The sequence below is a fragment of the Apium graveolens genome, chromosome 6 (genome assembly GCF_009905375.1).
Source record: "Apium graveolens cultivar Ventura chromosome 6, ASM990537v1, whole genome shotgun sequence".
Taxonomy (NCBI): domain Eukaryota; kingdom Viridiplantae; phylum Streptophyta; class Magnoliopsida; order Apiales; family Apiaceae; genus Apium; species Apium graveolens.
Window position 1 is genome coordinate 215,648,484 of NC_133652.1, and position 72,089 is coordinate 215,720,572.

Consider the following 72,089-nt stretch of genomic DNA (forward strand, 5'->3'; position numbering starts at 1 on the left):
TACTCCAATATACTTATATCTTTTCCAAATACTACTTGAACTACCACCGTTCAAGTTATAATTAGTTCAAAAGTTCATCACATAGATGAGACTACAAGATAATACTTGAATAGATTCAATCTTTGAAATATTATTGAATGAAATGAAGTTACGAGATACTTCATTAAGTCCCGATATATATATACACCTATATATATCTCTCATACATTTCCTGAAAACCTCTGTCATGTAAAGTATGAACAGAGTTGCAATATCCAATGAATTTGGAAAGAAAAGAAATTTTGGCATAAACCTGATATCTTGCTGATCAGGCAAAGATACCAATAAGTAACCTTTTCTACTAGTAGATGGATGAATCCCCCACCGGTCATCACCCTGGCCACATAAGGACCTTGTGCTGGACCGCCACCCGGCCTCTTACGCGTTGATGGACTGCCACCCAGCCACTTACACTTTGATAGACCGTACCCCGGCATGTCGCTTATGCCGACTCAATTAGATGGGCTTACTTCCCGAACGTTGGGTAAGTAATCAATTCATTTGTTTTCTCAAAACAACAACCACGTTGCAAATATAAAATGCACCACAGAGCTGGATCCCCCAGGTTTTGAGCGAGTATTTAAATCCCCTTTTAAAGGAAGATCTTAAATATAAAAAAAATGAGTTTTGGGGTCCACTCTAACTTTAAAAATCATTTTGAAGACTCGAAAACATTTTTAAGAATGTTTGGAGTACTGCTGATTTATTAAAATAAATCAGTCCCGATATATTAGAAAATATCTGAATATTATTATTTAAATAATATTTCCATAAAGAATAATCTTTATAAAAATAATTGAAGTAGAAGTTTTATAACTCTTACTTGAATGAAAATTAAATAATCAAAGATATACTTATACAAAAGTACTATCTTTATTTGAATAATCGAAAATAAGTTTGATTATCGAAACATTATTCTTTAATAAAATAAAGAATATATCTCAGCAAATAATCGGAGTCATAGATCCTCAAATTAATATTCAAATAATATTCAATAAATAAATTAAGCTGAGTCATAAGCCCTCGAATGAATATTCGAAATAATATTCAATAATAAAATAAAGGAGTCATAAGTCCTCGGATGAATATTCAAAATAATATTAAATAATAAAATAAAGGAGTCATAAGTCCTCAGATGAATATTCGAAATAATATTCAATAATAAAATAAAGGAGTCATAAGTCCTCGGATGAATATTCGAAATAATATTCAATAATAAAATAAAGGAGTCATAAGTCCTCGGATGAATATTCGAAATAATATTCAATAATAAAATAAAGTTATCGAATAAACCTTATTCGATTAATAGTTTTGAAAACTATAACCATATATATATATATAAATATATATATATATATAAAATCTACTCGGGATCCTCGACTCCCAGTTTTAGAAAATGTTTTCACCTTTGGGTCCCTATACTAAGGGTATATGCAATTTACCGCTATTCTCTAGCATAGGTATTATAAACTGAACCAACAGATATATATGGCAGGAATACGAAACAGGCATGCATATGTACCATATCACATGCTACAATATATCGCAAGAATTTGCTAATATAACCGTCATGCATCTATTACATGATAATGCATATACAAGTGTATACATCACAACAACAGTATAACGGATAGAAAACTTGCCTGAGCGACTGGGGGTTACGAATGGCTCGGGACGAGTCTGGTAACCTTGAAAAACAAGTAAGTTGGAATTAAACCAAAGTCACTTGTAAATCTATACATTAACCAACTTAGACTCTAACGCTCACTTTGCGCTTACTGATTCTCTAAAGTCACTCGTGTACCCTCGGCTCCACCATTTTTAATAAATTAACCATTACGAGTTTTAAGGCGATTCTTTCGCAAGTGTCTTACCAACTACCTATTAAACCTTACATAAATGTTTCATACTTCAATTAGTCCTTTAAGGTCTTTAACCTATGTTTCAAAGTAAGGCGAGGGGTAAGGGTTCGTTCGCGAAACGTCGTTACTTAAAACGGCCGTTTCTCCTAAACCGTTCATCGGAATCAAACGAACCACATATCAAAACGAAGCTCGTAACATTAACTATCTAAACATGGCAATGGTCAAAAACTAGCAGTGAGTTCAAGGGTTCTGATGTTAAGAACAAAAACAGTCTACGGTAAATCGGGCATTACGACGGCTATGTTTACGCGATTTCCCAAATTTAAACCATTCCAAAACAACCACCAATCAATCCCAATTCACAACCCAATCAAAACTCCATCCATCTTACATCATAACAGCCCCAACAACTCCACATTAACAATTTATACTTATTCCCCACATGAACTAAAAGCTTTACTTAGGTTCCTTAACTAATTATCAAGATTTACAACCCCAAAAATACCACAAAACCAACTAATCTCTACAAACTCAACCAAACTTTAAACAATCAAGCATCATGCTTCACATATGCTATATCAATCATATTCATTCCTAATTACTCAAAACTAAAGTTAGGGTTTGGAGTTTATACCTTCCTTGGAGAGTGGAGAATCAAGAGAATGGCTTGGAATCACCCTTAAAGTCCTTATCCAAGCTTAAACTAAACAAAACTTCAAGAACAAAAATTTTAGTTCTTGAAAAACACTATTCACCATCTTCTTCCATGATTTATTGGAAGAGATTGTGAAGGAATTAGAAGCTTAAACTCATGGGATAGCTATATCTATGTATAAGGAACCTTAGATAATTACCTCATGATTTAACAAAGCTTGGATCTTGGTTTTGGATTTTTCTTTCCTTTGAAAATGGCAAAAGCCGAGAGCTAGGAAGAAGGAAATGAAAAGTTTGTGTTTTTTGAGGTGTTTGCTTGGTTACTAGCTTTTGATTTTGGTAAATTACCTTTTTAACCATGAAATTTGTGTGGTTATTAATCAACCACACCTCCTTCCCTTATGTCATGCTTAGGTCATCCTGTGATGTCATCCTTCCCTCTTTGTCCTCTTCCCATTGGTTGGATGACATCATCCCCTCTAATATCTTTGATTAACTTCCTAATTGTTTGCCTAATGACCGCTGATCTGTTATACGGTCCGCTTAACTTTCATTTTCGTTTATCGTTTGAGGGATCATACCCGGGATCTTATTACTTAGGTTCCCTTAACCTTTCTCAATATATTATATTCCTTTTATGATCCTCTCTTATAATCCTTTAATTTAAATCCTTCTTATCTTGTTACCTTATACTCAATTCTTTTCGTATCTAGTGGATTTCCGGGAAAAATCAAAGTGTTCGGAATTGGATTCTGACGATCTTTACATACACTTATATACCATATAGAGTACTAATAAAATCTCAGAATATCCATACCAGAACCCCTACATAGTGTGGCATGAAAAGTTTTCTCATTCATTATAATCTGCAAAATCACTATTCATAAGGGTTTCAAAAATTTCCAAAAATTGGGGTTATTACAGTCTCCCCTCCTTAAAAGGATTCCGTCCCGGAATCAGATAGAAAATGAATAGGGATACTCTCTTAGCATTGCACTTTCTAACTCTCGAGTAAATTTTCCCACATTGTGGTCCCACCACCAAACTCTGCCTAGTTTGATAATCCTTCTCCTAAGCACTTGTTCATTTCACTCTATAACCCTTCCTGGTTGCTCCATATAGGTTACGTCGGGTTGCGTATCTATGTGCTCATATGCCCCTATTTGTCTGGCATCTGAATTACACTTCCTTAACATTGATACGTGAAACACGTTATGACTTTCTACATGTTCTGGGGTAAGGCTAGCTCATATGCTAACCTCCCAATACTTCTTACTATATCCAAGGGTCCAACAATTCGTGGACTTAGCTTTCATTTCTTTCCGAACCTCATCCTTCCTTTCCAAGGAAATACCTATAACAACACTAGGTCCCCTACTTCCTATTCCTTGTCCTTTCGTGTCAAATCAACATACTTTTTATGTCCATCTTGGGCTACTACCAGCCGTCCTCTGATTAGATCTATTATATCCTTGGTCCTTTGGACCACTACTGGTCTGAGCATCTTGCGCTCTACAACTTCATCCTAACATAAGGGAGATCGACATTATCTTCCCTCAAGGATCTCATAAGGCGACATCTCGATAATGACATATGATCTATTGTCGTAAGAAACTCAATCTGTGTTAAGTGATCATTCCAATTTCTTTCAAGTCTATTGCACAGACTCTCATTATAACTTTTAGCATTAGAGCTTTTGCTTCTCACTACCCATCCTTTTCCAGTTCTTAGTCGCTACTACCTTCCGTTCCTAATATTATACTGGTTATACTTTTGCTCGTTAGCGTTCTATAACCTTTTAATAACCACGTCAACCTTAGTATCACGAATGTGTTTCCATTCCGAATACTACCACAACTTTATTACTCCTTTTTCAGCTGTTTCTATTTTCCAAAAATTTGATCAATCATATAGAAGTAAAGGAATTTGTTGAGAGATCACTATGATCATGAACACTTGTTATATCGCATAGTTAGTACAGTAGGTGGCCAACCTTTAGTACTTGACAAGCAATTAAACAACATGTGGTATCCTACTAGGCTTCTATCACAAAGATAGATAGTCATTCGGCAATACCTCCCCTTCTGGAAGGGTTGTTCTTCTCAGCTTACATGAAATGAAAAGAAGAGAAAAGAACGAACTGAAGAGAATTATATATATGTAAAAATATTGCCATAAAATATCTGGCTTGGAATCTACCTCTGAACTATAGAGGTTTGTCATAGGAGAACAAAACATATATGTATTTATATCAACATCAAGTATTATAGCATCGTATTTCACATGCTTAAATATTTTTGCTATTCCGTCCATCATTCTATGGACCCATGCTCTTCCTCGAGCTTATACACAATCACCTTCGAAACTCCCTCGACATCGAAAATCGAATATGGAATCTCATTTTATACATCATCGTTACTAGAATTCTATGCTTGCATCGCAACCTTCCTCGTATAGTAATACGACTCTCTATTGATAAGAAGGAATAAATATTCAATAGGTAGATACTCCACTTAATTAGTCTATCAATGATAACTTATACACTACCACGACCCGATTAGTGGTACTCAATCTCAACATCCATTCCAATACAGCTCTCACGGTTGTAATCAGCTCATTACTCGCAAAATCATTGCTGCCTTACTATGGTCCACCACTGACCTACTGTCATCATTCACTTTCCATGAAATCTTAATATCTAACCATACGGAGTCCATACATGTCATATAGAATACTTCTAAGGAGTTACATAACCACCAATCATAATTCATGAAGAACACTCCAGATCCTGATGTACATTCATGACATGAAGCAGATAAAATTGCAGAAGAGTTTCAATCAAAGCAACGATAGCAGTTAATACAATTCTTAATCATATGCCTTCAATAGAAAACTTAACTCAAAGGTTCATCTAGTCCTTTTTGGAAACATGGTCCTGGCTTATCTCAAGATGGTATCTTCTGAGATAGATAGCCCGCTCATGGCGATTACACGAATTAAACCTTTACCAAACTACTATTACGGTTGGGTATTGCAAAGTCATCAGAAGGAATGTCAATCTTTCAAACCATAATACAACCTTTACGGCTTCAACCATTATCACTGTATTCCTCTGGCACGAGCGCCTGTAATTGTCCTCTTACACTTAAAGTGTCGGCCACCTCTTTGGCCTTTCCTGATAGTAAAATTTCCTTACAGTCAATGTCATTTTAACCACCTCTAAATAAATTTTCTACCTCATTTCAATCATTGCTTATGTGAAAATGCTTTTCTTTAATATCTGATGAGTAAATAAAAAAAAATCACCATTTTTCCATAAGTTATTGCCTCAATCTTTAGAGGTTAATCACTGTCACGACTGACTCTGAATCATACTTAGAACATCTTTTATCTTAGGTCCTAATTGCCCTGAACAATTTCGACCTCTACTGGTTCGATCCATACTTTCTCGTGGTTTAACACGTGCCCCACTTGGCATCATTTTAATTATGTCATATTTCCTTTATCAACATTTTTATTCTTGAGAATTTCGAATATTTCCTTTCTCCTTGTAAAACCTCTAAGGTTATCCTTCAATCGTTCCTCCTGTATTCCCTATATACAGGGCATACCAAAATACCATTTACTAATACTAGAACAATTGTCTATATACTTCTGAAAAAAATTTCTCCACTGATTCTTAAAGGTTGTTATTACCTTAATCCTTTTCAATTCATACTGTCAAAACTCATACTATCCCAATTAAGGGTGAAATGCCAGCCTTTATGCATTCCCCTAGGATTCGTTTTAAGTTACCGATATTCTATCCTTAATTCCACCTTTAAAAGGTACATGCATCCTTCCATGGATAAATCAAGTCATATATCCCTGATAAGGGTGTCTTATTCAATCATTCCCACCTCGATAGTATATGCCTAGTTTCATAATAACATCTGTATTCAAAATGAGGTCAATCAATATGGCCTCCAAAAGATAACAACGGTTATCCGCTTTTCTTGCCTAATTTGGTAACGATAACAAGGATGTTCTGGAAGATATTGGTCGTGTTCAGTGTGAACCTCTTCTTAATAATTCCTTATTTACTTTTGTTGTTTATCTCAACAGTCACCTCAATGTTGGGATATCTTTCATACATGGCGTCTCCCTTTCTGGGTATCAAGCCACCGGTCTTACACTTCACATTCTTGAAGGTCACTTCCTTCATCTAATTTTTCCAAATTTCTTACTTTCTTGTCTCCTCAGTCTATCCTCGTCTCATTATTTATCCTTCGAACTATCTCAAGGTTTCCTCGAATCCTCCCAACTTACAGGGGATAAAATATATGTTTCTCTTATGCCCTCAACCATCAATTTTAACTCATGGTGAATCACCCTCATCCTGATGAATACATACTTTTCTATTTCTATTGCTACGAGTCTTTAGGGTTTCCTCATACCCAACTCCCTTATCATTCCTCAAACTCTATTGCCGTTATATTCCTTTCCACTTCAATTTCTTTTTATTTTCCTTTCTCTTATCATTATTTCATGAACCAACACAACATAAGCATTGATTTCAAACATCCCGTCATTCTGGATTCGTGCCCTTAGAACGAATCTTGACAACTTTTACAACTTAGATTCACAATTCATCATACTCGTCTGCCTTTGTTCTGGCTCTAAAGCTTTTACACTATCTCCATAACCTTGGGAAGTACTTTCCTGAAAACAATTGACTGAACTTAAATCAGTTTATTATAATCTCTTGCTCCGTGCCTTCCTTGGCCTTTCACCAGCGGGTGGTCTCTCTCTTAGGAGGGTAAGTGACAAAAACACTCTTGTGTGATTCGTCAATCATTTAGAATCTCAAATGATTCCTATATTTCCTTTAGCCAGGCTCTTGCCTCGACTGGGTCAGCTTGTTCCTTAGAACTCGGAGATCTTAGCGACTTAAAGGTCCTGAAAGAATTTCTCACCGCATTGTTTCCTCAGGGTGGTAGTTGGGGATAATAGTCTAAGTTCTGTCTAGACAGGTCCATAAATTGCCGTATAGGAGTACCGTCTCGGGTCTCCTTTCCTTACTCGACTTTTTGTTTCCTTAGTATGAAATGTTTCATCCTTCTCCCATACTTGGGGTTATTTTATACATTTTAAATCCTCATTTTCCACTTCATTATGTTATGGGTTCATTCTATCTTGATGGCGACCTACCTGACTATCACGTTCAGGTTTTGCTCTAAATCTTATTCCTCAAACTAGCTTTCATCTAGGATCTCATCTTCAAGCTCTTGAACATTTGGAACCCAAATCCTGTAGGAATACCTCATTATTCCCTTATCATCTTTCTCGGTATTAATCTTTTATCTAATTGTTGGCTCTCTGCCTTCATTCATCACTTTTTCTTGGCACAATAATAAATTTTCCAATAATTCAGACCGCATAGCGATCTCAAATAGCTTTTCGGTACAGGCTCCGGTTACCTTCACTTCTATTTCCTTTTTTTTCAAAATCTCTTATAAACTCTCCAAAGGACATTATCATCTTGAGTCTCTCCTTTTTACTAAGGGCATCAGCCACCATATTGGCTTTCCCCGAATGATAAAGAATCTCCCAATCATAATTCTTGATTAGCTCTAACCGCCTCCTCTGGCGTATGTTGAGCTCTTTCTACGTAAAAATGTACTAGAGCTCATATGGTTTGTGTAAATCCCGCACTTCTCTCCATACAAGTAGTGCCTCTAATCTTTAGGGTAAAACTATTGCCACGAGCCTAAGCTCATGGGCGGGGATATCGAATTTCATATTACCTCAATTGTCTTGACGTGTACACGAGTACCTTGTTGTGCTGTATAAGAGCACCCTAATTCCTTATACGAAGCGTCAATACAAATCACAAAATCTTCTTTTCCATCCGGCAATGCCATCATAGGAGTCGTCACCAATCTTTGCTTCAGTTCTTAAAAGCTGTTCTCGCATTTCTCTGTCCATTCAAACTTCTCAGTCTTACGAGTAAGCCGCGTTAAAGGGGGCTCCTATCTTTACAAACTTGAACAAACCTCCGGTAGTGATCGACCAATCCTACCTCTGGTAGTCGACCTAACCATGGTCATCAATTCATCAGTGGTCCTTTATTCATTCTTGTCAGGATCCTCCATGGGATCCTCCTCAGCAACTATCCCTTCTAGGACAACATCCTCAACCGCTACATCCTCAATATGAACATCATCCGATCCCGCGTTAGGACGCTCTATCGGATCCATAATCTGATCTCCAATAAGTAATAAAACATCATCGCGTTGTTGCTCCTCAACCTCAGGGTTCGGAGTCCCGCTACCATATACGATAACGAACTACGCTTCTATCACGATATTTATAAGGGTTCCCATAAGGGTTTTAACTGTCAGTACTACGTTAGGTAGCCCAACTATGAACTTGGCAAGAGTTCTTATTATCTTAGTGAACTTATTATCTTAACGTCACATCATCTCTGAGGTTTATAACGCTTAGCTCTGATACCACTTCTGTAACACCCCCAAATCCGGGGTCGGGGATCCGGGTTGTCACGAGTTCCATTTCCCTTAATAACACCCAATCTTAATAATTAATCAACTACTCTGTACTGTGACCTCACAATAAACACACACACCACACGTTATAGTCTCAGAGATGAACATCCAAAAATAATCACAAGTCATTTTATTCCACAATTATCTGCCAATACACCTTAAAAGATTTTCTGAATAAATTTACATTTTCTTTTCCATTATTACAATTCATAAATATACATAATCTGATACATCAAAAGTTGAAAGCCTAGCCTATTGGTAGTTCCTACCTCAGCTACAGTGACATCAACGCCTATAGGAAACTGCAGAACGTTTTCTATCCGCTCACGAATTGGGAGCTTGGTCCTGTTCATCTTGCCTATCTGATGTTGTGTGATGAAAGAAGAAAGCAAGGGTGAGCAGCAAGCCCACCAAAATAATATTTATAATAACTTACAATATATGAGCATTCTCATAGTACTCAAGAAAGTCTTGGTTAAGAAGAAATGAACCAAGTTGATATCTTAATGCGATGAAGTTGCAAAATATTCAGTATATATATATATATATATATATATATATATATATATATACTTTTCAAAATATTGGAAGTCCTCTTCCATGCATAATACACACAGAGTTCCAGTGTATAACTGTATAAAAATACCGTTGCAAGGTGATCTCATATATCTAACCTTGTCTCAATGTTTTTCTGAAAATCTTTGTCATGCATAAGATAATCATTTACTAGATATAAGTTTAAAAGATGAAGTTACAAGATACTCCAATATACTTATATCTTTTCCAAATACTACTTGAACTACCACCGTTCAAGTTATAATTAGTTCAAAAGTTCATCACATAGATGACACTACAAGATAATACTTGAATAGATTCAATCTTTGAAATATTATTGAATGAAATGAAGTTACGAGATACTTCATTAAGTCCCGATATATATATACACCTATATATATCTCTCATACATTTCCTGAAAACCTCTGTCATGTAAAGTATGAACAGAGTTGCAATATCCAATGAATTTGGAAAGAAAAGAAATTTTGGCATAAACCTGATATCTTGCTGATCAGGCAAAGATACCAATAAGTAACCTTTTCTACTAGTAGATGGATGAATCCCCCACCGGTCATCACCCTGGCCACATAAGGACCTTGTGCTGGACCGCCACCCGGCCTCTTACGCGTTGATGGACTGCCACCCAGCCACTTACACTTTGATAGACCGTACCCCGGCCTGTCGCTTATGCCGACTCAATTAGATGGGCTTACATCCCGAACGTTGGGTAAGTAATCAATTCATTTGTTTTCTCAAAACAGCAACCACGTTGCTAATGTAAAATGCACCACAGAGCTGGATCCCCCAGGTTTTGAGCGAGTATTTAAATCCCCTTTTAAAGGAAGATCTTAAATATAAAAAAAATGAGTTTTGGGGTCCACTCTAACTTTAAAAATCATTTTGAAGACTCGAAAATATTTTTAAGAATGTTTGGAGTACTGCTGATTTATTAAAATAAATCAGTCCCGATATATTAGAAAATATCTGAATATTATTATTTAAATAATATTTCCATAAAGAATAATCTTTATAAAAATAATTGAAGTAGAAGTTTTAAAACTCTTACTTGAATGAAAATTAAATAATCAAAGATATACTTATACAAAAGTACTATCTTTATTTGAATAATCGAAAATAAGTTTGATTATCGAAACATTATTCTTTAATTAAATAAAGAATATATCTCAGCAAATAATCAGAGTCAAAGATCCTCAAATGAATATTCAAATAATATTCAATAAATAAATTAAGCTAAGTCATAAGCCCTCGAATGAATATTCGAAATAATATTCAATAATAAAATAAAGGAGTCATAAGTCCTCGGATGAATATTCGAAATAATATTCAATAATAAAATAAAGGAGTCATAAGTCCTCGGATGAATATTCGAAATAATATTCAATAATAAAATAAAGGAGTCATAAGTCCTCGGATGAATATTCGAAATAATATTCAATAATAAAATAAAGGAGTCATAAGTCCTCGGATGAATATTCGAAATAATATTCAATAATAAAATAAAGTTATCGAATAAACCTTATTCGATTAATAGTTTTGAAAACTATAACCATATATATATATATAAATATATATATATATATATATAAAATCTACTCGGGATCCTTGACTCCCGGTTTTAGAAAATGTTTTCACCTTTGGGTCCCTATACTAAGGGTATATGCAATTTACCGTTATTCTCTAGCATAGGTATTATCAACTGAACCAACAGATATATATGGCAAGAATACGAAACAGGCATGCATATGTACCATATCACATGCTACAATATATCGCAAGAATTTGCTAATATAACCGTCATGCATCTATTACAAGATAATGCATATACAAGTGTATACATCACAATAACAGTATAACGGATAGAAAACTTGCCTGAGCGACTGGGGGTTACGAATGGCTCGGGACGAGTCTGGTAACCTATAAACAACAAGTAAGTTGGAATTAAACCAAAGTCACTTGTAAATCTATACATTAACCAACTTAGACTCTAACGCTCGCTTTGCGCTTACTGATTCTCTTAAGTCACTCGAGTACCCTCGGCTCCACCATTTTTAATAAATTAACCATTATGAGTTTTAAGGCGATTCTTTCGCAAGTGTCTTACCAACTGCCTATTACACCTTACATAAATGTTTCATACTTCAATTAGTCCTTTAAGGTCTTTAACCTATGTTTCAAAGTAAGGCGAGGGGTAAGGGTTCGTTCGCGAAACGTCGTTACTTAAAACGGCCGTTTCTCCTAAACCGTTCATCGGAATCAAACGAACCACATATCAAAACGAAGCTCGTAACATGAACTATCTAAACATGGCAATGGTCAAAACCTAGCAGTGAGTTCAAGGGTTCTGATGTTAAGAACAAAAACAGTCTACGGTAAATCGGGCATTACGACGGCTATGTTTACGCGATTTCCCAAATTTAAACCATTCCAAAACAACCACCAATCAATCCCAATTCACAACCCAATCAAAACTCCATCCATCCTACATAATAACAGCCCCAACAACTCCACATTAACAATTTATACTTATTCCCCACATGAACTAAAAGCTTTACTTAGGTTCCTTAACTCATTATCAAGATTTACAACCCCAAAAATACCACAAAACCAACTAATCTCTACAAACTCAACCAAACTTTAAACAATCAAGCATCATGCTTCACATATTCTATATCAATCATATTCATTCCTAATTACTCAAAACTAAAGCTAGGGTTTGGAGTTTATACCTTCCTTGGAGAGTGGAGAATCAAGAGAATGGCTTGGAATCACCCTTAAAGTCCTTATCCAAGCTTAAACTAAACAAAACATCAAGAACAAAAATTTTAGTTCTTGAAAAACACTATTCACCATCTTCATCCATGATTTATTGGAAGAGATTGTGAAGGAATTAGAAGCTTAAACTCATGGGATAGCTATATCTATGTATAAGGAACCTTAGATAATTACCTCATGATTTAACAAAGCTTGGATCTTGGTTTTGGATTTTTCTTTCCTTTGAAAATGGAAAAAGCCGAGAGCTAGGAAGAAGGAAATGAAAAGTTTGTGTTTTGTGAGTTGTTTGCTTGGTTACTAGCTTTTGATTTTGGTAAATTACTTTTTTAACCATGAAATTTGTGTGGTTATTAATCAACCACACCTCATTCCCTTATGTCATGCTTAGGTCATCCTGTGATGTCATCCTTCCCTCTTTGTCCTCTTCCCATTGGTTGGATGACATCATCCCCTCTAATATCTTTGATTAACTTCCTAATTGTTTGCCTAATGACCGCTGATCTGTTATACGGTTCGCTTAACTTTCGTTTTCGTTTATCGTTTGAGGGATCATACCCGGGATCTTATTACTTAGGTTCCCTTAACCTTTCTCAATATATTATATTCCTTTTATGATCCTCTCTTATAATCCTTTAATTTAAATCCTTCTTATCTTGTTACCTTATACTCAATTCTTTTCATATCTAGTGGATTTCCGGGAAAAATCAAAGTGTTCGGAATTGGCACCTGACGATCTTTACATACACTTATATAGCATATAGAGTACTAATAAAATCTCAGAATATCCATACCAAAACCCCTACATAGTGTGGCATGAAAAGTTTTCTCATTCAATATAATCTGCAAAATCACTATTCATAAGGGTTTCAAAAATTTCCAAAAATTGGGGTTATTACAATAACACTCGAAGTTCTATATGGAATTCTTAAAATATATGAACTAGAAATGATTCAAAGGAAATCATTGAGATCTGGTCAAGGACATGTTGTAGATGGATCAAGTGCTTTAATTGTCAATGAAATCCAAACATCTAATGATGAGCCAAGATCTCAAACTTCGGTTGCCTCAACAAGTGAGCAAAGAACAAATGATTCACAGGAACAAGTCATTCTGGAATTGGAAGATGATGAGTTCTACACCTTGGATGAACTTGATGAGCTTGATCAGTCAATGGCCTATCTGGCAAGAAAGTTCTCTAACATTAGAGTAAAGAAGCCAAGATTGTTCAAGAGTAAAGGATAGTCTTTCAACAAAGACAACAGCTGGAAAGGAAAAGGGAAGTACACATCTGATAGAAAAAATGGTTACAAAACTGGATCCATTGACAGATCAAAAATAAGGTGCTTCAACTGTGATGAACTAGGCCATATTTCTACAGAATGCAGGAAACCCAAGAAAGCAAAGAAAGACAAAGCTTATCTTGAACTGGAAGCAAAGTATGAAGCTCTTCTGAAGAAACAGCAAAGCAAAGCTTATATTGTAGAGGGAAAAAGTTGGGATGATTCCGATAATGATGAAGATGAGGAAGTTGGAAATTATGCTTTAATGGCCTTGGAGCAAGGAGAATCATCCTCATCAAAATCACAGGTACCAACTCTCATTACCATTGATTTAAATATTAGTCAATATAAGGAAACTGTAGAAAAGATGAGCACAGAAATGTTTCATATTCATACAAGTATGGTTGCTGCTAATAAAGAAGTTAGTAGGTTGACAAAGATAAATGAGAAGCTTGAAAGTGAGAAACAAGAAACTGAATTGTTGTTGGTAGAGCTTATAACTGTAAGAAAAGAAAATGCATATATTAAGAACAAGCTCTAGTGTGCAAGTGAAATAGAAGCAGTGGTAAGGGATAAGCTGGAAAAGAATGAATTTAAATTGAAATCCTTCAAGAATGCATCTGAGTTAATTGGACAGTACCATGAGAAAAACAAGCCATGTGCAAACATTTCCATTGGTCTTGATTATGATGCTTTGAACAACAACAAGAAGAATATAGGTGACAAAGGGAAAGCAACAAAAGCTGAAAATGTTCCAACCATCCTGAAAAGGTTGATTCACCTATGTTCAAGGCATGTGAAGTAAATTTCATTAAGGAAGAGTTGATTATCAAGCAAGAAATTATTGATGAAGATAAAGAGAAGAAAAATGCAGAAGCAACTTCATCTTTCAAAGCTGAAGAGAAGCTCATGGATAAACAAAGCTCCAAGACACCTATCAAAGAAACCAAGACTGAAGATGCAAGAAAGAAAAAGAAAAATAGAAATGGGAAAATTGGGATAAACAAAAGCAATAATTTTGCTTATGTTGCAGATGCTCCAAGAAAGAAGTGTAAAAAATGTGGCTCTGTAAATCATCTAACTCACCTTTGTAAAAAGGTTGTTAGCAAGCCAGCTGAAGGAACATGCAAATACAATGAAGCAGATGCAAATGATCCCTACTCATTCTGTGACAAGTTTGACTGTATCCCTTGCAACTTGAAAGTGATGAATAGATGCCACAAACTGAGGGTAGACCTTACAGAAACAAAAATTGGGTCTACATCAGATAGGGAAAATGCACAACAGTCATTGAAATCTATTTTATCTGAAACAACTCATTCTACTTCTGCTAAATTAGTTAGCAAGAAGAAAGTACCCAACACTGCTTGGGTTGCTAAACACACTTAAAACTCATTGTGTGTAGGGCAAAGTAAAGAAAGTCATCTGGATCATTGACAGTGGGTGTTCTAGATATACGACAGGTGATAAGGCCCTTCTATCATAGTTTGAGGAGAAGGTTGGCCCTTTGGTGACCTTTAGAGACAACAGCAAAGGATTCACAATGTGATATGGCAAGATTGTTTCTGAAAATATTGTCATTGATGATGTAGCACTAGTAGCTGGTCTTGAAGTGAATCTTTTCAGTGTTAGCCAATTTGCAGAAAAAGGTTTTGAAGTCTTATTCAACAAAGAAGAATGCACTTTTATCAGCAAGAAAACTGGTGAAGTTGCTCTGAAAGGAGCAAGGAAAGGAATCTTGTTTGTTGCAGACTTGGACTCAACAAAAAAGCATGGAATTTGTTGCTTCTACACCAAGGCATCAGAAGAACAAAGAAAGCTATGGCATAAGAAGTTGTCTCACTTGAATTTCAAGACAATTAACACCTTAGTCAAAAAAGGGTTTGTAAGACACATGCCGAAACTGGAGTTTGGTCAAGTTGAAGTTTGTGAGGCTTGTCAGAAAGGAAAAATGAAGAGATCATGTCACTAGTCAAAAACTTTGAATTCTATAAGTGCACTATTGCAACTTATTCACATGGACTTGTTTAGACCAGTAAATGTCTTATCAATTTCAAGGAACAAATATGCACTTGTGATGGTGTATGATTTCTCAAGATACACTTGGGTAGAGTTCATACAGTCTAAAGATGAAACTTCACACATCATAATTGAGCACATCAAGAAGATAGAAAAATAGGCTGAAGATCAAAATTGTGTGAAAAGATTGAGAATTGATAATGGAACAGAATTCAGGAATGCAATATTGAATGAATTCTCAGCAGCTAGAACACCTCAACAAAATGGAGTAGTTGAAAGGAAGAACAAAATATTAGTTGAAGTTGCTACGACAATGCTGCAAGATGCCAAGTTGCCAACAAGTTTCTGGGAAGAAGCTGTTAACACTGCATGTTACATCTGAACAAGTATCTCATTAACAAGCACATGGAAAATCACCATACTCAATCATGTCTAAAATAAAGCCTACTGTAAAGCATCTTCATGTGTTTGGAAGCAAGTGTTACATTTTGAAAGACAACTCTGAATATGTGGGAAAATTTGACTCAAAAGTTTTTGAAGCAATTTTTCTGGGATATTCATTGGAGAGAACTGCCTACAAGGTCTATGTGATAGATCAAAAGAAGATTATAGAGAGCAAATATGTGACTTTTGATGATGACAAGTGTCCCGTGTAACAACCCAAATTCGGGGGTCAAGATTGGGTGTTACCAAACAATCTATACATAAAATAAAAGAATATTCAATTAACCCCTTGAATCCGGATCATTTACAGGTTAAGGTATGAAACAAGAATCTAACCCTTTACAACTCACAATAACTAAAATACAAGTGTAAATACCTTGAAACTAATGCTCTTGTCACATTCTTCTAACACCTTCAACCTCTCGCAGCGGAAATTTCTCTAACCTCTGCTGTCTATCAAAGCTATTCACTTTTATCCTTATCTGTTTCTGGCAGAAATAAGAATTTACAAAGCAAGAGTGAGCCAAAAATGCCCAGCAAGTATCTAATTTGAGTTTCAAGCATTAATACCAAAGAGAATCTTCCGGACAAAATCTTAAAACAATTTTAAACAATTCTATTTATTTGAGTGAGTGAGCGAATAAACGATGGCTAACACCAGCCTTCAACTATAAGTCCAAAAGTGACAAGTGATTCCCAAATTCTTCTCCAGAATCAGGGTTTGTCCGGTTTTTGGAATCATAAAATCTTTCGAGAGAGAGAATGCCGTAAATGGCGATCAACAATAAATTAGACTGTACATTAGAAACCAACATATGCAGTATAACCCGCTGATCAGTCAGGATACAGTACGGATCTATACCCAACTGCATAGACCCAACCAACATATGGGGTACCCAGGCGACTATGGCCTAAGGGTCTGGTTCATCCCTGACCCATAGGATCCAGCTTATCACTGGTCCTAATAGTAACCGTCCACCCCGTAGAGTATTTTCATATCAAATCATTTTGATTTCAAAATAGCCCAAATCAGGGTTCGCAAATAACCCGAACGAATGGGTATTTGCTCAAGAGAGCAATCGAATTATAAGAACAAGAATAAAAGGATCATGCATAATAAGAGTAATTGCAGCAAAATGTAAAACAGTTAACTATTCTGAACTTAGAATATGAACGAATAAATATCCGCAGTATTTTAAAAGAAAAATCAGGAATACTTGCAGTATTTAAAAGAAAATCAAGAATACTTGCAGTATTTAAAAGAATGTTCTGGAATACTTGCCTTAATAAGCTTTAATCGCTATTACTAGTTGACTTTGGTTCGACTTGAACGTTCGGCCTTATCGTCAAACTATTATCTCATTCTGGATATGATCCCAACACTCAGGCCCTTCGATTGGAACTTCGTTAATCTCGACATCTAATCGTTAGATCATTCCAAGTCCGACGTCACGTCTCGGATCTTCCGACTATGACCTACAAGGTTGAAATACCCTAATTCAGATAACCGCTTAAGCTTAACATTAAATCGCTATCCTATTCTACCCATACGATTTCATAACCGAATTCATATTTATATGTATTTTCGAAATACACATAGCAATTATGATTCACATCTTCGAAAATCGGTTCGGTATTTAATTTCGGAAAAATACGTATATTTGTCGTTTTAAAAAATAGGGTAATCGATTATTCACAAAATATCTTGTCATATCACATAAATAGGTTTCATAAAGTTCAATTATATCCTCGTTCGACGTTACCGACAATTACAGGTTACGTTCCCGTATTTTTGGAATTTATTTTCCCAAAAATTGGGCAGCGTATCCTCTATTTATCGGCCTCCCCGTCGAATCATTTCAACGTCAATCACAACAACAATTCAATCACACAACAAGAACCAATCACTTGTAACTACAATTCATAATTCCCAAACACCAATGTAATCTAAATTATTTATCCCGGTTATTCGCATTTCTATATTTTAATTCGTAATTTTTGTTTCAAAATTAATTTCTCGAATTAATTTTATTTTATTTATAAATGTAGGACTCAGATAAAAATCATCATCGCACACCGTCGGCTCGACGAGGCTCATCGCCGACGGCGGTAAAATTCGCGGGTGCCAGTAAAATTTCGGGTTTCAAACTCGTATTCTACCGATTAAATTCATATTTATTCCCGCATGATAAATTTTATTTCATGAAACTTCGAATCAATTTATTCACTGCAGCAAATAAAATAATTAATTAAATCAGTAAAATTTCTAAACACCACCACGTGTAATACACGCTCAAACATCACCAATCGAACCAAAACAGGTCGGAAGCAAGCAAGAACAGGTGGCTACACGGCAGCTACATGGAGGTACCTCCGCATAAACACCACACACATAGATGCACACACACCCATACTCATACACGCACGACACAAAACACAGCACAGAGACCCGAGCAACACCCCACCACTGTCACCTCACCGGAGAACCGGCGGCAACAGTCGGCCGGAAACAAAGAAAAACAATCAAGGAGGCCGGTGAAGCTTACCAAAAATAGGTGAATCGGAGAATATAAAGGAGGAACAGAGAGATTAGAGGAGAAAGAGAGATTTGAGGGGAACAAAGAGATCAATCGAGAGAGAGAGCGGCGAGATGAGAGAGAGAGAGAGAGAGAGAGAGAGAGAGCGAGAGAGAGAGGTGTGAGAGATTGCACAGAAAGGAGATAAGAAGAAAAGGGAACAAAATAATACTTATCTGATCTGTTTCGCCATTAATTTGACGACCCGATTTAAATATCGCAATTAGAAATTTTAACGAGCATTTAATATATAAAATAATTCAAAAACTCACAAAAATAATTTTAAAATTCCCGAAATAATTAGAAGTTAACAAAATAAAATTTCCAGAATTTGTAAATCATTTCTGAAGTGCACTTAGGACTTGCATTTTTACAATTAAACGAAACAACGCGCATGTCAAATTTATCCCAAAAATTAAGGAAATTGTTTTAAAAAATTCTCGAAACATTATGAACTACATAAAATATGAGTTTCGTAATTTTTGAAGAATTCTGGAATAAATATTGATTTTTAAAATTAAATGCAATCAGAAAATCATTTAAAGATAAATAATCAATAAAATATTGATTTCTAAATTTTATAAACTCCTAAAAATAATAAATAAAATTATAAAGTAATAAAAATAATTTTAGAAACAATTTTTGCATTTTTAAGAATAAATATTCAATAAAATCACTTTAAAATGAATTAAATGCATACAGCTCGATAATTAATTACAAAAATAATGTTCGCGTCTAACCAATCAAACACAATTAACAATATAGCAACACATCGCTAACAGAAGCATTGCATATTTTATTTATTTAATATTTCGATAATTATATTTACAGACCAGATCCAAAAATAGGTTACTTAGCCGCTAAGTAACCAAAAAGACGATACGATTTTAATACCAGAATTGGATAATTATCAAAACAGAGCTTCCTATAAAATACTTTATACGAAATTAAGGTGATACTGTCTCGCCTTTTTAGAATATGGATTCTTATCGATATATAAAATGATTTGCGTATCGAAAATTTCACACCGGGACTCGTACAGGTCAAACCGTACCCCGGATCGAAAAAGTCAAAACATGAAAAGTATTCAGAATTATCAGATTAGGTTAGAAAGGAGTTTTCGGAAGAGTTTCGGGTTGTAAAAACGTAAAAATGATTGAAGTGAGACGATTCCTGATTCTAAAAATTAATTTTTAGAATTATGTAAAATAATCATTATTAATTCTATAAATCCTTATAAAATCATATGGTAATCCAAAATTTACCAGAAAATTACCAAAATTATCTGTATTTAATTATGGATAATTAAAAATTAAAATATCCACATTTTCATCAAAAATAAACATCCAAATATTAATATCAATTATCAAATAATTCACCAAAATTCACATAATAATTATTTACTGATAAAAATAATTACATAATATTTCCCAGACGTTACATCATTTTCCCCTTAAAAGGATTATGTCCTCAGAATCATGCTAAGGAACATACCATGATGTTTCTCAAGTGTCTTTCTTATAATTTCTCAGTTCTCATCACCTTAGTCACAACTCAACGGCCTTTTACCGTCATCAACTCTATCAGTTGCTCATGCCACCCCTATCTCAATTTCTACTTCATACATTTGAGGCTAAATGAATTTCCGTAGTCATACACACATGAATGCCTTATGGATTTGTTGCACCTGTAACAACAAGACCAACTCATTCACAAACGTTCTATCTATCTCACTATTTCAAAGGACTAACTTAATTTACATTAACCTTCTTTTCTTCCTAGTTCTATAGTTTGTGTTCATGAGAGTTCTATTTTCACTGACTATTCTACTTTACGTTTCAGGCCTCTTTCTCTTCGATTAGACTGACTCATGATCGTTTTCAATCGTATTCGAGAATCTTTAATCAATTTCTTGTTTCTTCTTTTTTTTGTCTGCACCCGATATCCGGAGCTCATGACGTCTGATGCTTTGGAATGTTCTACATTTATGTAAAACTAAAAAAGAACATCTCGGTAATTGTATCTACTCGCCATTTGGTAGCATACTTTTATTTCTTTTCAATCACTGTCAAGTAGCTTCATCAAGCGAGAATCCCTTACTATCTGAAAGAAAGTACGTTAATTTGGAACGGAATGAATTAGGACTTTATTAAAAATCCGGTCTCTTGGTACTAATACTCATTTTATCGTCATATCAAATTTAGATATCAATATGAACTTTGATGCTCATAACATCCCATACTGAAGTCAACATCAATCATCTGTATTAATACCACTTTTGATATCTAACAACAAAGTAGGTATCAGCATAACCCAGAAGACGGATCAAAACCTATTCTTCAATTTCCACCTTTTTTCAATTCTCTCAATCATTTCCCAACAATCTTAATGGTATTCACTCTCTTCTTTTTATTTAAAACATAAGTTCCTAAATGGACGTTTCCTGGTTGGTAGTTAACCAAGCAATCGTAGCTCATAATTCATTATGACCAAAGTTCACACCTTCAAAGCTTAGAACGCAGCTGCTACTGTTCAACCTTCTGCATGCATATCCTCCAACATTTAACTTGGTCTTCTTTAGTCCTTGAATTAGAGAGGATGTTATCAATAAATAAAATTGTACTATCTAAACAGTCCTGGTACACTATGCTCGTTTAACCCTCGAAAATGACAGGTACATCATATCACTGGAACTCACGTTGCCCATACCTTACTCTAAACATCGCTTTTAGGGTGACATCAAGTTTATAATTTATGATGGTCAATGCATAATTTTTATACCTCCATTTTTCTTTTTCTTATGATCACTTTTGTGCACAGCGCAAAATACTCTTTATTTCATTATTCTTTCATTCCGCATTTCTGAAGTTTTCCTTCACTTATTACTTTATCCCTATTTAGTTAGACGATATAGGGCTTATGATACCAGCTTAACTCTGTGCAGTAACCGACAAGAAATTCTTACCTCCTTCCCTGAGGTACCCTTGGTAAATCATTTGTTCGAACCTCCGGGACTTCACTTTAGTTTTAAAGAATTCCGACATGAGATTCATTGTAACATTTTTCTTTAGCAGTTTGCCGTTAATACCTTTGTTTAATCACTCCTGTTTACACGCAATTTTGGAATGAATTCCTATCTCCAACTATCAGCGTTTCACCTCATTCTCCTAACAGTTCGGGCACAACCGACGTTCCCCACTTGCATATTTCCTGGACTATTTTATAAAATTTATTTATTATTTCTCCATTATCATTAATCATTATCTCTTTTAAACATAACAAATTTCTTTTTCTTAATAATATTAATCTATTTATTATTGGATAGGTCATTTCTGGAGTTCACACTGGAATGAAGGCTTTTATTTATAATATTTAAATTTTTACTAACAGAATTATCGAATTTCATCGGTAGCTATTTTCTTAGCCTTGCTTAACTCATCACGGTTCGCGTATTTAACTTTCCCCCATTGATCAACATTCTATTTTCTTGAGTTCACTTGTAGACTTTATCAGTTTCTATCTTACATCGGATACTTGAATTTGCAAGTTTCCCAGTATTTCACAGCATCTTTCCTTAAATCGTAATTCGACATAGATGTACATTCACGTTCTTCATGGAGTACTATTACAGATGGTGACGTTTCCTTGCTCTATTTTGGATTTTCAGTTCCTACAAATGTTCTCCCCACTAGTTTATAGAAGCTTTCATTAATTTATTACTCGATATGGGTATACATCTAAGTTCTTCCTGGAACACTATTGCAGATGATATAATCCTTTTACTTTATCTTGAAACTTCAGTTCTTAAAAATATTCTTCCTACTAGCGTGTACCAGTAACTTCATATTCCTCTTATTCATCGAAAAGAGCGTATTCTGCTGGATCAAACCTTGCACCTGATTACAGTAACATCACGCTAATTGAACTAGGCCTTCAATTTACGTTAACGCCATTACTTTTTCCAAATTTCTTATCGCTTTGATTTCGGATCCGGAAATCATGTTAGAGCTTGACTTAATCTAATTGGAATCGATCTCCATTTAACTAACCATTAGTTGGTAAAGTTGATCAATTAACTCCTTTAACTGATCACTTAAACCAAATGCTTACTAGCTAATTGGAATCAAAGACCAATTATATAAAGTCGGTTTGGTCATAACAACTTTCTCAAGAACCGAGATCGCAATTATTTGGAGTACTGACAAGAACGACAATATACTTCTTTGTCCTTAACTATAGGGTAATTTCTGAAAAATTTGGGCAGCACTTCCCCTACACCATTGACTACCAGTCGGACTCAAGACGACACCATCACTCAATCAAATCATCCATAATCATATCCACCCACTTTCATCAACCAAAATCATTAATTCCCATAATTCACCTTTGATCAGTAAGTGACTGGCATAATATATATCTTTTTAATTGGGATTGGGTCTAAAACCCACAATGATTAATATAACCATACATTTCTCAATCCATTCGAAATATTATGAATTGTTATTAATGACCTTAAGGTTTGATTTTATGATTCTTTTAATTTATTTCTGACCATTATTAATCGGTTTATCTTTTAATAACTGCGCATGGTCTTCATTATTACCATTACAATCTGGTGGAAATTCAATCGTTAGATCATTATTTCTTGAAAAGTTTCACAGTCGAGTCACCATTGCTTCATCTCCACTTATGACTTTGCATCGAACTTTCGTCACTGACCCGGGTATGAGTATTGAATTCACAATCACTTATTTACGCAAGTTAGAGAACTTCATAATTTCTTGAAGAACACGTTCGAAGTTTGGTTACATTCAAGATTTCTCCCATCCTGAATCTTCACGACAAGTATCTTCCAGCGACGAAGGGATGTTTCACGTCGTAATTGCATGTCTGAGTCATTGTTCATAATTTCCTTGATCTTTGATCGTCGTCCCGATACTCATTTGCTCCGTTTGAATCACACAACTTTACTTCCTTATTTCGTAATTGATCTAATTATTATGGTTCACTAACGATTCATTTCTCATCAAAATCTTCTAATTCGAAGTGCATCGCGCTAACATAATCTACCGTACTGACGAGATCCTTGTAATATGAATAATTTCCAGATTTGATGTCTTTGCCACGACCGCGTTGTCGGTGTATCCATTCTTCCTTGCTCATAAATGTCCACCATTTCTTGGCTTACAATCGTATTTTCCTTCGACGCGTAATTCTACCTGTCACACAGGACTATTCCACTTTTTTCGAAATCGTCAAGGAATAGACTCTACGCAAGAGGAGAGTTTGTGAACATGATTTTGATTGAGAAACGGAATAAGGAATAATAATACAACAACCGATTGAAAGAATTTGTAAATCAGAAAATTGAAGGAAGAAGAATGAGACAACCATGTTCGTACTCAAGATGGCTAGTCTTTCATACTATATGGCATACAGTACATGATTAAGTGGCGTCCCACCCGACTCTTCGTCATTTCGACCAAGCGTCATACCACAACACTGCTTGTCTCAATCAGAAATTAGTGATTTGAAAATAGCAACGATTTAGAAGGAATACAATAAATTTTCTTTCGTCTTCACCTCATATGATTTATCCACAGAAGAAACTTATACGCATCCAAGAATCAAGAAGATCATATGCTATCGTATTAAGAAGAGGAATTTCGATGTTGATCACTATCCACGCTTCACCTAATTATGCCTTCAGAACCCAGTCGAATGAGAGATTCACAATTTATGTTACACTATATTTTCAAAATATCATCTAGAAATACCTCCACATCAAATGCTTTAATGATTTGACATGTGGCGCCCTCCAAACCCGAGTCAGAAGTTTGGGGTCCACACACACACCTTATTTATAACCTGCTTATAACAATAATAAAGATAATAATAATATGCAGTGACCCTACTTACCAACTACCACGGATCGCAACAGGTTTAAGTATGCACACAAACCAAACACACTAATATATTACATACCGATCAAATCCCAACCATTCAAACTCAAACTGAGTATTAAACATTATTACAAACTTTTACAAACTTAAATTACTCCAAAAGAAGCCTGCTAGCTTAACTCGATCAACCTGAACCCCTAGCTCTCGCGCTGGACTGGGGATCCTCGCTACCAACTTGTTCATTTTTAACTGGAAAGAATATAAACAACATCGCACAAATGAGCTAACTAGCTCAGCAAGTCACAATGATAAAACTGAGAATAATGATCATCAGGTAAATATGGTTATGGTATCAAGTGAACAATGGATTATGATTTAGAATTGGATATTATATTTTCATTTTAAAAACCAAGGTTAGGCTGCTGATCAGTCACGCACTAACCCCGAGCAAAGCACACAGCATTGCTCTAACTACTGGATCCAAGGCACACATTGGCCTAACTTGACCATTATATGGTCTGACCACGAATCTGGTCCACAATTTTATAAAAACAATCCAATTCTAGCATAATAACAGAATAAGCAATAATAAACAATAAACATAATCATTAACAATATTTGGATGTTTCATAATGAAATGGTTTCAGAGTTCATGAGGATCAATATGGCATTTTCAAAGCTTGGCTGTTGGGTAATGAAAGAATTGGATAACAAAGGAATCAGTGTTCCAAGGTTTCAAGGATTTTGCCTTTCAAAGCATAGGATACAATGGTTTGAGTGTGTGGGTAATTCGATTCAGTGCTCGGTATTTGGTTTGTATGTATTTGTGGAGTAGTATCGTATACTTGAGATTTGTATTTGGGTATGCAATAATCAATGGCTTAGAAAGAATAAGGTTTACGGCTCAAGAGCAATAACTGGAATCAGGGTTTAGGTTTCAGTGCTTCAAAGCACTTGCAATATCAACAAGACTACCAAGTACTACAATATCTCGAGAAAGTTCAGAACACTTGCCTGGTATTAGCTTACTACACTGCACTCGCTTCCAGTCTCAACCATCTTACTCCTCAACTACCTGGTTCCCTTTCCTACGTCTTGCCTCTTCTGCTCACATATCATAAGCATCTATCATTATTCAACTCATATGATTCTATTCAACACATACTTCTATCTACCCTTCGTTCACCCAAATTCGATTAACAGATTGAAAGTTATGTAATAAACATGTAAACATCGAATACACAGACCGACAGTCAACCAACAAGTCACATATAACACATAATACGTCACATAATCAATGATATATCATTTATAAAGAAGTTTCGGGTCATAAATAGGCTTTCTGGTATTTAAAATGATTTTTAAAACATTTTTTGGAATTAAAACGGGTCGTTGGATCAATTTCGGGGTAATAAACAGGGTTCGGTTGGCCAATTCTGGCTCCGAAACAATTTTATAATAATCATCGAGCCTTGAAAATAATTTAGAATAATATTTTAAAACTCGAAACTATTTTTCAGAATTTTTAAATCATTTTTAAATAATTAAATCTAATTAAATAATTAATTAAAATCAATTAATAATTATTTAAATCAATTAATCAATTAATTTTCGAATTAATTGACCAATTAATCAATTAAAAATTAGCTGAAATTAATTAACTGATTAATTCAGATTTATTTTTGAATTAAAAATAATTTTCGGAATTAAAATAATAATTTTTAGAATTTTCAGAAATTAAAAACGAATTTTTATAATAAAAATAAATAGAAAATATGATTTTTAAATAAATTGTAAACAGGAATCCTAAATTTGCAAGTTTTGGAAACCTGGGGGACCAAACTGTATCGTTTTCAAAACTACAGGTACTAAACTGTAATTTTCCAGGGGGTCGCTGGAAAATAATCGGGGGTGGCCGGAGAACATGTTCCCGGCATCCTCACCCCACCAGCACCTCCAGATATGAACTACACATCACCAGGAATACAATCCTGCAATCAAATCACACTGATAATATCAGACTTGGCCGGAAATTGGCCAAGAACATCGCCGGTTTCCGGCGAACATCGGAAATTTTAAAAACACAACTCCCTTCGATTCAGACATCCTCTGTTAACGAGCTATATACCAATCGATTGCAAATTTCATAAGGAATACAACCCACAATAAATCAACAGCTAATAACCCCTGAATCAAAAATCCCCAAATTTCAATTAAGAACAATCATACGGGTTATAAACCCTAATTTTAAAATTCGAAAATCAAACTCCAAATCAGACGTATAATATATCAAAATCATCAGGAAAACAAGCTCTACAACATGCAATCATCAAATCACACAAACAATCATCCGAACAAAAATTCATATTTTTAATAAAATTAATTCAAAAATAAATAAGACTATAGAAAATAAACCTTGATTTCTGGAGTAAAACGAAGCTCAGAATCTGGTAGAACACTTCAAATCCTTCGTTTTGGTTACTCAAGCTTCGAAAACAGAGATCGGTAACGCCTTCGTTTTGCTGTTTGATTCTTAGAACAGTTTATGAAATTAGGGTTTTTCTCTGAAAATTATATAATTATCTGTCTGCAAATGATTTTGATACGAAATAAAATACGGTAAAAGGCTATTTATATTTACGGAAAATTAGTATCCCGTTGGATCATTCCGGATATAAAATGGTACGTTTATTTATAAAAACTGATCCAAACGGTATCGGTTTTCGGGATAATTATCCAAATCAGTACAATTTGTACTGCGGTCTTGGTCTCAGCTCCTGGTTACACGTATTACGAAGTGATAATTGGGATAGTTTAACAAAAAGCTCCCGTTTATCGAAAATACGATTTTATTGATTTACCGTAGCGAATATTGTATCGAAAATGCTCAGAATATTACAATTAGGTTAGGAAGGAGTTCTCGGAAGAGTTTCGGGTTCCAAAAACGTAACAACGGGTGACGTCGGTTGGTTCCCGTTTTTATAAAATAGATTTTAAATACCCGGAAAAAGATTTTATAAATTTCATATGATTCTTATAAATTCATAAATCATCATAAAAGTAATTAGGAAGATATGACAATTATCTATATTTTATTTTGGATATATAAAAATTAAAATACTCAATTAATATTACTTTTGAATATCCAAATATAGATAACACTTAACAATTAATTCACAGAATAGATACTGAACACATATAATAATTATTTAATAGCAAAATAATTACACGATATATCCCGGATATTACATGATCGTAATTGCGTTCCTACGAAATTTATAATTATTACTTGCAATTTCCTTTATGCCACGTAAGGTAACAGTCGATCCCGCAACGTCTCAACTCCGTCGATAGAAATCCTATTATTCTCCAATTATCTGGAAGATTCTTTCATTTCCTTCAGTCATCCGCTGTCCGTTCAAATTATGAATCTCGTTAAATATTAGCAATTTCATGAACTGGATAAATAATGTTTTAACATGTTCATTCAATTGTTGTTATGATTTAAACAAAGATTACTCTCGTTTTTCACAAAAACTTTAAACTTTCTTCTTACTAGTGGGTCTACTTGGTCCTCCAGATTAACAATATTGAGTCTATAACCATTCTTCTTTTTAGGTCATTTTCTGTTTATAATAACACGAACATAAATGGTAATTCGATAACCAAACTGTAAAACACATTTCATACAAAAATCTTCTGAAAGTTGATTAAGAAAATCTTCTCCGAAATCTCATTTTAAAATTTTGAAAATCAATTATTTGGTCGTCATTACTATATAAATTACTTGCTATTCTCTTAATCCTGTAAATGAAATATCTAATTAAGAGAATGCCCACATAGGGGTTTCTCCATTTTGGTACATCTTCTACTCTTCCTTGGATTCTGCTCGCACTTATTAGTCGACGAAACTTCATTTACTATTGTATATCATCTATTCGCAATTCCACCACAACGCTGGCATTTAGTATTATCTTTGACATTCTTGTCATCATCCTTAATGCTATGCTTACAACCACGCAGGCGATTCGATGTTCGGTCTATAGATAGGGTCGCATCTTCTCGCTAGTCTTACCTATACCTAGTAAGGTAGATATCATTTCTTGCACAACTTCCGATAAGTGATAGGAATCTTCTCGTAGCGGTGGTGCCTTCGAAATGTGCAACATTGGTTCTTTATCAGCTTTCATCAACTGGTTGCCTTTAAAGTGGAACTCGTCCTAATACCTAAGTTAACTCGTACCAATGCTCACCTAGCATCTCTTTACACAAATTCTTCCGAAAATCGATCGCATGTTCTTCACAACCACATGAAAAGTAGGGTAACATACCCAGTCTCCGTCGATCCGTCGATTCCTTATTATTGGATAATCTGAGAACTCAATATACCTATAATGTTGTGATATTCGCCTTAAACTTTCTCAACGATCCTATCTTAGCAATCCCATCTCGGATCTACTAACCCTAATCCGTACTCAACTCAATTTATCCTGAGTATGCCTAGGGTCTTTCCTATCTTGTACGACCTATCATTCCTATCTTACTCTCATCTATTCTTATTTCAGTGACCAATAACCTGCAGCTCTGATGCCAACTGTAACAACCCAAATCGGGGAGTCAAGATTGGGTGTTACCAAACAATCTATACATAAAATAAAAGAATATACAATTAACCCCTTCAATCCGGATCGTTTACAGGTTATGGTATGAAATAAGAATCTAACCCTTTACAACTCACAATAACTAAAATACAAGTGTAAATACCTTTGAACTAATGCTCTTGTCACATTCTTCTAACACCTTCAACCTCTCGCAGCGGAAATTTCTCTAACCTCTGCTCTCTATCAAAGCTATTCACTTTTATCCTAATCTGTTTCTGGAAGAAATAAGAATTTACAAAGCAAGAGTGATCCAAAAATGCCCAGCAAGTATATAATTTGAGTTTCAAGAATTAATACCAAAGAAAATCTTCCGGACAAAATCTTAAAACAATTTTAAACAATTCTATTTATTTGAGTAAGTCAGCGAATAAACGATGGCTGACACCAGCCTTCAACTATAAGTCCAAAAGTGACAAGTGATTCCCAAATTTTTCTCCAGAATCAGGGTTTGTCCGGTTTTTGGAATCATAAAACCTTTCGAGAGAGAGAATGCCGTTAATGGCGATCAACAATAAATTAGACTGGACACTAGAAACCAACATATGCACTATAACCTGCTGATCAGTTAGGATACAGTGCGGATCTATACCCAAATGCATAGACCCAACCAACATATGGGGTACCCAGGCGACTATGGCCTAAGGGTCCGGTTCATCCCTGACCCATAGGATCCAGCTTATCACTGGTCCTAATAGTAACCGTCCAGCCCGTAGAGTATTTTAATATCAAATCATTTTGATTTCAAAACAACCCAAATCAGGGTTCGGAAATAACCCGAACAAATGGGTATTTGCTCAAGAGAGCAATCGAATTATAAGAACAAGAATAAAAGGATCATGCATAATAAGAGTAATTGCAGCATAATGTAAAATAGTTAACTATTCTGAACTTAGAATATGAACGAATAAATATCTACAGTATTTTAAAAGAAAAATCAGGAATACTTGTAGTATTTAAAAGAAAATCAAGAATACTTGCAGTATTTAAAAGAATGTTCTGGAATACTTGCCTCAATAAGCTTTAATCGCTATTACTAGTTGACTTTGGTTCGACTTGAACGTTCGGCCTTATCATCAAACTATTATCTCATTCTGGATATGATCCCAACACTCAGGCCCTTCGATTGGAACTTCGTTAATCTCGACATCTAATTGTTAGATCATTCCAAGTCCGACGTCACGTCTCGGATCTTCCGACTATGACCTACAGGGTTGAAATATCCTAATTCAGATAACCGCTTAAGCTTAACATCAAATCGATATCCTATTCTACCCATACGATTTCATAACCGAATTCATATTTATATGTATTATCGAAATACACATAGCAATTATGGTTCACATCTTCGAAAATTGGTTTGGTATTTAATTTCGAAAAAATACGTATATTTGTCATTTTGAAAAATAAGGTAATTGATTATTCACAAAATATCTTGTCACGTCACGTAAATAGGTTTCATAAAGTTCAATTATATCCTCGTTCGAAGTTACCGACAATTACAGGTTACGTTCCCGTATTTTCGGAATTTATTTTCCCAAAAATCGGGCAGCGTTTCCTCTATTTATCGGCCTACCATCGAATCATTTCGACATCAATCACAACAACAATTCAATCACACAACAACAACCAATCACCCGCAACTACAATTCATAATTCCCAAACACCAATGTAATCTCAATTATTTATCCTGGTTATTCGCATTTCTATATTTTAATTCATAATTTTCGTTTCGAAATTAATTTCACGAATTAATTTTATTTTATTTATAAATGTAGGACTGAGATAAAAATCATCATCGCACACCGTCGGCTCGCCGAGGCTCATCGCCGACGGCGGTAAAATTCGCGGGTGCCCGTAAAATTTCGGGTTTCCAACGCGTATTCTACCGATTAAATTCATATTTATTCCCGCATGATAAATTTTATTTCAGGAAACTTCGAATCAATTTATTCACTGCAGCAAATAAAATAATTAATTAAATCAGTAAAATTTCTAAACACCATCGCTTGTAACACACGCTCAAACATCACCAATCGAACCAAAACAGGCCGGAAAGAAGCAAGAACAGGTGGCTACACGGCAGCTACATGGAGGTACCACCGCATAAACACCACACACACAGATGCACACACACCCATACTCACACACACACACACGACACAAAACACAGCACAGAGAACCGAGCAACACCCCACCACTGTCACCTCACAGGAGAACCGGCGGCGACAGTCGGCCGAAAACAAAGAAAAACAACCAAGGAGGCCGGTGAAGCTTACCCAAAATAGGTGAATCGGAGAATACAAAGAAGGAACAGAGAGATTAGAGGAGAAAGAGAGATTTGAGGGGAACAAAGAGATCAATCGAGAGAGAGAGCGGCGAGATGAGAGAGAGAGAGGTGAGAGAAATTGCACAGAAAGGAGATAAGAAGAAATGGGAACAAAATAATACTTATCTGATCTGTTTCGCCATTAATTTGACGACCCGATTTAAATATCGCAATTAGGAATTTTAACGAGCATTTAATATATAAAATAATTCGAAAACTCACGAAAATAATTTTAAAATTCCCGAAATAATTAGAAGTTAACAAAATAAAACTTCCAGAATTTTTAAATCATTTCTGAAGTGCACATATGACTTGCATTTTTATAATTAAACGAAACAACGCGCAGGTCAAATTTATCCCAAAAATTAAGGAAAAAAATTTAAAGAATTCTCGAAACATTATGAACTACATAAAATATGATTTTCTTAATTTTTGAAGAATTCTGGAATAAATATTGATTTTTAAAATTAAATGCAATCAGAAAATCATTTAAAGATAAATAATCAATAAAATATTGATTTCTAAATTTTATAAACTCCTAAAAATAATAAATAAAATTATAAAGCAATAAAAATAATTTTTGAAACAATTTTTGCATTTTTAAGAATAAATATTCAATAAAATCACTTTAAAATGAATTAAATGCATACAGCTTGATAATTAATTAAAAAAATAATTTTCGCGTCTAACCAATCAAACACAATAAACAATATAGAAACACATCGCTAACAGAACCATTGCATATTTTATTTATTTAATATTTTCATAATTATAATTACAAACCGGATCAAAAAATAGGTTACTTAGCTGCTAAGTAACTAAAAAGACGATACGATTTTAATACTAGAATTGAATAATTATCAAAACAGAGCTTCCTATAAAATACTTTATACCAAATTAAGGTGATACTGTCTCGCCTTTTTAGAATATGGATTGTTATCGATATATAAAATGATTTGCGTATCGAAAATTTCATCCCGGGACTCGTACAGGTCAAACCGTACCCCGGATCGAAAAAGTCAAAACATGAAAAGTGTTCAGAAGTATCAGATTAGGTTAGTATGGAGTTTTCGGAAGAGTTTCGGGGTTGTAAAAACGTAAAAATGATTGAAGTGGGACGATTTCTGATTCTAAAAATTAATTTTTAGAATTATGTAAAATAATCATTATTAATTCTATAAATCCTTATAAAATCATATGGTAATCCAAAAATTACCAAAAAATTACAAAAATTATATGTATTTAATTCTGGATAATTAAAATTTAAAATATCCACATTTTCATCAGAAATAAACATCCAAATATTAATATCAATTATCAAATAATTCACCAAAATTCACATAAAAATCACATAATAATTATTTACTGATAAAAATAATTACATAATATTTCCCAGACGTTACATCCAGGCTTGGGATGCCTTGATGAAAATGAAGCCGAAGCCCTTGCATTTGAAAACCTCAACATTGATAGTGATTCTAATGGTGAAGATGAAGTCAATACACAACAAATGTTGAATGAAGAGATTACTGAACAGGAAAATCATGGGAATGGAAGCTCATCTCAAACACCTGAATTTGATAGCACAAGCTCAGGGGGAGAAAGAGAATAAGGATCTAGCAGTCATACCAATAATGAAGAGAATGATGAAGGCACAAGTCAATAAACTCATACAAGGAAGTGGGATAGAAGTCATACTAGAGAAACAATTATTGGTGATCCTACTACTGGTGTGAGGACTATAAGTGCAACTGCTAATGAGTGCCTACATGCATCCTTTCTGTCTCAGATAGGACCCAAAAAATTAGAAGAAGCTCGAATGGATCCTGATCGGATATATGTTATGCAAGAGGAGCTTAATTAGTTTGAAAGGAACAAAGTTTTGGAGTTAGTTCCGGCATCAAAGAACAGAAGCATTATTGGAACAAAATGGGTGTTCAGGAACAAGATTGATGAAAATGGTATAGTTACCAGAAATAAGGCAAGGTTGGTTGCAAAAGGCTACTACAAGAAAAATGAATTGATTATAATGAAACTTTTGCTCCAGTTGTAATATTTGAAGCAATAAGTTTAAAGTGTATCAAATGGATGTCAAGAGTGCCTTCCTAAATGGTGAGTTAGAATAAGAAGTTTATGTGCAACAGACACCTGACTTTCAAGATCCAGAATTTCCAAATTTTGTGTACAGATTACTCAAGGCTCTATATGGACTAAAGCAGGCACCTAGAGCATGGTATGATACATTGTCAGAATTCCTACTGAAACATGGTTTTACTAGAGGTACTATAGATAAGACTCTATTCTATAAGAAACATGGTAAAGATATGATCCTAGTTCAGATCTATGTGGATGATATCATTTTTGGTTCTACAAATGAAAAGTTTGCCAAAGATTTTCTAAGCTTATGCGGAGTGAATATGAAATGAGCATGATGGGGGAATTAAGTTACTTTCTTGGACTACAAGTCAGTCAAAGAAGTGATGGGATCTTCATCAGCCAAACTAAGTATGTCAAGGACTTATTGAAAAAGTTTAGTATGGTTGATTGTTCACCTGCTTCTACACCTATGTCTACAGCAACAAAGTTGGATGAAGATATAAAAGGCAAGAATGTAGATATTTCAAGCTATAGAGGAATGATTGGATCATTGCTTTACTTAACTGCAAGTAGACCAGACATCATGTTTGTAACATGTCTATGTGCAAGATTTCAAGCCAATCCAAAAGAATCAGATTTGATTGATGTGGAAAGGATTTTTAGATATTTGAAGGAGATTCCAAACTTGGGATTATGGTATCCTAAGGAAACTGGTTTTGAAGCTGTTGGCTACACAGATGCAGATTTTGCTGGATGCAGGGTTTACAGAAAGAGTACTAGTGGAAGCTGTCAATTTCTTGGTCAGAGACTTATATCCTGGTATAGCAAGAAACAACAATCTGTATCAACTTCTACAGCAGAGGCTGAATACATAGCTGCAGGAAGTTATTATGCTCAAGTGCTTTGGATTAGAAATCAGCTAATGGGTTATGGCCTAGTGTTACACAAAATTCCTATCATGTGTGACAATACTAGTGCTATATCTATAGTGGCTAATCCAGTTAATCATTCTAGAACAAAGCACATTGATGTAAGGTACCATTTTATTAGAGAACATGCTACAAATGGTACCATTGAGTTCAGTTTTGTTCCAACAGAAAAATAATTGGCTGATATTTTTACTAAACCTTTGGATGAAACAACTTTCACTAGACTTGTAGGTGAAATTGGAATGTTTAATTCTTCATCCTAAGGCAAGAACTCAGCTAATGTTTTGCAGTAGATTAATTTCTAGTAAATCAAAATTAATTTGTTTTAATTGGAAATTAAATGAAATATGAATTATAAATATTTCAGAAATTTCTGCATAATTATTTTTCAAAATAAAATCTTTAACTTGGAATTTTTCAAATTCTACGTAAACTGCTTAGTTGTTATTTACATTCTTAATATGTGAAATTAACACAAGGCATAATTAAAGTGTTCAAAAGTATATAGGGAACTGAGTTCTCGATAAGTCTAACTGACTTATCGACAAATCATTTTAAGACTTCTTGAGTGAGTTCTCGATAATTCAATTCACTGACTTCTCGAGTGACTTCTCGATAAGCTTTATTATGACTTATCGATAAGTCCTTGTAGAATTCTCTAGTAATTCTAAGTCACAGAGTTCTCTACAAGTATAATTTTTAGACTTCTCCTCTAATTCTTTGAGTTCAGGCATAGCTATGGCAACTGTGACAATGACCAAACAGTTGCCTACCAAAGCTGCCAAAATAACTGTAATTTCCAAATCCAAATCAAAGAAAACCCCCTATGGTATCTCTCAAAAGGTACCAGTTGAAAAATCTACCAAAGCCAAAGAGGGGAGTGTGAAGGAGGGACAGATAGGTAAGGGAAGGGTGAACATCAAAGAAACCCCAAGGATAAGGTTGGAGAGATGAGTGAACCCCAGCCCAGCCACACTGCAGTTTCCCAACAAACTGCAGTGCTTAAAAAGGAAAAAAGCTCACTTCTAGCTGCATCCTCCCAAAAGGATGTGGCTATTGAACAAAGCTCTCATCCAAGAGCACAGGCCAAGAGGGTTAGGGACACAAGCTCACCCCAAACTTACACTAGAAAGAAGAAATCCAAAACAACTGGGGATGCACAGGGCACACACACAGTGCAAACTGGTGCTAAAGACACACTCCCTGCACCTTCTCAAATTCAGATTGATGTGGCTCCAATAAATGTGGAGTCACAGCCAAAATCTCTCATTATAGAAGCCACTGAAACACCATACTCACCAACTAACTCACTGGAAGTGGACATGATAAACACTTCAATTCCTGATTCCCCTTCTTTAACTCTATTGGGGAAGCCAAAATCTAGTGCAAGTGAGCATCATCTTTTAGATGATTTGTTGGCTCACTTGCCAATTCTTTCAGATACTATTGTGACATCTGTGCCTCAAATAACTTCAATCAACACAAAGTCAACAATAGTTTCTTTTCCCACCTCATTCATTTCTACTCTCTCGATGGATATTGCTCATCCGTCGAGTAGTGATTGTATCCCGACGGATAAGCTTAACAGCAGTTATCCGTCGGATAACTTTACCACTCTCCCGACGGATATCACTTATCCGTCGAGTGTCTCTGCACAACTTCAAACTTCAATAATTTCAAGTGCAGAAGATTTAGTGGTAATACAATCACTCTTAGGACTGAGAGAGGAGAGTGCATTGAGTGAGAGGCTGGGTTGCTCCCAGGAAAAAGGAGAGGAAAAGAGTGAATCTCAGCAATCCATTTCTTCAGGATTGGCAAAAGTGAGTGAGAGGAGTCCCACCTTAGTAGGTGAAGGTGAGGGTGTGAGGGTGGGGAGCCAGGGTGAGACCCTGATGCAACAAAAGAGAGAATATGAGAGAAAGGCAGGTACAGGAGAAATAAGGATGGATCCAGCCATTGCTAGTGAGTTAATGATTGTGGATGATGCTGAAAAGGAAAGACAATTTCAGCAACATTACAAAACTGTAATTGATAACATTTCCTTGGATGCTGACACTTTTACTCACCCTGTTCCAGCCTATCAATTGTTGGCTGCTCAGGGCAATGCGGAGGCATAGCAGACTTTGAATTTAGTGCACACCACAGAATCTCTTCAAAGAGATAAAGCTGCTGTTAACAGGATGCCTTCTCAAGCTGGAGAGCCATCTGAAGAATTTGGAGTAAATTCTAATGATGATGACTCTGGTTCTTTGGATGGAAGCATGAACTTAGGGGGAGCTGAAGGCCCAAGTTCTGTTTTAAGTTTACCTGAATGGGCATGGGCAAAGGAATCTACACCAGGACAATTTGAGGTGTCTTTGGTTAAACAAGTAATGGCTATTCAACAGGCCCTTCAGGAAGCTTCAGATGCTGGTACCAAGGCTGTTCTTCAAACTCACCTAGACTTTCTACATCTAATGAAGATCCAGTACTTAAGACAGAATCTCAGTGTGGATGAAGTAAAAAGAGATATAGCTGACTTGAAGACCTATAACTCCGAGAAACTGGATTCAGTAATGCCATATGGTACCATGCAAGATCTACTACTAAGATTGAGGAGAGAATCAGACTCTGAAAAGAAGCTAGCCAAACTGGAAAACAGAGTTCAAGTTATTGAAGATTCAGTGGCTATTCTTCTTCAAAATCAACAGACTCAGACAAATCTTCTCATGCAACTGGCTAAAGCACAAGGCCTAACTCCTCAACTTGATGATAACAAAAAGGGGGAGAGAGAATCAAGTAAGGGGGAGAAAGGACCAACAGAGGGGGAGAAACTTCAAGTACAAATCAGCAAAGTAATTGTACCTTCAATTACTATCTCCAAGCCACCAGTTGCAGATGGTATAGATCTAATTGAAGCTGCAGCAGCAAATTTGAAAGTTGCTGAAAAAGGAAAGTTGAGTTTAATCAACTGGGAAAAGATTGATGAGGAAATTCAGAATAAGTTTGAAGTAGTCAAGGAGCCAGTTAAGTCAGCCATCCATCACTCTCATGTCAAGCCAATCAGTGTGAATGAGATGAGCATGAACTATCTGGAGAAAGGACAATCTTCCTGCATCAAATCACAAAAGGCTGAAACAATTCTTAAACCAAGGGCAAATTATCCAAAATCATCTTTGAAGAATCCCTTGGACACTGTGTATGAGACACCCAAGCCTGATAAAAAGAAGCTTCTGTCAAGATCCATTGTCTTCTATAAAGATCCAGCTGATTCAGCCTCAAAAAGGAGAATTGCTAAGATATTCAGAAATGGAAAGGAAATTTTTGTGGTAGCTGGACGTCCACAGTTTGCTCAAGCAAAGAAAGAAGAAAAAGCCAGATTAAAGCAGGAAAAGAGGCAAGCTGCTCTAGATGCAAAGAAGTCTAAATAAAAGAAAGAACAGATTGCTGTCTTGGCCAAGCTACATGCTGTAAACACTTCCCAACAAATTCCCTCTCAACCATCTGAAGCTGCTGAATCAAAGAAGAAGATTGAAGAACAGGAGAAATCCCCAAGAAAGAAAGAACTGGCTAGAAGAACAAAAAAGAAACTGGATGTTGTTAACAAGAAATTGGAAGATCAATTTCCTAAGCAATCCACTCAATCTAAAACTCAAGCATCAAAGCCCCCTGTGGTTTTTGAAGACATAAAGGTGGTGGACCCCTACAGGAATATACATGAAGAGCCTATTGTACCAAAGGATGAGCCAATAGAGTGGGATAAATTACCAATTCCTGACTTCAACTTGCCAATCCTTACCAAGCCAAAAAGGACAAAATCAAAGGCAGTCAAGAAAGTGAAGCTGTCACCTCTCAAATCCAAGATAGTAGCTAAAGCTCAACCCTAGGTCAACAGGGGAGACTACTTGTACTTGCGTGATATCAAAGAATTCTCAGATCTAAACCTTTATCTGGATGAACTGGATGAAGTAAGGGCAATTGATGCATACAGAAACCTACCTGAAAGGTTGGTGTTCAAGTACAAAGAAGGAAGGGAGATTCAGTGGCCTCTTCACAGGATACTTCAAGAAAGCCAAGCTGTGTTGATCAAAGTCTATTCATCCTTCAAGAAAAACTTTGGGTTCAATGTAACTGCAAGAAGACTAGTATTGAAGAAGATTGAAGAGCTGAGGAGTGTTAGAGCTAAAGATGCACTCCCAAAGACTCTAATCATCCCATACACAGGGAGAAGAGTGCATCTAAGGCCCTACTGGCTGATGGAATTCATGGATGACAAGGGTGTGAGAAGATTCTTCAGACTAGAAGACCAATTGAGTATCTCTAGCAATGAGACTCTCTTGGAGATGCAAGAAATGCTAGATCTCTCAGAATCTGATGAACTAGAATTCCACAGGCAGCTCCAGAATCAAATTAAAGAAAACAACAGAAAGCTTGGAAGAAGATCCAGACCTTTAAGAAACTAGAAAACCCTGCTCAGGCTAGAGGAGCATCTTGAACTGACTGTGAGCCAAACCTTGTACATTTTGTTTAATTGAAGCACTTTCAGTTTTATCTACTTATCTTTAAAGATATATGTTTAGGATGTTTTGTTATCATCAAGTGTCTCTTAATTTATGGCTACAATTCCAGTAGACATAAATTGGGGGAGATTGTTGTGAATATGTTGTGTACTTGATGATCACTTAAACAAAACATCTAAGTAGATTTTACTTAGTGAAATAATGTAGCACTCGACGGATAAGAATTATAGTCCCGACGGATAACTCATTATAGTCCCAACGGATGATTAACTTATTATCCATCGAGTGAGTAGCTTATGTAATAATAAGTTTATAGCACAGTGATGTATGCACCTTTGTATAGAATCTGTAGTAGCATATAAGTCATGTTGACTTTAACTAGATATGCAGAATAGGTTGATTAATTGTACATAAGTAATGTCTTGTAATTCTGTATCAGTGAAATGAAGTCAAGTGCCAAAATAGTTACCGACGGATGATTAACAAAGCCTTCGACGGATGATCAAATGACTATCAACGGATGTATAACATAGTAGTCGACGGATGATCAATCAAGTCATCGACGGATGATCTGAAAGTCGACGGATGATCATATCAAGAATTCAAACATCAGTTGAACAGTGAAAGCTGACACACAGCCGTCGAGTTGGATACAAACACATTGTGGAAGCCCATTAACTGGGTAATAGAGGACAAAAAGCAGCAAAGATTAAGACTGTTAGATTTTATATTTGTTCAGTCTTTTTGACTTTGTAATCTTGGTATTATATAAACCAAGAGAGTGGCAAATAGAAAAAGAACTGAGATAGCTGAGAGAAACTCAAAAACAGAGAAATCTTTGTAAGCATAATCTTTAGCATTTCCTGTATTCTCAGTAGTTCTATTTTGTAAGCAGCTGTGAGCATTTCTGCACACAGAGTCCTCTCGATATATTATATATCTCTGGTGGAATTGTTTAAATCCACCAAAAAGTTTTTAAAGACTCTTGTTTTTAATTACTTGTGTTTTGATTCATTCAAGTTTATATTCCGCATTGTGCTAATCAAAATAAATATATCAATAATCGAGTTGAACATTTTTATTTCAAGAAAAAGGTTCAAGAATTCCATTCAACCCCCCTTCTGTAATTCTTGCTTCATTGTTAAGGGACTAACATCCTGGTATAGCAAGAAACAACAATCTGTATCAACTTCTACAGCAGAGGCTGAATACATAGCTGTAGGAAGTTGTTATGCTCAAGTGCTTTGGATTAGAAATCAGCTAATGGGTTATGGCCTAGTGTTACACAAAATTCCTATCATGTGTGACAATACTAGTGCTATATCTATAGTGGCTAATCCAGTTAATCATTCTAGAACAAAGCACATTGATGTAAGGTACCATTTTATTAGAGAACATGCTACAAATGGTACCATTGAGTTCATTTTTGTTCCAACAGAAAAATAATTGGCTGATATTTTTACTAAACCTTTGGATGAAACAACTTTCACTAGACTTGTAGGTGAAATTGGAATGCTTAATTCTTCATCCTAAGGCAAGAACTCAGCTAATGTTTTGCAGCAGATTAATTTCTAGTAAATCAAAATTAATTTGTTTTAATTGGAAATTAAATGAAATATGAATTATAAATATTTCAGAAATTTCTGCATAATTATTTTTCAAAATAAAATCTTTAACTTGGAATTTTTCAAATTCTAAGTAAACTGCTTAGTTGTTATTTACATTCTTACTATGTGAAATTAACACAAGGCAGAATTAAAGTGTTCAAAAGTATATAGGGAACTGAGTTCTCGATAAGTCTAACTGACTTATCGACAAATCATTTTAAGACTTCTCGAGTGAGTTCTCGATAAGTCAATTCACTGACTTCTCGAGTGATTTCTCGATAAGCTTTATTATGACTTATCGATAAGTCCTTGTAGAATTCTCTAATAATGCTAAGTCACAGAGTTCTCTACAAGTATAATTTTTAGACTTCTCCTCTAATTCTTTGACTTCAGGCATAGCTATGGCAACTGTGACAATGACCAAACAGTTTCCTACCAAAGCTGCCAAAATAACTGTAATTTCTAAATCCAAATTAAAGAAAACCCCCTCTGATATCTCTCAAAAGTTACCAGTTGAAAAATCTACCAAAGCCAAAGAGGGTAGTGTGAAGGAGGGCAGATAGGTGAGGGAAGGGGTGAACATCAAAGAAACCCCAAGGATAAGGTTGGAGAGATGAGTGAACCCCAGCCCAGCCACACTGCAGTTTCCCAACAAACTACAGTGCTTAAAAAGGAAAAAAGCTCACTTCTAGCTGCATCCTCCCAAAAGGATGTGGCTATTGAACAAAGCTCTCAACCAAGAGCACAGGCCAAGAGGGTTAGGGACACAAGCTCACCCCAAACTTACACTAGAAAGAAGAAATCAAAAACAACTGGGGATGCACAGGGCACACACACAGTGCAAACTGGTGCTAAAGACACAGTCCCTGCACCTTCTCAAATTCAGATTGATGTGGCTCCAATAAATGTGGAGTCACAGCCAAAATCTCTCATTATAGAAGCCACTGAAACACCATACTCACCAACTAACTCACTGGAAGTGGACATGATAAACACTTCAATTCCTGATTCCCCTTCTTTAACTCTATTGGGGAAGCCAAAATCTAGTGCAAGTGAGCATCATCTTTATTAAATGGTAGCATACATACATTTATTAAATGGTATAGATAGCACAAAAATAGGTAATTGTAAGCAAGTGTCCAAAATAATATTTGGTTCACTTACTACAAAGAATAAGGTAAATGTAAGTCTAAAAATCACTCCATTCATGTTGGAGAGGTTTAGGACTTACCCTTACCCAATGCCTGACATGAGATCAAATATACAATCTAGCACAGCTATGATTCCTGAACCTGTGGAAGTACAAATACAGGAACACCCACAAGGATCTTCCCAAGCTGAAACCATTTCTTTAAAACGAGTAGAAGCTAGGAAACCAACTACCTCATCTTTTCAAAAGGATGAGGTGAGTTAAAAGAAGAGAAAGGAGATCAACCTAACTGTTATAACTGAGAGTGGTGAGGATCAACATGAAACTGAGTCACCTTGGTCAAGAGATCAAAGAAGAGTAAGAAATCTGAGCTGACCACTCAAGCCACCTATGTATCCTCCCAACAGGATGCAGTTGTAAAAATGGGGACTAAACAGACTCTAGATACATCCTCTCAACTGGGTGTGTCTATTGACAAGAGCATTCACCCCAATGCACCATGTATAGAGTCTGCACAGCCTGCACCTGAAGCAATTCAAGTGTATGGTAGGAGAAATAATGATGGCACACACATTAAGAGCACATCTCTTGAAGCTCCCTCATTCATTCAGGGGGAGCTGCCAACACTCACATCTGAGCAACAAACTCTCATATCTCAAATTTCTTCTCTACCAACAGCACTTGAATCTAATTCTCAAGTGTAAGCTAACTCAAGTGACTTGGTTCAAGAAACCTTGCTCACCACCCAGACACTTCAATTAGATGGTGAAAGGCTACTAGATGGGGTAGACCTTCATGACACCATCAAAACCATGGGGGATTCATCAGTTTTTACTGAAGACCCCATGAAGATACTAAATGCACCTTCATGTGCAAATCAGTCTTCACAGACTGTAAGGTTTGAGGGTAGTACTCCTGAGGGGGAGCTATCTAAATACTCTCCAATTTAATTGGAGGTTCCTCATGTAGGAACAACTCCCCTCAAAACCCTACCGGAAATTGCCTTGACAGTAGATGCTAGGAGTACAATTGCTAATGATCCTACTATGAGGGAGGAAAGTATAGCACATTCAGGTGACAGTATGGTGCAAGACACACAAGAGTTTGAGGCTGGTGTACATGACAGTAACCCAGTCAAATCCCCCCAGTTCAATTGGAGGTTCCCACTACAAGTGGATGAAAACACACTGTCATAAACACAGAGCAATCTGTGAGTAAAACTATGACTTCAGTCACAGGTGATTCTGAATCTCAACCATCCACCTCACAACCTCAACAATCATACATTCTATCTCATTGGCTACAAGAATCTAGCTCTCAACCCACATCTGTAGATGATCTACTAGTTGAGCAGATTTCTGGACTAGCAAATAATTCACAGCATCTATTGACTTCAAACATGAGCAATCAAGATTATCAAGCTATCATGTTAACATACAATGAAGAAGGTGGTAAGCAAAAAGAGAAAATTGTAAATGATGCGGAATGCGATGGAAATGTGGATGCATGGCTCTCTCAGGACTTTGTACTAGAGATGGATCAAGTCTTGGTCAGATTTAGGGAAGAATACACCACTATTATGGAAAGCAATGCAAAGGCCTTGACTCCACGAGATGTATATGATGCAGTTATAGAAGTGTACAAATCTAAGCTCAAAGCATTTCATCTTTTTTGTAAAGCTCTTGAAGTCAAGCTAACTGGTCATGAAGAAAAAATCAGGAAGCTGGTGAAGGAGAAAATGGATGAGATTATACCATCTCAAGTACAGATCACTTCCAAATTCAAGCATTTTGCTGATTAAATGTCAAGGATGGATCTCACTACCATTGAAAAGGAAGTCAAAAATCTCAAACAATCCTTCATCTCTCTTCATACAGTTGTCCAGCAGCAAATCACTCATTCCAATGACACAAAGGTCAAGTTGGACCAACTTCACCAAAGCAGATATGAGGCCTCAGCTTTGCTTATGGAAGACATCAAACAGTCTATAGCAGAACATTTTTGAACCTCAACATCTACTAGCTCTTATCAGCCTGGCTCCACTTCCACAAATCTACAATCCAATCTCTTCAAACTCAAGTCTCAGAATTGCAGAACTCAAATGCTTCTCTCAGTGCACAAGTTCAAGCCTTGACTTCTCTAGTCAATAGTCAACAAACTGACATACAGACCCAGGTGGACTCTCACAAGCACCTTCAAATGCAGAATTTTGTTGCTTTGGGGGCCATCATGGGGAAGCTCAATATTTCACTACCTGCCTTACATGAATAAATTAGGCCAGAAATTCCAACTCCCTTGCTCATGCCTGTTTCCAAGACTAAGGGGGATATTGAGGCTAGGATTGCACAATCTAGGGATGCCAGGACACAGTCTAAAGAGTCTGTTCAGGTAGGAAAAAGCTCAAGTGCTCAAGTTGATGTTGGGAAAGAAAGACTACTAAGGGTTGCAGAAGGACCTAATCAATATGACGAATTCAATGACCTTCTTGCAACACTGAGAGTGTCTCTTCAACACAACTATATGGGTTGCAAGAAAGCTTTAGGCAAGAACATCAATTTTTTAAGAGCAGTGGTGGTAGAGATTGACAACTTTCTGGAGAAAAGGATTATCATGAACATTAATGATGGTGGTATAGACAGGTGCATTCAGGTGACTCTCAAATCTCCAAACTCTAAGAGCATCTGAACTTGATGTAATGATTGACAGAGTAAATCCAGTTATTCAAGAAGACACTCAACTACTCCAAGAACTCAAAAAGGCACAGATAGCAGCTTTCCCAGAAGCCTATCCACATCCACACAAGGGAGTAGTTTATGTTTGTCCAACAACAAATCAAGCAAGGCATCTCATTGTTCCCAAACATTGTTTTAGATCAAACATGAGGCTAATCATGACATTGCAATCTGACTTGAAACTCAAAAAGAACAAGAAGCCTAAGGATGTTAAAATGATAAAAATCTTGGACATGTATCTCTTGAATCCTAACACCATATTTCCAAATAATCATTACAATCTATGGAAAGATGAGGATGATGATGAGTAGAAGGGTGACAAGCAAAATCCTTATGGCTCAAATCAAAGTCAAGATTCCAAAGCAACTGGCAGTAAGGATGGGCAGAAGAAAGGAGAAGGCAAAAAGGATGAGGAGAAGAAGGGAAGAAGTGAGAGGAGGAGTAAAAAGAATCATGATGGCTCAGAACCATACCAAACCCTAAAAATCCAAACACAATCAGCTCAAACCTCAGCTCAACCTTCAACATCAACTATCTCAAACATCAAACCACCTCAAACCTCAAAGCATAAATTTCTATTCAAGCAAACAGTTAACTTCTTCCTAAAAATTCCAATCATCACAAGCTAGACAAGTCTCAAGAAAATCACAACCTTACCTTTAGCCAAACCTTCACTAAAAGTCAATCTCAAATCTGTTGGGAGAAAGTCTAAGAAAGCCAAGCTTGTAGAAAAAGGAGAAGTCATTGAAAAGGCCATCTGGAACTGTTTCAAGAAATCTGACTTTCTACCTTTGAATTGGTGCATCTCAGATGAAGATTATTTCCAACAACTTGTTGAGGAAATAGTCAAAGTTTGGGTTGTATATCTTAGAGAAGTTAGAATTTTCTACGAAGATGGGTCTTTCACCTTCCTTGGTAGTGATTTAATGGATTCTCTTTCTCCCACAGAAATTAAGAGAATAATAAGTTTGCTAAAAGACAAGGATATTGCTACAAGGGCATGGAGATCGGTTATAGCTGAATGGTTGATTACAAGGGAGGAAACAATAAAAAGAAATAAGGCTGAATCTAAAGAAAGAATGAGGAAGTATGATGAGGAAATAGAGATGTTCATTAAAATATCAGAAGAGCTCAAGGCTAAAGGAATGAGCAGAATCTCAAAAGATGGGAAATTTCTAAACATCAAAGCTGATGGATTCTCAAGATTTAGGATTGATTTACTAGACAATAGTCATCCAAAGGTAACAAGACAAAAACTTGTAGAAGCTCTAAGTGGGACACCTATAATAGAAGAACTTGAAATTCTTGATCACTTAAAGGATGTTCTTAGAGAAGAAGTAGATACAAAAACTGTCTTTACCTGAGACTTGTAACCATCAAACTTTGTAAATCTCCCAATGTATAAAAGTTGTAATTCTATCAAGCTTTATGTATTAAATTTCATTTTCCATTTTTTTTAACTTGGGGTTAGTCTGGTTAACAGGCATGAATTTGTGTTAAGCATTCTTCTCACAAATTGGGGGAGATTGTTGTGCAAGACATGCCTGTACTTTAACAAGACTAAGTCAAATTGACAACCCTATGAAAGTTGTATTGTAATCTTAGTTTACATTTGTACATGTAACATCTAAAGTCTATAAAAATGTAAAAGAGCAGACTAGACTCTTTTTGTTTAAACAATATCAAGCCTAAGGATTAGATCTGGAAGAAGATCAAGAAGATCATGCCTCAGAAGAATTATGAAGAAGCTTGAAGTTGAATAAATCTGTTTGGATAAAAATATTCTAAGTCAAGATCTCTATAAGTCACAGATTTAGTGTTATAGAGAAGTCACTCGAGAACTCCAAATGACTTATCGAGAAGTCAGGATAGCTTATAGAGAACTCACAGAGATATCGACAAGCCAAATTGAAGACATAAAAATTGGAGATATCGACAAGTCATTTCTGCACTAGAGAATTCAGAGATCCATAAGTCAATATTCTTTATTGAACTTTGAGTTATCGATAAGTCAAATTCCACTAGAGAACTCAGAGATATCGATAAGCCAAAATTCACTAGAGAACTCTGAGTTATCAACAAGTCAAATTTGACTAGAGAACTCTAAGTTATCGATAAGTCAATAAGTCACTAGAAAACTCAGAGATATCGATAAATTAAAGTGAAGATTTGAAGACTAGAGATCTCGACAAGCCAAATTCTCGTATAGAGAACTCAGAGACCTCTATAAGTCAAATTTACTATAGAGTACTAGAGATCTCGATAAGCCAATATACTTATCGAGATGTCAAGTTCTCTATAGACCAAATGGAGATCTCGAGGCAAAATCTCAAAGTACAATTTGCAGAACAGTTCAATATCCAAGATTTACAATCAACAAAAAATCCAAACAGCTGGATTGACAAGTCTACAAACAGCAGCTTGAAGAGAGTGCAAGATCAATGGTGAAGATTACCAGACATAGGAAGATCAAAGTTAACACAATGTACAAGGATTTGCTAAGCCAGAAATGGAAGATACACTTTTCCTAAAATGGAAATGACAAGTGACAGTTTACTAAAGTAAAAAGTAGTTTCTTATTATACACTGCGTAAACCAGAAGTTAACTAAATTATAAAGTTAACACTGGTCCTTTGTGAAGTAGTAACAATTTAGATGGAAAATCTTGTAACACTCTCAAGAAGAAGCTAAACTCTTTATCAACAAAGAGCCTAGAAATTTTGTAGTAAAATAGTCTTAATTTTAATATAAAATTAAGTGAGTTTTGAAATATCTGTGTTCTTTATTGTTGCATGTTTAATTTCAGTAAGTAACCCATTTCACTACAAGATTTAATTTATTTTGTTCAACCATAAAAAGTTCAAGAAAAGCATAAAAATAGTAAAACACATTCACCCCCCCCCCCTCCTCTGTGTGTTATTCATTTCCTAACAAGCTTCTTCTGCCACAACCAACATTCATCTTAACTTGCTTTGCTAAAAAGACAAGTAATAGAATATGCATTTGATGAGTTGAAGTTGGCTAGGTACACAGTTTCTTTTCTCACTCTAGTGAGAACCACTTTGTTATTTTTCTTGCAGGTTATAACACAGACTTTAGAATTGAAAGTTACAGAGTTGCCTTTATCACAGAGTTGACTGATAATGAAGAGATTGTGTTTGATTCCATCAACTAAGGGGCAACTTCTTCAATAATGACATTGTCTTTTGAAATCACACCATAGCCCACAGTATACCCTTAGCTGTCATCTCCAAAAGTAATACTTGGGCCAGCTCTCTCCTTGAACTCAGTGAGCAGGATAGAATCTCCAGTCATGTGCCTTGAACAACCACTATCCAGATACCAAAGATTCGTTTGGTTTCCCTGCACACATCAAAATCAAATCAAGTTGATTTTGATACCCAAGTTTCCTTGGGTTCTACCTTTTAGCCTTTTATTAGGTTTCCTAGGCTTCCCACCATAAGACTTAGGTGACTGAGGATCAACCTTAGTCCTAGGGGATTGACAATGAATCCCAAGATCAATTTTAGAATTATTATGCAGATTCTGATTAACATGATATGGCATAGATTGTGTAAACATGTTATTCCAGTATGGCATGCTAAATGATATTTATGGCTTATTAAATGCAGCATAATAAGAATTTTATGCAAATGGCATATTAGCAAATTGTGCATTCAAATTATGTGTAGGCATAATAGGCATTGCATTAATTGGTAATGTGGGCATGTTGAGAAAAGAGGGAGGTGCAGACATGGGTGCAGGCATAGCAGATTTGCAATTAACAGATTAATGATTAACACTACCATACTTAACACAGATTTTTTTGGTGCATATTTGTTAGGTGTGTAGTTGTTATATTTGTTAATTCCTACTTTTCCATTCCTGTTATTCTTTCTTTTAAAATCTGCCTTGACCTTAATTTTCTCCAATCTGTCATTCAACTGCTTCATTGACGGATGCCCCACATTCACTCTTTTGTTCTCCTTGACTTGACTTAATTCTCCTATAACAAAGTTCTTGGAAACCGATCCATATTTCTCATATAGTTTATCTAGCTTGGCTTTGCTAATAGGCTTCTTTTCTATCGACAGATGTGGTTCCTTGTCTTTCGATGGATAATCCTTTTCAGCTTTTGACGGATAAACTTCATTATCCGTCGACTCCACATCAGTTGATAAGCCTTCAATCAATACATGATCCAGTTTCTTCTTTTACTTTTTCCAGGCTTCCTCACAGAAAGACTCGATTCCTTGAAATTTGGCAATTTGGGCAGTCACATTTCTTGATGATTTCCAAGCCTTGATTACCTCTTACTCTCCTTCAAGCTGCTTTCTTAAAATTTCCTCTTTCTTCAAGGATTCAGTCAATTCCTCTTTGGTAATCTTACACTCTAACTTCAGTTTCTCAAACTCAACGAATTGAGTTTCTAACACAATATTTCTCTCACTTAAAAACAGATTGTTATGTTGTATTCTTGTGTTTTCTATAGTGAGTGATTTAAGTGTAATACGCAAATGATATAATTCTGTTGACATGTCATTTATAGCATCATTACACTCATCTTTAGAAAGGTGTACTAGGTTTGTGGTGATTACTAGATTGCTTGAGAAACTAACTTCTGATTCATCTTATTTAGCCATCAGGGCTAGGTTGACATAGCTTGGTTCTTCATCTTCGTCTTCCCCATATGCTGCCCAGTCATTTTCCTGAGTCACGAAGCCTTCTCCTTTTGTTTAAGAAATTCAAAGCATTTGTTCTTTTAGTCAACTAGCTCAAACTTTTTTTTCTCAGAATTGGGCTTTTTGCATTCATTGGCGAAATGACCACTCAAGCCACATTTGAAACATTTGAATTTAGATTTATCCACCATGTTTCTATTTGGCTTGATTGCTCCAAAATTCTTCTCGAATTTGAGCTTGGCAAATCTTCTTGATAGGAAAGCCATATGTTCATCTAGATCCTCCATTTCATCCTGACTGGTACAGTCTTCAACATCTGATATTAACCCTTTGACTTTTCCTTCACAAACTCTTGAGTTTGGTGCAGATTACACAGCTTCAACCTTAATTTCTTTCACTCTCTCTTGTTCAGCTACCAGTGTAATAAATCCTCCCTTCTTCCTTCCTTTCTCTATCAGCTCATCTTGTTCCAATTCAAGCTCATAAGTTTTTAGAATGTCATACAGTCTCTCCAAATTAAACTCATTGTAATCTTGAGAATTTCTAAGAGAGACAGTCATAGGATTCCAGTCTTTTGGTAGATACCTAAGGAATTTCAGGTTTGAATCTTTTGTCTGATAGACTCTTCCATGAAGCTTCAGTGCATTTAGTGGTTTTTAAAACCTTCTAAAAATGTCATTCAAAGATTCACCATCTTCACTATGAAAGTGCTCATACTGCTTGATTAGAAGTTGTATCTTTTTTCCCTCACTTGTTCAGTTCCATCACATATGATTTGAATTGTATCCAAAATATCCATAGCATATTTACATTTCATGACATTGTCAAACATATCACTATCAGGACCATTGAATAGAATGTTCATGGCCTTTTTATCTTTGTGCACTTGCCCAATGTCTTCATCTGTCCATTCTGACTGTGGCGTTGAAATGCTTTTCTCATTGCCAACAGCTCGTTCAACATCTGTAGCAGCTCTTCGAGGAACATGAGAACCTTTCTCAATGTAATCAACATACCTTTTATCTTGAAAGAGAAGATGCAGGTGCATTTTCATCTTCCAATGGTGATAGTTGTCTTTATCCAGAAAAGAGATCTTCACTCCAACATCCTTCCTACACATGTTGTTAGTTTTTTTGATCTTTGAACTCTTAGTATGTCAAGGGCTTTCTCTGATACCAATTTTTATTCTGAACAATCTAATAACAGAATTACAAATGGGTGGTTGAATGGAATTCCGGTTTCTTTTGGAAATTTAAAACTTCTTAAGAATATATATATATATATATAATAGTGTTTGAATAATCTTGTTGCGGATAAGAAGTATTCAAGTATTCAAACACAAAGTAAATAAACAAGAGTGTTTAAAAACTTTCTGGTTGATTGATAATTCCACCAGAGATATTTATAAATGTAGAAGATCTCTGTGATGCAAAAGCACACAGCTGCTTATAAGAGTGCTTACAAACTGAACTCGAGAGTTCTCATATATACAGCTTATAAATGCTTTCAAGTTCTTGCTTGTCTTGACTGTGTCAATTTAATAATTAACTATTTTCTACGTTTGGTTTATATATCACCAAGTTACATGTGTAATAAGACAAAACATAAGTCTATTATCTAGGTCTAACCACATGTTTCTTCATTTCTCTGTCCCATGCAATCCAGATAGATATAGCATCTTTGAACGTCCCTGTTTTGCATGGAAATGGAAATGCTTCTTGATCTTCATAGTCCTGATTGCAGGCTGCCACATTCCTTTTGTATACAATGAACCCATATGACTGTCAAGTCTCTTTCAACTTCTATTTAAATCTGATGTTCTTTGAGACTTCAGCATTATCCTTTGAGTCTGTTATGAATCATCCGTTGAAGGTGCCTTGAGTCATCCGTTGAGAGCTTTACAGATTATCCGTTGATAGTATTTCCTTAGCATTTAATACTCTTTCACTTATGCAGGATTACAATGCATCATCTATTTACAATTAGCAAACCTATTCTGCATATCTTGCTAGTAGTCAATATGACTTGGAATTTCTAACAACTTCTAAACCTCTAAGATATTGTAGTATACAGGAATGTGCTATAGACTTATTTAAAAATAAGCTACTCCATCACTTTGATGGTTACAAAATCATTTAACTTATCTACTTAGAGTGTTTTGTCGAGTTATCATCAAGCCTACAACATATTCCTGATATTAATACATGCTCCATCATTATTTTTCTGATCAATAATAACTTTCTACATGTCCACTAAGTTGAATTGTCTATGAGTTAGACTACAGTGTTAAACAAAATCAATTTTTGATTTTTGATTATCACTTTATCAATTTCTAATCATTCTTTTACTCTCTTACTCTCTTTTTCTCTTTAAGTTAAACATTGATAACCTCATCAGTTTTTAAGCTTTCTCTACACAGATCACTCATGTCTTCACCTGTTTTCACTCATAGTGGTGCTAAGTTTGTCAACAACAACTATGATGTTATTCTTAATTACACTGGGAAATATTCTGACTTTCATATCTTTCATGATTTATTAAGATCCAGTGAAGTAGATTATGCTCTTACTGAACCTACAGTAGTGTCTGGGACCAGGTTCTCGCTTTTTAGAAGACTGGTGTTTATGATGATGGTGGTGCAAATGGTTCTCCAAGCATCACATTTGATTTCAATGAGGAAACAAAGGTTGTGACTCCTTAAACAGTTAAGGAAGCTCTTCATCTCCCTACACATAATTCTTACTCCACTTTTATTGGAGATGCTGAGATGGAGAGGTTCTTCACAGAGATTGGCTATGATAAGGATATGAATAATATGGGGCAGTTGAAAAAAAATGGTCTAAGGAAGGCGTGGAAATTCTACTTCAACTATATGACCAGGGCTTTCAACAATAAGTGCACCAATTTTGATGCACTTTCTATCTGACACAGTAAATTGGGTACTCTCTAATTCATGGTTTTAACTATGATTTTGATAGGGTAGTACTTTGTTTTATATAAGACAGATTAAAAGATGATCCTAATATAGTTTACTATGCTAGAGTTTGTCAATTAATTTTTAATCTATGTTTCCCTAATACCCCAATCCCTGCTAATCAAATCATCTCAGTGTTTAAGCTCACAAAAAAGGGCTTTCTCTGATTTGATCTCTAAGGATAAGGAGAAGGTTTCTCTTGCACCTCTCAAGCTGCCACTCTCTGCCAGGAACTTGCTAATTGCAAGACTTTCTCTAACTTATGGATTGCAAAATCTACGGAGTGTTAAGCTACATGCAATTACTATTGGGACCCCCTGTAGCTAACCCAAGCACCACAACCTAAACACAATCCACCTCAGGTCTCTCTCAAAAGGCATCTGTTGTAAAAAGGAAGAAACTAGCAAAGTCTGATGTTCCCAAAGAGAACCCACATGATATTATTGTCCAGTCTGCTAGGCCTTTTGGTCAGAGAGCTGTGTTGAAGTTTATACATGATACCGGTTCCAATGCAATTGTTGATGCTAATGGCATTGCTGGAAAAACTGATACAACACAGGTACTGGTGGACCCAAAGTACAAGTTTCTCCTTCTTCTAAACCTTCAGAAATCGTTAAGAGAAAGCTTGTACTAGCTGAGTCAGAATTAAAGGATCAGGACAGTGCTACCTTATCATCAAAATTCAAGAAGTTAAATCCTGATTCTACTCATATTCCAATCGTATTACCAACTAAGGAGGGCACATCAAATATTGATGCTATAACTAGTGATTTAAGCCCTAGACTAAGGAAAAAGAAGTTGATCAAGACTTATTTTGCTCAATAAAAGCTGTAGCTCAAACAAGAAATAGCTGAGGGACAATAAAAATTTATTTCAGCAAAGCCAATTATTGATGCTCATGAGGATATAAATGCTGATACACCTGTCATAATTTTTGATTCTCCACTAAAGTAAAAGAGAAAAGTGGGGGAAGTAACTCTTGAGCAAGTTGAGAAGATAGCCAAGAGGTTGCAGAAACAAGTAAAGTTTCATGGGTCAAACACACGAGAACCTGCATCTCAAAAGGATGCAACAGCTACAACAAACTCGGATCCAGTCCCATAAGAACCTACACCTCTTACTACCAAGTCAGTCCAAGAATGGCATTATACAGCCACTACCAAAATCACAAATGAGGTTTCAAAAGTCAAGATTTTTGTATGACTGTTGAATCTCTTACCAAAAAGAAGACAGTTAGTTTGCAACTTGGAGCTGCAGAGAAGTCTAATTCTGAATCTGAGGAGAGGAGTACACAAGAACTTGGGTTTCAAAGTAATTTAGCAACTCCTGAATCTCCAGTCACACAAGAACAACTATCTCAAAGTGGTAGTGTAGGCTTGACTCCTGGTAAAGTCATCTTGGCACTGGACACTAAAGGAAGGATATATCCAACTTCAACATCTGCTGAAATTCTTTCAGTTCAACCTTTGGTTGCTATCTTAGAAGCTGATCCTGCAGAAGCATAAGGTGCTCAGAGTTTTAAAAAAAATTGTTGATATCCATCCTGTAGTCCCTCAGTCAAACTCTGATGCACCAAGTGCTGATAGTTTCCCTGCAGGTCTAAGTACTGATACTTTCTTGCAGTCCACTCATATTTTTATTTCATCCACTGTTACCCTCCCTGTTCTTACTGTTGATCAAGCTGAAGAACAGTCCACTCAATATGAAGCCATAATTACTGAATCACCACAACACTCTTGAAGATGGCTATAATTCATATGGCTACAATTCTTGAAGATGTTGAGCTAAATGCTGATGGTATGGAAGTTTCTGAAGCAGCTGATCACATACTGCTCCAATTCCCGACTCTATTTTAAATGCTGATGCTGAAGATGAAGTGGCACATATAGTAAAGGAACAAATTGCTAATGAAGACTCTGTTAATGACAGTGAGCCCGATGATGAAAATGATATTGATGTCTCTAATATCAATGTACAATGGATCATGATGATCTATTCTTTTATGAAGGCATGACAAAAAGGAGAAGAAGATGAAATTAGCTGAGTTAGATGCTAAAAATTCCAAAGAGTTTTTTGATGAGGAAGGTAATTCTAAAAGGAAGGATTCTAAATATCCTATATCTGTTGTTCATGCTTCTCAACATTTGGAGATAACTGAGAAGAACATTTCCAGTCCTGATATTCTTACTCATCTTAAAGCTTCAACATTAATGGTCAAATCTATTCAGACTACTCAGACTCTATTCTTTTATGAAGGCATGACAAAAAGGAGAAGAAGATGAAATTAGCTGAGTTAGATGCTAAAAATTCCAAAGAGTTTTTTGATGAGGAAGGGAATTCTAAAAGGAAGGATTCTAAATATCCTATATCTGTTGCTCATGCTTCTCAACATTTGGAGACAGCTGAGAAGAACATTTCCAGTCCTGATATTCTTACTCATCTTAAAGCTTCAAAATTAATGGTCAAATCTAATCAGACTACTCAGACTAATGCCAACTCCCAAATGTATAAACTCAAGAATGCTTTCTTTGTAGCTAAACTCACATCTAGACTTGAAATGCAAAAGCAATTGAAGCCTATCATTGCCAGATAACACAGAATTGAAGCCAATCAGGCTAAATTGGAAGCTACTCAACAGAATATGTCTGGGCAATTAGATGAGGTACAACAGTCTATGGAGCTCACTGTTTCACTCCTGCTTGGTGATGATGCCAAAAGGGGGAGAAATATTAAAATCTAAATGCAAGCAGCTCCAACTGAAAGATACTAATGACAAAGATAATGTACCTGATGGTGGAAGCAAAAAGAAAGGAAGAATATGAGATTTTTAGGAAGAAAGGTGGGGAACTAGTTGGACCTAATGGTACTTCTAAAACCACTAGACAATCTAGAAAAGGTGGAGAGAGAGGGAGAAGTGGAAGACAACAAAAATTGACTCTAACTACAAATCAAACACTAATAGTCACAAATGCTGATGAAGACCGAGGTATTTTGAAGATAGAAGCTGGTGCTCAAGCAAGTCAGTTTTCACAAATATTGAAGGCTAAAGGTAAAAAGACAACTCTGTTCTACAAGGATCCTAAAATATAAGCTCTTGATTCTGAGGTGAGTAGAAGGATTTTTGAAAGGGAAAATCCAGGAGTTGACCTTGAGCAATAGAGGCTTATGGAAGAGGAATTCAAATCTTTAAGACTGGTAACCACTGATACTGTCTCACCATATAAAGATATTCATGGACAGAGACCAACTAAAGGTGTAGTTATCAAAGAGATCAGCCAGACTGAAGCTAAAAGACTTATTTTAAGGTCTCAAGCTATATTAAATGATGATATTAGTTATAAGGGAAAGAAGAAACTTGGTGAGAAGTCAAGGTCTAAGCTTAAGCCAAAGTATAAGGAGAAATCAGCATCAACGAAAAGTCAAATACTGATAGATCCACTCTAGTCAGTAAGTCAAGCTCATGATGATGCTGATGAAGGAAAAGTTCTTGAAGAAGAAACCAATCAGGTTCACAAAAAGAGAAAGGTAATTCCTGGATATGATTGGGCTGAGAAATTGCAAATCATTTCAACCACTGATGTTAGGCATAAAGCATGCGCTAATAATTCACGCAAGTATACGTGTTCGCAAGTAATATAGAATGATTTCTAGTTCGTTCCCACAGAGACTCTGATTATTATATTTAATTAACACTTACTCACCAATGTATGATTACTATTCAATGTCAAGACAATAACACTTAAGGTTGATTAACTAATTATTAACTATGAGAATTAAACACTTAAATTAACACTTGAATTAACAATATTAAACACACATGAGATCATAATTTCATTACTACTTCATTCAATAGTCATTGTTATTACCCTTAGCATGTAACAGTGATGATATTAATCGAACAACACGAAATTGATAAAAGCCAACTTTTGTTGCATAAGTACCATTCTACCAAGCATCCACAATTAAGATAGAAGTTAAATAGGTATCAATTATGTTGAGACCCTATATGTCTACAGAATTTGACAACATAACGATTTAAGTGTAAGTTATTCATTATGATTACAAGGGCAAGTAAAACGGTTAGATTTACCCACTAATCATGCATACAATACATGAACCTATGCTAGCATGGCAAGTTCTAAATCTAAAGATTCATTGTCGTTTCACAAGAGATTAACACGCTATCTTATATGTTCGCGACACACATAAGACGAATAAGCACAACCTATTCTAGATATCATACAATCATCACATACCAAGTTATTAAACAATTAACTAAAGAAATCCATAATAAATCCGCTACGACCGCATGATCACGATTAGCCCATGATAGAACTCATCGTCACCATGGGTTCATATGAAAACATGATAATAACACAACGATATAAAATAATAAAATTACTTAATAAAAACAGAGTACATCACAAGAGTATTAAGGTTCAAAGAGTAAATAAAACTAGCATCCACTGTTACAACGAATTAAAAGAATCACAAGATAAACGTATGCTTCCTCTTCTTCGTTGTTGTATGCTAAACGATCTTCTTAGTCTTCTCTCCTTGTTACTTGCTCCTTGCTTGTTACTTGTTGTTGTGAAAACGTCTCCTAAGATTACTTATATAAGAGTCCAAAAGAAACAGCAGTTGCAGAAACCCAATAGAACTCAAATTAGAAAATCCAGAATTTGAAAATCTGACCCCAGGCGGTCGCCTGCAGGCGCCCGCCTGCACACCTTCTGGAAAATTCCACTTCTTGCTTTTGATTTTGCTGATTTCTTCGCACAACTCCCCGTAACTGGTTTCAAGTACTTCCCTAGGCTTATTATGATGAAATCCCCCTAATTACACAAATTATACCCTGAAATGCAAAAGCACTAGAAAAATGCATCAAATACACAAAATACTTGATTTCAAGACAATACTCCAGGCCATTATAAGACGTTCTAAGTGGTATAATATGCCACTTATCACACCCCCAAACTTAAATCGATGATTGTCCTCAAGCGTCACAGACTCAAAAATAAAATAAAAACATGCATGAATGCAAACTACATGAATGAAGCAATCCTCATCGCGATGACTAAACCAACCAACACATGACATCTCAACAAATGCAATTGGGCGACTAAAGATCAATCAAATCACGCAAGCTAACATACAACTAGAAATATGGTGTGTGCAAATGCTTAACAGATATGCTTCGAAACTAGATCAATTATCATAACTCAATTATCCTCAAGGCAATCACAAGATTATACGAAGAATATATTCTAGACACAAAATGACTTATAACACTTCAAGATCACTGGTGTTTATTACGGAATCATGCTTTTATTCAACACAACAAACAAATGCTTATTTGATAGTGCAATGAGTGAGGTCCACAAAAGACTTATGCAATGGTACCCATTTAGCGAGCGTTACGTTAGTGGATCCCATACTATAAAGTCTTAGGTCACTAGGCACAAAGTCCCCTAAGAACTTAATAACTCGAATACCAAAGAGCTCACTCATGATCAATTATGTATTAAACCATATTTTTTTCTTTTTTTTCACTCTTTTTTTCTCTTTTTTTTTAAATTTCTGAGTAAGTATGTTTCGCTCCATCTTGCTTAACCCTAGACTACTCGCATACAATACGAGCCGGCTACTAGTCATTTGACGCCTAGCCACAACTAGCAATTAATTCCAATTTTTACTCCAATTTTATCTTTTCATGCCTTTTATCATTAAGAGCCTATCATATATAATAAGTATAAGCAATAGATTAACCTCAAAAACCATCAAACCATGATAACAATCTAGTCCTTAAGCATACTTTAAGACTTAGTGAATTTACAAGTGTTTCTAGCATGCATGGCATCCTAACAAGATTCAATATCATCTAACGCTATCACTACACTCGCATCAATATCACATATCAATCAATAAAGCAACACAAAAGGGATCATGGTATATGCATGAGCTATATGACATGATAAAACTAAAAAAACTATATAACAAAATATGCAACTATATGAGCTAAACTACATGAAAATGCAACTATATGACACACACAAAAATATGTTCCTTAACTACCACCCCTAAACTTAAAATCTTCATTGTCCCCAGTGAAGGTAATAGAAAGGAACAAAGGGTATACCTACTCAGAGAAATCATCATCATCATCACCCTAGAGGGTGGAGTGTCAACGGGCGGATAAGCAGAGTCCTCACCAAAAACGGGTCACTGAATGTGAGCTCCAAGGCCTCTAAAAGCAGTCCCAAGCACTAGGGTGAGCTCCTACACAAACCTACTCTGCGACTCATACATCGCATCCATCCTCCTGGAAAGCCTCATGTACTGGACATCAGCCATACCCGAACCATCTCCTCCCTGGCCTCTGGAAGAACCTGTCTCCCCTGAGCCTGACTGGGCCTAGCCATCGTAGCACCAGCTGCTGGACGTCCTCCTGGGAGATGATATCCCAAACCATGCTCCTCAGTCTCTCCACCCGTCCACTCCTGCATCGCATTCAGCGTCGATGAATCAATAGGAGCGGCTGGCATCTGCAGCTGCTCATAAGAAAGCCAGTGGATTCCAAATGCCTTGCACAACTTCATGACAATAGAGGCATACAGGATGTTGTAATGCGACTTCCCCCTCAAAAACTTCAAATCCCTTGGTAGATGAACTCACCAAGGTCCACATAATACTCCTCATTCAAAATCCCCCACAATAACCTGGCTCTCTCAACTGTAACCTCATGTGCATGCGAGGAAGGCAAAATATTAGTACAAATAAAGGCATTCCATGCACGGGCATACATGTTCATCACAACAGCCGAGAAAGAATGATACTCGTTGGATCCCGTCTTAAACTTCCACACCGTGCCCGACTGAGAGAGAGTAGCAATAATTAAATCTGAGTCAAAATCCTCAAGGGTCTTCTCATTCTAATTCTCCTCCTGGGCTTCCTTTTTCGCCGCCCAATAACACGGCAAATCGCCGCAGGCTGATAATCAATAGTAAGCCCACGAACAACAGAATACCCATTCTTGTCGGCCTTGGCATTCGCATAGAACTCGTGAACAACACTCATCGGGACCGCCTCAGATGACTCACAAAAAGTTATCCAACCCTTCTCTGCAATCATCGGCAATAACTCACCGTCCCTCCCTAATGGCAAAAACCCCCTATCCTTCAAAATTGGCTTAGTCAAAAGCCTAGCATACTCCTCCTCAACAGCCCTATCCACTAATCGGGGCCTCGCAGCAGTACCCCTTGAAAAATTAGCAGTCGGAATGGTGTTGCTGCTATCTACAGTTCGAGATCTCTTTGGGGCCATTGAAACTGAGAATAAGAGTTGTAGAGTTGTGTTTTGTGTGTAGGAGAGAGTTCATAAGTTGAAAGTATAATGGATGTATATGGAGAGGTTGTGTGTATATATAGGGTAGGATTAAGGTTAGAATTAGATTAGGAGTGGGGTTGTGGCTAATTTGTAGGAAGAAAATCGCGGGTAATGGGGTTTATAGTGTTGTGGTTGTGTTTTTGTGTTTTTTTCTGTTTTATTTATAAGCTGAAAAAATTAATTTTCAAAACTCAGGTCCGCAAGCGGTCGCCTGGAACCAGCAGGCGGGCGCCTGCCAGCAAGCGGCCGCCTGGAACCTGCAGGCGGGCGCCTGCAAGGTCCCTGGAAAAAATATATTTTCAGCCAGCTTTTTCTAATTTTTTTGGGTTTTTGGATAGAGTACTAAATTCTAAGGTTCCTATGGTCTCATATCTTGGGTTGCCTCCCAAGAAGCGCTTCTTTTATGTCATTAGCTTGATGTAGAGTAGTTCGATCAAGTTGACAATAAAACGGCACTAACCACTTCTCGGTTTGCCGTATTCCCCATAATAGTGCTTCAATCTCTGACCATTTACTTTGAATGCTTGGCCCGGATCGTTCTCAAAAATTTCCACCGCTCCATGTGGAAACACAGTTTTGACGATAAATGGTCCAGACCACCTTGATTTCAACTTTCCAGGAAAAAGTCGGAGATGAGAGTTGAATAGAAGAACTTGTTGCCCTGATGTAAATGACTTGGTAGATAGCTTCCTGTCGTGCCACCTTTTTACTTTTTCCTTGTACATCTTGTTGTTTTCGTACGCTTGAAGTCGAAATTCATCAAGTTCATTTAACTGAAGCATTCACTTTTTCCCAGCTGCATCTAGATCAAGGTTTAACTTCTTCAATGCCCAATAAGCCTTATGCTCAAGCTCTGCAGGTAAATGACATCCCTTACCATAGATAAGTTGAAATGGGGATATCCCAAGTGGAGTCTTGTATGCTGTTCTATAAGCCCAAACAGCTTCATCGAGCTTTAAAGACCAATCTTTCCAAGATGGACAAACAACTTTCTCTAGAATGTGCTTGATCTCTCTATTAGACACTTTAGCTTGACCATTAGTTTGCTGATGATAGGAAGTAGCAATGTGATTCACATTATAGCGTTGCATCATAGAAGTGAACTTACGATTGCAGAAATGTGACCCCTCATCACTTATGATAACTCGTGGCGTTCCAAACCTTGTGAATATCTTCTTATGAAGAAAACTCAACACTACCTTTTCATCATTCATCAGTAGAGCCATAACTTCTACCCATTTCGAGACATAATCGACTGCCAGCAAGATGTACTGATTATTGCAGGACGAGATAAATGGTCCCATGAAATCGATTCCCCAAACATCGAAGACCTCAACTTCAAGCATCACATTTAAAGGCATCTCATCCTTTCTAGTAAGATTCCCAACTCTTTGGCAACGATCACACCTTAAAATGAACTGATGTGCATCCTTAAACAACGTGGGCCAGAAAAAACCTGCTTGAAGAATATGAGCTAATGTCTTTTCACCACCATAATGTCCACTATAAACTGTGGAATGATAGTCTCGTAATATCCCCTCTGTCTCATAGAATGGGATACATCTCCTAATGATCTGGTCAGCTCCTTGTCTAAACAAATATGGTTCATCCCACATGTACCACTTCACCTCATACAGAAACTTCTTCTTTTGAGCCGCATTCATATTAGGAGACATTATATTGCTAACAAGATAGTTCACAATGTCTGCGAACCATGGCTCTTCCTCTTGAACTGTGAATAACTGCTCATCCGGAAAAGATTCGTTGATCAATGCCTTATCATGTGAAGTAGAATCGGGATTCTCCAATCTATAGAGATGGTCAACTACTTGATTTTCAGTACTTTTTTTATCATTGATCTCCAACTCAAATTCTTGTAGCAAGAGCACCCAACAAATAAGTCTAGGCTTCGAATCCTTCTTTGAGACCAGATAGTGAATGGCAGCATGATCAGTGAACACTGTCACCTTTGTCCCAAGTAGATAAGATCGAAATTTTTTGAAACCAAAAACTATAGCGAAGAGCTTCTTCTCAGTAGTGGTGTAGTTTATTTGAGCTCCATTTAGCGTCTTACTAGCATAGTAGACTACTTGAAAGATATTATTCTTACACTGCCCAAGAACTGCTCCTATTGCATAATCACTTGCATCACACATCATCTCAAAAGGTTCTCTCCAATCAGGTGCTGTAATAACTGGTGCAGTTATTAAACTCTTCTTAAGAGTCTCAAATGCTTCCAAGCATTCATCATTAAATTTGAAAGGCACATCTTTCTCGAGTAAGTTGCACAACGGCTTAGATATCTTAGAGAAGTCTTTGATGAAACGCCGATAAAAACCCGCATGACCAAGAAAACTACGGATTCCCTTAACATAAATGGGTGGCGGAAGATTTTCAATGACTCCCATATTTGGCTTTATCCACCTCAAGGCCCTTGCTAGAGACCTTATGCCCAAGAATGATGCCTTGTTGCACCATAAAATGACATTTTTCCTAATTGAGCACTAGATTGGTTTCCACACACCTTTTTAGCACCAAACGGAGATTATTCAGACATTTATCAAATGAATGTCCAAAGACGGAGAAGTCGTCCATGAACACTTCGACATTATATCCAATCATATCAGAGAATATGGCCATCATGCATCTCTGAAAAGTGGCAGGTGCACCACATAAGCCAAAAGAAACCCTGTGAAAAGCAAACGTGCCAAATAGACAAGTGAAAGTAGTCTTTTCTTGATCTTCCGGTACAATGCAAATCTGATTGTAGCCCGAATAGCCATCCAGAAGACAATAATACTCATGACCAGCCAACCTGTCAAGCATCTGATCAACAAATGGAAGAGGGAAGTGATCCTTCCTCGTGGCTTTATTCAACTTCCTGTAGTCCATGCATATCCTCCATCCTGTGACTGTTCGAGTGGGGATGAGCTCGTTCTTCTCATTTGCTACCACAGTAATACCTCATTTCTTAGGTACACATTGCACGGGGCTCACCCAAGAACTGTCAGAAATAGGATATATGATTCCTGCATCCAGCCACTTTATAATTTCTTTCTTCACCACTTCTTTCATGATAGGATTAAGTCTTCGTTGTTGCTCAACAGTCCGCTTTCTATCTTTCTCTAGAAGAATTTTATGCATACAGTATGAATAGTTGATCCCTTTTATATCTGCTATAGTCCATCCGATGGCCTATTTGAATTCTCTCAAGATCCTCAAGAGCTTGTCCTCATCACTACCTGAAAGGTCAGATGCAATAATAATAGGCAAAGTAGATGCATTACCTAAAAAAGCATACCTCAAGTGTTCAGGCAATGGTTTAAGCTCCAAAGTAGGTGCTTCCTTAATAGATGGTTTGAGCTTTCCCTTAGCATTCTTGAGATTAGTATTACCAAAAGATTCAAATGGCATGTCTAGCTTTCGCTTCCAAGGAGAAGCATTTCGATATTGTAACTGCTCATTGCCTTCCTCATCATCACTGTCAAATTCCCCCAATAAGGCTTTTTCTAAGGCATCAGACCTTAGCACATGATCAAATTCTGAAGTAATTGCAGAATCAATCAAATCCACTTTGAAGCACTCTTCATCTTCTGTATGGAATTTCATTGCATTGAATACATTGAATGTTACATCCTGATCTTGCACCCTCATAGTAAGTTCACCTTTTTGCACATCTATCAAGGTACGGCCTGTAGCCAAGAAAGGACTTCCCAAGATTATGGGAATCTTCTTATCTTCCTCGAAATCCATAATGACAAAGTCTGCAGGAAAGATGAGCTTGTCCACCTTTACTAACACGTCCTCCATGATACCTCGTGGGTATGTAATAGAATGATCAGCCAATTGTAGAGACATGTAGGTGGGCTTCGGATCAGGAAAATTCAGCTTTTTGAAGATAGACAACAGCATCAGATTGATGCTTGCTCCCAAATTGCAAAGGCACTTGTCGAATGACAACTTGCCAATGGTGCAAGGAATGGTGAAACTACCTGGATCCTTAAGCTTTTGAGGTAATTTTGTTGCAGCACAGCACTGCACTCTTCCGTTAGAGCAACGGTATCAAGATCATCCAGTTTCACCTTCCTTGAAAGAATACCTTTCATGAATTTCGCATAACTAGGCATTTGCTCCAGAGCCTCAGCGAAAGGTATGTTGTTGTGAAGTTTCTTGAACACCTCCAGAAACTTAGCGAATTGTTTATCCAGCTTTCATTTTTGCAATCGCTTAGGAAAAGGTGGTGGATGATAGAGCTTTTTCTCCCCTATATTACCCTTAGGAAGAGTTTGTTCAACAGTAATCTTCCTTGGTCCCCCCTCTTTCTCCTTTTTCTTTTCTTCTTCATCTACAACTTCAGCTTCTCCATCCTTTGCTTTGTCAGCTTCAGCAACTTTTTCAGACCTTAAAGTGACAGCTTTGACTTGCTCCTTAGCTTCCTTCCTGCCTGGCACTTCAGTATCGCTGGGAAGTGTGCCAGGTTGACGATTGAGAAAGGCATTGGTTATTTGACCGATTTGATTCTCCAAGGTCATGACAGAAACAGCCTGACTTTTGCACAACAGCTTTAGCTCCTCGAAATTAGCACTTGAAGGTGGAGCAGCACCTTCTTGTTGAGGATATGATTGCTTTTGAGCATACTGTTGAGGTTGCTGGAATCCAGGTGGATTTAACTTTTTAATTACAGCTTGCTGATATGGTTACTGAACAGCATTCTGATTATTGCTCCAGCTGAAATTGGGATGATTTCTGTTATTAGGATGATAAGTAGCTGGCACAGGTTGCTGCGGTCGCTGATAATTATTCATTTACTGAACAGATTCATTAACAAGAGAACACTGATCTGTAGCATAAGAGCCTGCACAAAGCTCACAGACAATAGCTATTTGATTGACTCCATAGTTGGCTAAAGAATCGACCTTCATAGACAGCGCTTGGAGCTGCGCTGCGATAGCTGTAGCTGCATTAACTTCCAGAATACCTGCTACCTTCCCAGGCATCATCTTTTGAGTTGGGTTTTGATACTCGTTTACAGCCATAGTTTCAATGAGATTATAGGCCTCAGTATAGCTATTGGCCCACAAGGCGCCTCTAGAAGCTGCATCGAGCATGGGCCGAGATTGGGCCCCCAAACCATTGTAGAACCCAGTGATCACCATCCAGTCAGGCATTCCTTGATGTGGACACTTTCTCAACATCTCCTTATAGTGCTCCCAAGCTTCGCACATAGATTCTGTTGGTTGTTGCGCAAACTGAGGAAGAGCACTCCTCATAGCTGTAATCTTGGCCATTGGATAGAACTTCACCAGAAACTTTTATGCAAGATCTTCCCAAGTACTGATGGACCCGGCTGGTAAAGAATGTAACCAATCTTTAGCTTTATCCCTCAGAGAGAATGGGAAAAGCCTCAGCTTGATAGCCTCATCATAACACCATTATATTTGAAAGTACTTCAGATCTTGACAAAATTCCTGATGTGCAAGTTGGGATCTTCAATCGCAGCACCTCCGAAAGAAACAGAATTTTGCACCATCTGAATAGTACCCAGCTTGATTTCGAAAGTATTGGCCTGAATAGCCGGATGAATGATGCTTGACTGGATGTCATCAATTTTAGGCCGAGAAAAGTCCTTAAGAGCTGGATCTGCTGGAACTATACGATCACCCATTATTACAGGTTCTTTCTTTTCACCCTTTTTATCCGAATCTTTAAAATCTATCTTCTCCGGAATGTCAAGAACTGAATCTGTCTCCTCAGCCGTATCTAGAGTCCTCTTGCGAGTGCGAGAACGTGTTTGCATAAATGCTCGTTAGAGTACCTGAAACACAATCGGAAACAGTAAGTAACAAGTCTTAATCAATGAGTCCTAATGACCACTGATGGCAAGTACATAAACTAAACAAATTAACACTTGAATTAATAATATTAAACACACATGAGATCATAATTTCATTACTACTTCATTCAATAGTCATTGTTATTACCCTCAGCATGTAACGGTGATGATATTAATCGAACAACACGAAACTGATAAAAGCCAACTTTCGTTGCACAAGTACCATTCTACCAAGCATCCACAATTAAGATAGAAGTTGAATAGGCATCAATTATGTTGAGACCCTATATGTCTACAGAATTTGATAACATAACGATTTAAGCACAAGTTATTCATTATGATTATACAGCACAAGTAAAACGGTTAGAGTTACCCACTAATCATGCATACAATACATGAACCTATGCTAGAATGGCAAGTTCTAAATCTTAAGATTCACTGCCGCTTTACAAGAGATTAACACGCTATCTTATATGTTCGCGACGCACATAAGACGAATAAGCACAACCTATGCTAGATATCATACAATCACCACATACCAAGTTATTAAACAATTAACTAAAGAAATCCATAGTAAATCCGCTACGACCCCATGATCACGATTAGCCCATGATAGAACTCATCATCACCATGGGTTCATATGAAAACATGACAATAACACAACGATATAAACTAATAAAATTACTTAATAAAAACAGAGTACGTGACAAGAGTATTAAGATTCAAAGAGTAAAGAAAACTAGCATCCACTGTTACAACGAATTAAAAGAATCACAAGATAAACGTATGCTTCCTCTTCTTCGTTATTGCGTGTTAAACGGTCTTCTTAATCTTCTCTCCTTGTTACTTGCTCCTTGCTTGTTACTTGTTGTTGTGAAAACGTCTCGTAAGATTACTTATATAAGAGTCCACAAGAAACAGCAGTTGCAGAAACCAATAGAACTCAAATTAGAAAATCCAGAATCTGAAAATCCGACCCCAAGCGGCCGCCTCCAATCCCACGCGGGCGCCTACTCTCCAGGCGGTCGCCTGCAGTCTCGAGGCGGGCGCCTGCACACCTTCTGGAAAATTCCACTTCTTGCTTCTAATTTTGCTGATATCTTCGCACAACTCCCCGCAACTGGTTCCAAGTACTTCCCTAGGCTTATTATGATGAAATCCCCCTAATTACACAAGTTATACCCCGAAATGCAAAAACACTAGAAAAATGCATCAAATACACAAAATACTTGATTTCAAGACACTAATTCAAGCCATTACAAGACTTTCTAAGTGGTTTAAAATGCCACTTATCAACTTACAATGCTCAAGTTGGAGAAATAACTACTGAAATTCAACTAGTCACAACCACTGATGTAACGCCCCCAAATCCGGGGTCAGGAGATTTGGTCGTCACGATGAAACCTCAATCCAAAATAACCTGTTTAATCAAAATTAAATGCCAGCGGAAGATATTTATCATAAATGACCCCAAACTACTCCAAGATCTTTTAAGGTTACAGTTCTAGAAACAAGAAATCAAAATTCCACAAATAATTTTTCACTTTCTTTTAAAACTCTTTTCAACAAATACCAACTCAAAACTAAACCCACTAGTATAACTTCGAAATGAAGTATACTAGGCCCAAATAAAATACACAACTATAATATAATATAATATAAACAACTTTACATAATAAAACTTACACTAGCCCGCAACCCTGGATCAATCACCTTCCAAAAAGCTTCGTCTTTGTTTCCTCGATTTACACAGCTAAACAGCGCAAGCTAATCCTCACTGGAGGTTAAATTTAAAAACAGGCAAGTATGAGCGAAAGAAATGCTCAGCAAGATCATTATAGCATATATAGGGTCTTTTGATATAAAATCGATATCTGCATTAGAGCAGAACATTTAAAATCATAATTGCTGAATTATAAACTCTTTTTGATATTTTCAAGCGAAAGGCTTCAGCAATACTTTGAATCTTGACGAGAATAAAACTCGTAAAACAGTGTTTACGGAAATATCGTAAACCACAATAACATGAAACAATGATTATGGATTGAATCATAAACTTTACTCAAACCGAACTCTTGAAATTAATACTTATTTTGCTGTCATATCAAATTAGATATTAACACGAACTTTGATGCTCACAACATTCCATACTGAAGTCAACATCAATCATCTATACTAATACCACCTTTGATATTTAACAACAACGTAAGTATCAGCAAAAATAAGAAACTGAATCAAAACCACAATTCACTTTAATCCAAAACAGAATCAGTATTTTTAATCCAAAACAGAATCAGTTGATAAATCATTTATGCTATGATTATCAAAACAATAAAGAATTTTAGATATCTATTTAGATTGGAACCAATTATGCACTATGCTGTTCCTGATGATCAGTCACGAAACAACACCGGTATCCCGCAGCCATACCGTAAATATAGGTACTACCCGTATCCCGAAGGCATACGGTACCTATAGGGCGCCAAGAAAAGGCATAACAAGCCTTGTAAGATATTACACTTCCGTATTGCACTTCTGTATAATAGCTCACGCTGGACCGGTGCCTCGGCCTCTTACGCTACCAGTAACCATCAAATCTCAAAACCTTTTATTGAAAAGGGGTCATAATACTTGACACCCGAAATAATTTTATTCCCCCAATTCTTGGGTAGGAATATTCGCAACCAAATCACTTTTCTCAAAATCCAAAATATTTGTAAGTCCGATAATTGGATAAGTACAATCACTTGACTATTCTGAATATAGAATAGCAGATGAGTATTTGCATAAACAGAATTATTTAATTCAGCGATATGTAAAACATTTATCTATTCCGAACAGAGAATAGGGAAAACAATACTTGCATAATATGATTCGAAATAACGTCACTTGAACAATAAGTGAAGTCAGGGGTACTTGCCTTTGGGTTTTTAGCAGTTAGTCACACTCGTAAAGACGCATCTATTCTGACATTCTGTCTTAAAACATCACCGTCCTGCTTTTCAACACTTCACCGATATGCTGGTCATGCGATTGCTAGAAGCCAAATATCCAAATGCCATTCCATCTCATTCTTTATCCAACGTCTTGTCCTGATCAACTCGAGAGATCCGCATCTATAATTAAAATATAGGACTTTAATCGACTAAACGATAACCACTCGACGAATTACGCGTCAAAAGCCTATCGTCTACCCATACGATAACCCGCACATAAAAGAAACAGTCATACACAAGATTCTTATGACCCACACATAAATATAACAGACAAACATAGGACCCTTGATCCACATACACACCTAATTCACATAACACATAAGCACATAACTCATATATCACATAATTCATATCACATAAGACTCGGTTCATCAGAAGGGTCGACTCGATATGATTAAAACTGAAATCGGGTCAAAAATATGATTTTTCGATCAATAATCGACTCAGAATAACTTGTAAAACAAACGACCTTTCGAAACAAAAAGGATTTGGGTCTCGAAAGTATTTTTAATGAAAGCAGAATATTTTTTTGAGTCTATACGCGTTCGTTTCGTATTAAACGGACGTACGGTTTATTTATTATGAATTTTGAACATTTTTCGGAATAAAAACGATCTCCGAATCATTTAATAATTAAATTATAGAGTTCAAACACCCAAAAGTAATTTTATAAGATTTATCGAGCCTGGAAAATAATTTAAAATAATATCTTAAAGCTCGAAACGATTTTTCGGAATTTTTAAATCAATTTTAAATAATTAAGTCTAATTAAATAATCAATTAAAATTAATTAATAACTGATTAAATTAATTAATCAATTAATATTTAAATTAATTGACTAATTAAATAATTAATTATCAACTAAAATTAATTAACTAAATAATTTGGATTTATTTTTGAATTAAAATAAATTTTCAGAATTAAAATAATGATTTTTAAAATAAAAATGCATTTTTAGAAATTAAAAATAGGATTTTTGAATTAAAAGAAAACAGAAAATGCAGAAACATATTTTTGGTTTTGAAATAGAAGGAAACAGGATCAAAACTGGGTCAGCTCAATCAGGAAACGGGTCGGAACCGGGTCACCCCCACCCATCCGGGTCGGGATGAACACTGGCGGCCAAACCCAGTTTCCGGCCATCGCCATTAAAGCCGGCAAGGCCGAGCTTTTCCGGCCAAACCGCGTTCTCGACGAATCCTTCCCCAAATCAGACGAAATAACTCGCAAAACACAGCTCAGGAGCTATACAACAAGTTCATATCATCAAAATAATAATCACATCATATATGATTCAGAAAAATCGAAAATAAAAAAAATGAAGAACAAAATTTCAATAACTCGATTTGGCACTTCTAAGAATCGTTTGATGCAAGTAAATATATGAATCGATTGCAAATCATGCCAGGAAGCTATTCCCATCATCCAAATCTATTAATAACCCTTGAATCAAAATCCCCCAATTCGATCAAGAACCCTAAAAATCGATTTTAAAATTTAACAACTCTTGAAACGATTTGATGATATAAAATGATAGAGAATCATCTGTGATTCATTTTGGTTATTCATACTTGTGATTTGGTGCTCAATAACGCCTTCAAAATTGACTTTGATTCTCGGAATTCTCCAAGAACACCAAGAACACATATTCAAAGAATTTTCAGAAAATCAAACCTTAATTTCTATATGATACTGAATCCTATTTTTGAAGTATAATATACCAAATCGACCAGAAAAACATACTCTACAACATGGAAGCATCAAATCACATCAACAACATCAAGAACAAAAATTCGTAATTTAATTATCCAATAATTCGAATATAAATAATTAAATAAGAAAATTACGGTGATTTCTGGGCAGAAACTGATGATTGATTCAGATAGAAGATTTCGAGAGCTTCGTTTTGATATGCTGCACGCCCGAATCGGAGTTCGATAACGCCTTCGTTCGTGTGTTTGATTCTCAGGAACGTATCGGTTTTCTCGAGTTTTTCTCTGTATTTACGGTGTTTTAACTGGTTACAAATGAATAAACGGAATAAATGAAAATAAGAAATAGGCTATTTATATTTATGGAATATTGGATCGTTCTGGATCGTTTTGGATCGTTTTGGATCATTAAATTAGTTGCTTAGCCGCTAAGTAACTGCAATAACGATCCGATTCAATACCAAAATTGGATAATTATCAAAACCGAGCTTTTTATAAAACATTATATACGAGAATAATATAAAAATATCCCGTCTCTCGAAAATACGGGTTTTATTGATTACCGAAATAACTATCGTATCGAAAATCTTGCGCCGGGCCGCGCACGGGTTAAACCGTAATCCGAATCGAAAAAGTCAAAACACGAAAAATGTCCGGAATTACCCGATTAGGTTAGGAAGGAGTTTTCGGAAGAGTTTCGGGTTGTAAAAACGCAAAAACGGTTGAAGTCGGACGATTCCCGGCTTTATAAAATAATTTTGGTAATTATTCAGAAAATAATTAATAATACATAAATCATATAAAATCATCTAACAGTCTAAAAAAATTACCAGAAAAATATCACAATTATCTATATTTTATTCTGGACATATAAAAATTCAAATACTCAAATAATATCACATCTAAACACCCAAACATCAATTCCACTTATCAGATAATTCACCAAAATTTACATAAAATCACATAAATAATTCCAAATAATAATAATAATAATATTTGAAAATATGGGATATTACAATCTACCCACCTTATAAGGATTCCGTCCTCGGAATCAGCAGAAGACAGTACTAAGGGTTCTCTGATCAACTTTCCGTCACACCGCCTTACTTTGACTTGACCAGGATACTCAACTTAACTTGATTGGTATACCTTCGAATATTTGAGATGATAAAATCATAGAAAAGAAAAGAATTTCATATCATAACAGGATAGAATCTGAATTGGAGAAAAAGTATTGTTGAAATGAAATAATAACTGAGAGATCAATATGATCAAACGAACTTGGTATTGCGTGTCCAAATTAAGACACTACTAAAGGTTGTTAACCTTCATGTATTCACAACACACACAAGTGATGGCGTCCCATCCAACTCCTATCACACAGACAGGGATACCTTGTGTCCCCTATAATTAGGGTTGTTCATCTCAGTCAGAATAAAAGAATATCAAAGGAATCCAAGATCAAATGAATAAAATTGGAAAGATTTCAAAGCTGATATTTCTGAAGGAAATGAAATCCAGAGAACAAAATTCTGGCACCAAAATGAGCAAGTGGTGTCACATCATCAAGAAACTATCCACCAAATAAGAAAAGTGGAATTTATTATCATAACTTGACAGAGCTATCAAAACCTGAAAAATAGGCTTCATGACAACCTCTGGCACATTTAAAACACAGTTATGATTGAAAATGAGTGTTAGGGAATATATCCTCTAACAATTACTTCTTTTCGAGAGATGTCAAAAGGAATTATAGAAATAGAAGGTATTGCCAAAATCTTAATATTTATCTTCGATTTGAACTCTCCAGTTGAATCGCCATCTGATTCTAG